This window comes from Silene latifolia, chromosome Y, assembly GCF_048544455.1.
Source record: "Silene latifolia isolate original U9 population chromosome Y, ASM4854445v1, whole genome shotgun sequence".
NCBI classification, from domain to species: Eukaryota; Viridiplantae; Streptophyta; class Magnoliopsida; order Caryophyllales; family Caryophyllaceae; genus Silene; species Silene latifolia.
Genome location: NC_133538.1, coordinates 56267659 through 56339747, shown reverse-complemented (window position 1 = coordinate 56339747; position 72089 = coordinate 56267659). Strand labels below are relative to the sequence as shown.

Here is a 72089-nt window from a genome sequence, read left to right as displayed (position 1 = left end):
CGACCTACCGTTTTGGACAAGAGTCCTTTGCGGATGTCATCTTCAATTCGTGTCCCTAATACGGTTAAGTCCTTGAAAGTCTTTATGTTTTGATATCTCAAATGGTTGGCATATATGGGCTTGAGATTGTCCACGAACTTCTCTACAAGAGTAGCCTCATCCGGGCGTTCAACTAATTGAGTACTAGTCTTCCTCCACCTACTTAGGAAGTCGGTGAATCCTTCCTTGTCATTCTGGGTAAGAACCTCTAGAGTGCGCATATTGACTTGGATCTCGGCATTATTCGCGTATTGCTTTGAGAATTCGATCGCGGCATCCTCCCAAGTAGCGACCTTTTTGTGGTCTAAAGTGTAGAACCATTGCTTTGGGATGGTGTCAAGAGATGAAGGAAAGATCCTTAAGAACATCTCGGGTTTGATGCCTTTGATAGACATGTAGTCCTTGAAAGCTCGGATGTGGTTCAAAGGGTTCTCATGTCCTTTAAACTTAGGGATATCCGTCATGCTGAAGTTAGTGGGCAATTTGGAATTGACGGCTTCATACTTACGATTATTCTCCCTGTAAATGTCATCCCCCTTAAGGTACATCAATTGCTCCTCTAGGTATTGGAGTCTTTTCTCAGCTGCGGTTGTCCCTATGATTGGATTCTCATCTTTAGACTCGTCGTCGGAAAATTGTAGTACTTCACCTTTAATGGGAGGCAACCTTCCCTCTACGTCAAAGATACGGCCTTCGATGAGCTCGAGGCGGTCATAGGTTTGGTTTTGGGTAACTTGCATTTGGGCTAGCGCGGCTAGGATTCGATCATTACTTTCTTGAATTTGCTGGAGGTTCGTATCATCACTTGATCCGGGCATCTTGGAAACTGGATAAGAGATCGGCGACGAATCAAAACACGATCGACCTTTCTATCACACTTGCTAAAAGAGGAAAGATTTTGACTCGTGAAGTGGGTGTGTGCCACTTGTGTTGAGTGAGTTTTGAAGAAAGACAAGGTCTTTGAAAATGTGCGTCCTAGTCAACTATAGTGTAGTTGTAGGAGTGGACTCGAAGTGAGGTTTGAAATGGGCTTGTGGCCCGAATTTTGACACGACAAACGGACAGAGTTTTGACCGGATTTTGTACTAATTAAAGGCCCTATTTCGAAATTCTTGATTGAAATTTGGGTTTTGATTTTTTGAAAATTCGTCATGATTTTGTTTTGAAATGGTGATCACGTAAGGTTTACATATTTATACAAGCATTATAACGGGATGCTGAGTGCATTTAGAAGGGTTTTGGTTTAAAGGGTAGGTTGCCATACCGAACCATCAAACCCGAAGTCTGTGGAGAGGCTCGTGCCAAACAAGAGTAAGGCCGATTCCTAGTCCATTTCCTCAAGTAGTGAAGGCCCTTGATACAAACAAGAGTAAGCATCATGGTATGGATGACGTCAATCGCTATCCATCCTTAGGCCCAAATAAGAATTAGGACCTTTTAGACGGGACGATTGGTCGAATGGGTTGGGTTGGGCCTAGGAAGGCCGAATTAAACGGTCTAGGAAGACCAAGTTATGAAAACCGACAATTGTCTTGTACAAACTTATTCCCTAACCTTGTTCAAGTTTCACCCTTGGCTACACGTAAGTGTATTTATCCCCAGCGGAGTCGCCAAACAAAGGATGGACGACGGGCCGCCCACGGGGGCGCTTGGTGAAGGGGCTCGAAAACAAGCGTTTGCATTTTGTATGGAGTCGCCACCAATTTTTATGGGAAATTGGAACCGTTCGAATACCTCATGTCATGTCAAGACACAAAGTAGTGACATGAACACTAAGCAATCGTTACCCTTAGCATTCTATGTCTAGAATGACTCTCGTGGATGCCAATGAACACGGGTGCTCACGGAGATCTGGAGTAAGGGGTGAGGGTACGTATTAGGAAGCTCTTTTGATCGAACACCTAATCCCGCCCGCCTCGATAGCGGCCTCTACTAATGATTAGGGAGTTTATTCGTACTCGATATATCGTCGGTTATATGCATGCAATGCAACATCCAAGTTTTAATCCTAACATGTGAGAATTAATACTAAGTCGGTTGACAAATAATTAGCATACAATTAATGTCGAAGTAGGATTTAATGTTCAATTACATATGAAAACATACAAGAAATAGGATAAATACAATAACGATAAATTACAATAATGAAAATTACAATAATTACATTGGAGACAGGTGATTTATGTCGAAAATACCGCTAAAACGGATAATTTGATAAAAAAGAATAAAAGAATAAAAGGATAAAACACGACAGATCAGAAGGTGATAATACGAATAATAGTTAGTTTATACATAATCTGAACAAACTACGTCAAGGCAGAAACGGAATTCGGGGACGTAAATCACCTGGAACAAAGCGAAGAGACATCGCCCTTTGGAAGAGCGCGGCGATTCTTTGCGTCTCTCTGTTTCAAGGGTGTGAGTTCGTCGTGAAGCGAATCGCAAATCGTTAATATTAATTGGTAAATTAATGGACTGATTATGATTTTTGATTCGGGTGAAAGTGATTAATGGATTATTTACATATGAATTAGGTCATAAAACAGTAAAACATGGTTAAGACAGAAATAAGACGGATTAATTATGTGAAGGGTCGATGTTAATGAATGATTAATTAAACTAACGATTAACTGAACGAATTAGACTAAACATGATGAATGACGACGGATTAATGAACAAACAGGTGAAAATATATCAACAACGAATCCCAGAAACTCAATATGAACGAATTGAACCTCTAAAACTCGAATTGAATTTAATGATGAAAACCCGCAAATATGAATTATAAGGGATTTAAGTCGGACTTGATGACTAATTAAGCATGAATGATGAATGAATAATATACATATGATTTATAAATTACCGTGATGAAGAAATAAAGAACAAAACAAAAGGAACAATCTTGATACGAATTGCAGAGGACGGAGGAAGAAGAAAAGAAGCAGAATGCGGCGGCCCTCACATTTAAGAGGCGCAAAGAGGTGCTGCGCTTCTTTGAAGAGGCGCAGCGTTTTGCGTCTTTTCTCGACGTCATCTCTTCATCGGAAATCCGCAAAAAAAAGGTTTTAAAGACGGTTTTAGAAATCGGTTTTAATGAGGTACTTTCGACATAAATCTTACAATTGTTATACAATAATTAAAATACAATAAATAAAGGGAATATACACCCTCAGACTTACATGTTGACGGAACGAGAAGAACTAAGAAGATCGATTAGTGATGCTCGACGCGAATGCAAGGAAAGAGTGCCCTCGAAAGAGGAAAACGATTTAACAAGTTGATTAATTAGATTGATTGAGTGTAGTGGTCAAATTGGTCGGTCATGCAACGGAGAGGCTGGTACCCGGAAAGATCCGAGCTTACGTGGTCGGAAGTCCAAGCACGTAGGCGCCAATTAGTAAGAACGAAGTCTAGAATGCAAAGGGAGAAGAGAAGGGCGGACACTCGCGTGAGAAATATGAGGAACGAATGCTCCTATTTATACTAATCACGTGAAGGAATAGGGTTTCGGAGACTCTTTGGAAGTGAATCTCGGAAAGATATAAAAAAGATACGTAAATCATGCAAAGAAGGGCCTGGGAAGAGGCGCAGCAGCCACTGCGTCTCTTGGAAGAGGCGCAGCACCTGCTGCGTCTGTTCCCAGGAGGTTTCCTCCTGTTTAAGAAAGATTTCCGTGTTTAAGTTATGGTAGGACGGATTTAATTCGATTATCTTTTGAATATTACGGGATATTGTTTGCCAAAAGATAAAATTTGATAAATATGGAATAGAAATATCCGGAACATTCCAGAACATTCTGACTCGGGATTTAACAGCTATCAGAAAATGGAGACGGTTTTTGACCCGGACTCCGAATGTACTCTAATTACTGCCAAAACGACCGTATCGGCACGTAGATGACAACTAAGAGGTTGACATTTAATATTTGAGCAATCACTTGACGATAATCTTACGAACTGTCACAAATCGTTCCGCGAATCAAACATGCGGCCCAATCATCACCGGGTGGTTTGCGAGGGGTGCAGAAACGAGGTGTCTACAAATATGCCCCATTAATTTGCCCCCAGCGTAGTCTATGCCGTGGTATGGGCTCCGATGTATGTTTGAGCGTATATTCTGCGCAAGTAATTTGTAAAAAATTTCCTGCATCGGCTTCTTCTGCGGCGGCTTCTTTTGCCTCGGCCTGGTCTTTCTTAGGCCGTACAATATCCCCCCTCCACATGGATGCGTAAAGGGCATCCGATGTGGAAAAGAAAGTGACGGCGGCCGAGACCAGGGTTGAGAGTGCCGGTTGTTTTTGATTGCCCCCTGCCGGCGCTTTTTAGCTTGGTTGATCATGTGGCCGGCGGAGAGCAGATGCTTGGGAATTTGTTGAGGAAGGTGAATAGGCAAGGAGATATAAATAGGCGTGTTGAAGACGCTTGGTCACTGTTGCATTGATTGACGTCTAACTGTTGCAACGATTGACATCCCGTGGTTGCATGTCCGACACGTGTCTGCACGCTGATTGGTTGACGCTTCATGGGTCATTCTCGATTGGTCCTTCTTCATGGGCTTTTCCCTATAAATAGGGCAGTTATCCCGTGAAATTGGCCACCAATTTCATTCTCTAAAATTTTCCTCTGAACTTTCAAGGGTTTTCTTCGTCTTCGATTTTTCAGAATTGTTATTCCGGCGAGTGTTTTCTTTAAGGTAAACAAACAAACTTCCTTCTTATTTTGTTAAGTAACTATTGCTATCATGTCTTCTGTCGACGCCGGGGCTAGTACTTCTGCACCGGGGGGTGCTAGGTCTCCTTCTCCTGAAGTTGATCCTCGAGTTTTGGAGGAATGGGATGACTCCGATGAGGTTGATGACGATTTTGTTGATGATGCTGAAAAGGCTCGCCCTAATGAGGAGAGGCAGCGCGTTATGGATCACGGCGACGCTTGTAAGGTCAGCCTTGACTGTGCTTGGACCCATAAGCTTGCCCGTTGTTCCGGCGAGAGACTTTTCGAGGACCATTTCTTCTTTGGCGAGGGGTACGAGATCGTTATTCCTAGGGAGGGTCGGGTGTCCGTTGTCCTCCCCGGTCATATTGGTGTATACATGCGGCATTTGGAGTACGGGCTCCGGTTTCCGCTAAATGAGTACGTTATGGCTATCATTAGGGCCATGAACGTTGCCGTTGCCCAACTACACCCGTTGGCCATGAGGACCATAGTCGGTTTTGTTTGTTGTGTCTCTTCAAGGGAGAGGCCCCGACGGTGAATTTATTCCGCCGGCTTCATTATCTCCGGCCATCGCACCTAACCGTGTCGATGGTACGGTGTGCAAACGGAGCATGGTTATGCTTCGTTGACAAACTTACCTCCCGCAAGGATTTGGAGGGATCGGTGGGTGTACGTTAAGGTCCGGATGACTATCCACGCCTCGCTCCTTCCAAAGACCCGGTTAATTTGCGGTGCGAGACTAAGTCGGAGCGTGACAAGTGGGTTTCATACAAGAAGCTCAAGATGGATGCCAGCTGTGTCTACCTTAACGTGGATGAGAAGCTGGCGATGAGGCTCTTTGAGACGGATGAGAGTGGGGTGCCGAGAAGATGGATTCCCGACGCGAGATCATTCTTGAGGATGAGCCGCTTTGCTATGTCGGTCTCATACCCGCCCTAGCGCGGGGTGAGTGGGGTCGGTGCAAGGCCCATCATCGCTCTCAATGTTCTTGTTCTTCGAACTTTGATTTATTTCTTCCACCTAACTCCTGCTTTGTTTCCTTTGCACCGCTTTGGGCGGACTGTTCGAGAATATCCTCCGGAGAATGGGGCCGCACAAAGATAAGACCGTTGCTAAATTGCATCCCAAGGCTCTTACCCATGACCGCAGGACGTCGCCGAATGAGCTTATGGACCAAAGAACGAGACGCTTGAATGCGGTGGAAGCCGTGCGAGGGTCGTTAGTCAAGTGTCGCGCCGCACGCGAAGAACAAAGTCTTCGGCGGTGGTGGTGCCGACATCGTTCCACCCCCATCCCCCCGTTCGAAGGAGACGGTGGAGATCGTTTACATCTCTAATGAAGATGATTCTGACGAGGAGGAGGGGTCTCCCCTTGTCCGTAAGAGAAAGCGGACGCCCTTACCGCCGCCGTTGTTTCCTCTGGCCGACGAGGAGATGTGCCCTTCGGCCAAGAAGGCCAAGCACGGTGATCGATCTATCCAGTGGCTTAGATTTAGCCGGTTCATCAGCGCTGCCGATGATGAGCTCTTCGGCATGTCGAAGTATGTTGATACGATGCTTTCTTTAAATTTTGTAGATCGGCCCATTGTCGATCGCCGCTCTGTTGAGCAAAGAAGTGGAGGAGAAACCGCGCAGCCGATGATTATGACGTCGCCATTGGGTCTTCATCCCAGAAGGTTTCCCTTTCCCGACCGCAGACTAGTGATCGAAATGTCACTGTTGACCCTTCATCCCAGAAGGTTTCCCCCTCCCGGCTCGTGGCGCGCGGTGCGAGGTTGGTCGAGGAGCTGGCGAGGTGGAACGAGCTGGCCGGTGCTCGCATTATAGAGCAAGAGAAGGTCGTGGCTCAGTCCGCTCTTGAGCTTGATGTCACTAAGAAGGTGGCCGCGAAGGCGAGGCTGGATCTCCTCAATGAGCGAAGGCTTAGGGGAGGCCGAGAAGGCGCTCTTGGCCGAGAGAAAGCTCAGGGAGGACGCTGAAAAGGAGGTCCTTCTTTGAGAGAGCCAAGGCCGAGGCTGCTGCGGCCGAAAGCCGCAAAGTTCTTTGCCGGAGAAGTGTGACCTTGTTCGGCAGGCATGCCGACCTTTATCTCCAAGCAGAGGAATGAATTTAGGAGCAAATTTCAGATCCGGGGAAGGTGATCCGGAGCAAGGAGGCCATCATCGAGGCAAAAGGAGGACGATATTGAGATGCTCCAAACCAAAATGCTCCCGACCCGTGTTCCGAATTAGGGATCGGCCGAAGCAGTACCCGGGGAAGTAATTGAGGAGCTTTTTCCTCTTGAAGGTTCCTTTCCGTGGGACAAATACGACAAGGTGTTTGACGATAAGCTCGAAGCTAAGGAGAAAGCCGTGGAGGAGAGGGTCAAGGAGGCGGCGAGAGTGAAGATAGAGCAAAAAGCGGCCGAGGAGGCGGCAGCTATCGCTGAGAAAGCTAAGGCGGCCAAGGCGGAAGCCGATTGGGCAAGGGCAGTTGAGGCTGCCGAGGCTAAGGCTGCTGAGGGAGCTACTGGGTTGCCCCTTGAAGAAGGTGCTGCTACCTCTGCTGATGGCGAGCAACGGCAGACATAGGGAGATGATATCCGTAGCATTTTGTCTTTTGGTTTGTCCTTGTAATTTCTTGTAATTCGTTGAACATTTTTTTTTAATAAGAGCTCGTTTCTTCTGCCTCCGGCCTGGCCGAGGTTTTTACCTTACCTCTTTTTCTTGCGCGAGTGTTTGAGCCTCAATCGTACTTTTAGCGCCTCTGTCTTCGTCCCGGGTTGTCTCCTTACGTTATTAATTGAGTGTCTCTTTTGTTTCCGCCTCGGCTTGGCCGAGGCAGTCTAGAGCGCGTATCTCAATCGTGTTAACGCTTCTAAGGCATTTTGATTGCTTTGCGAGTATCAACTGCGATGGTCGTGATTGCCGCTCTTGTCGGTGTGTGTGTGTGTGAGCCAAGCATCTCGCTTCTTCATGAATCTGCGTGGCGTCTACCACTTGGGAGGATGCGACGGCGTCCAACCTCTTGGGGTGATCGCCGTGGCGTCTACTACTTGGGGTGACTGCGACGGCGCCCATTTCTTCATGAGACTGCCGTGGCGTCTACCACTTGGAGTGACTGCGACGGCGTCCAACCTCTTGGGGTGACTGCCGTGGCGTCTACTACTTGGGGTGACTGCGACGGCGCCTATTTCTTCATGAGACTGCCGTGGCGTCTACCACTTGGAGTGACTGCGACGGCGTCCAACCTCTTGGGGTGGCTAGTGGCGTCTACTACTTGGGGTTGTTGTGACGGCGCCTATTTCTTCGTGAGCTGCCGGGCGTCTACCACTTGAGTGATGCGACGGCGTCCAACCTCTTGGGGTGCTCGCCGTGGCGTCTACTACTTGGGGTGACTGCGACGGCGCCCATTTCTTCATGAGAGGCTAGTGGCGTCTACCACTGGGTGACTGCGACGGCGTCCAACCTCTTGGGGTGGATCGTGGCGTCTACTACTTGGGGTGACTGCGACGGCGCCTATTTCTTCATGAGGCTGCCGTGGCGTCTACCACTTGGAGTGACTGCGACGGCGTCCAACCTCTTGGGGTGATTGCCGTGGCGTCTACTACTTGGGGTGATCGTGACGGCGCTTATTTCTTCATGAGGCCGTGGCGTCTACCACTTGGAGTGCTGCGACGGCGTCAACCACTTGGGGTGATCGCCGTGGCGTCTACTACTGGGGTGACTGCGACGGCGCTGCTTCTTCATGGAGCTCGCCGTGGCGTCTACCACTTGGAGTGGCTGCGACGGCGTCAAACCTCTTGGGGTGACCGCCGTGGCGTCTACTACTTGGGGTGACTGCGACGGCGCTGTTTCTTCATGGAGGCGCCGCTCTTGTCGGTATGACAGTGTGAGCCGATATTCGCTATCGATAAAGACTGCCGCTCTTTTCGGTATGACGGTGTGAGTCGGCGTCTGCACGCTTCCTAGTGACTATGGGAAGAGTGAACATTTTGATGGAAGACTTGGATGATTTTTCATTTAGGTAAAAACATGCGCCGGGGTGCCCACAACTGTTTTGGACACCTCCGCCGCTACATAGGTTATTCCCGAGATTACCAGCGTCCTAATGGCCTGTCGAAGGCACAACGTCCTAGTCAGCCGCTAGTTACATCCATGAGGTCGCCCTCATGTTGTAAGGATAGACCTTTCCCTTTCTCTGATTTCTTGGCCACTTTGAGGGATTGCATGTTGCATCCTCTGGCGGCTATCTGGACGTTGACCACCTCGTCATTCTCGTCTTTGGAGACGAGCTTATGCGCTTCCCCCCGGTCCGAGACATACATCAGTGTTAGGGCCCGGATGGACATCACTGCGTCAGCCTCGCTCAGGGTGACTCGGCCTATGAGAACGTTGTAGGCGGACGAGCCGTCGATGACCACGAACTCAGCTAGGACATTTTTAGCCGCATTCTTTTCGCCGAACGTCACCGGGAGTCCGATTGATCCCAGTGGTACCAAGCCGGCCCAGAGAAGTCTGTATAGTGGGTTGGTGCGGGGCTCAAGTCCTTGACTTTCGGGCCGAGGCCGAGGAAGCACTCCCGAACATGATGTTTGTACGCGCGCTGTGTCAATCGGGCACCTCTTGACCAGGTGGTTGGATATGTCCAAATTGACTACAAGTGGGTCATTTGTGAGGAGCGATGACTCCTTCGTAGTCCTTCCTTCCGATGGTTATATCGGGGATGTTGGAAGCGGGGATCGTTGTGTTGGGCACAAAGTTGATGGCCTGATATAGCTCGTTCAGGTGCCGTTTGTGCCCATGAGCGGACCCTCCGTTCTCGTTGCCCCAGATGACAACATGGATCACTCCTATCCGTTCGAAGACAGATTTCTTACCCGAGTCGCGTGGCGTCGTCTTTTGGCCTTTGGCAACGACTTGCCGAGGCTCCCCTTCCGGATCGCTCTTCAATGGCATTCTTTAGATGCGCGATCGTTGGTTAAATGGCGGTGTGGCCGTGGTACTCACAATGATTGGCTCGTGTCACCGTCACTTTTTGGCTTGGGGGTCTTTCCCACTTCGGCCCTCGCTTTTGCTCGGGCAAAGACCTCGGCGGCGATACGACGAGAGGGGTCTTATCACTATACCGCCTCGGTGGTACGTTCCCGAACTCCACCGCGCCCGTCGAGTCCTGTCTCTGGCGGGTTTGTCCGACCGTGACCTATTATTCTCACGGCGTCTTTCATCGGACCGTGACCCGTTGTTGTCACGGCGTCTCTCATCCGGGTTGTCCTCCTGGTGACTCTTCTTTTCTGAGTGCTCGGCCTCGGCGGGGCCTACCAGTCTTGTGATAGTCCTCTACCTTGATGGCCTGGTCGGCCATTTTTCTAGCGGCGTCCAAGTTCGACCCTCCGCACTTGATGAGCTCATTTTTCAAGTCTCCCCTTGGGAGGCCCTTCATCGCCCAAGGCCGCCAATTCGGGATTAATTTCTCGAATCTGCTGGACCTTTCCGTCGAACCTCTTCACATAGCTTCATAGAGACTCGCCCCCCTCCTGTTTGATAGTTAGGAGGTCCGATGTCTCCACGGCCCTTCTCTTGTTGCAAGAGTACTGGGCTAGAAAGGCGTCTCTTAGGTCGGCGTAATAGTATACCGAGCCGTCGGGGAGCCCCTTGTACCAACTTTGAGCCATCCCATGCAAAGTTGTTGGGAAGACTCGGCACCAGACCTCATCGGGCTGTTCCCATACCGACATGTAAGACTCGAAAGCCTCGGCGTGGTCGGCCGGATCTTTGTCTCCCTTGTATGATAGAGGTGGCAACTTGAGCTTAGTTGGCACCGGACGTCTAGGGACGTAGGCGTTGAGGGGCCGTCGACCGCGTATCGAACGACGCGCGGCGATCGGCTCCTCGCATTCCTAATCCGGCTCCTCTCCTCGTAGCGGGAAGGACTTCTTCCCCGACTCGGACTTCTTCTCCAACTCTGCTGAGTCGGACTCCTCAGTTCCTCAGGGGTAAGCCTCGTTCGTGTTGCGGGGACGTTGTCCTCCCATGAGTGCGGGAAGGACTTAGGTCTACCACGCCCACTTTGGGCTCCCCCGGCGACTTGGCTGGGTCGGCTTCTCCCAGTGCTCCGTTCAAATTTCTCGGAGTCACGTTTGGCCCCTGGTCTCTGGCGTTTTCCGCCGCTCTTGTCGGCGTGACGGTGTGAGCGGGCGTATTACTAATTAGGTCCAGGACCATCTTTAGTTTTGCTATGTCAACCACGTGTCCCATGATGGTGACCTGGTTGGCTGGTAGCGACGTGTCCGGCATTATCGGCATCCCGAACTCCGGTTGGATTACTCCGCCGGTGGAGGGCCGCACGACTCTGCATTGTTGAAAGTGTCATCGTGGTAGAATGCGGTTTCGTCGGTCACGACCGCGTCTTGTTGTTTTGACATCTTCTTAGCTTTTTGGGTGGGTTTTTTGTTTTTTTTTTTTTTTGGTTTGGGAATGAATGTGACTAGCTTCTAGTGTCTATCCCCACAGACGGCGCCAATTGTTCCGGGTGTAATTCCAGATCAAGTATAGTTACCACCCTTGGCTTGTTGAATGATGTCTTGAGTTGGATTCTCTTTCGGTCTCAATCGTTCCTCACGGCCTCTCCTGCAACAATGAACGAAGGCGAGGGCTTGGCTTTGTGCCAAGCGTACTCACTCCACTCCGACGCTCAAGTCGTAAACTTAAGAGATAAGTTGTTACTTGGTGAATGTGTATTGTAGAGAGATAAGGAAGATATTACCAGGACGAATAGTGTATTTAGGTTTAGTTGTGGACCGGTTGGGATCTTTCCTCAATGAAGGTTGAGGAGTATTTATAGGCTTTCACCTTTTGTCACGTAGTGGCCAAGTGGCCAAGTGGCTAGCGGTGGGAAAGCGATCTACCCCTCGGCCGAGGGACCAATGTCGGCCGGCGGGCCTGTTGACTCGCCGCCGAGGGGTCTTGGATATGAGTACGCGGATATGTGTCCCATTTGGCGAGTTACCATGCCGAGACCAGTGACGGGCCGATGGGTCAGACGGCTAGATTGTCCAAGTCGTTGACTTGCTGTGGATATCTTTGACCTTGCTCAATCATGTTGACTTGGTCAGCGGTGCAGAATATGCCCCATCAAAAGGAGAAGCAAATTTGAAACCCGTGCAATGCACGGGCACAAAATCTAGTTAGATAGATTTTAGGGTAAAACGTTGATATGAGTTAACTTGGTTAGGTTTAGGTAAAAAGGTATTATATGGAAGATGAAAAAGTGTATGTGAAAAAGTAATTACGTTAATCAAATATCTTCAATTATGGATGATAATATGAATTTAAGGCAAACATCTAATTCGTTAATTGTATTAACATAAGTTAGTTTTTTAGGATTTTTTTTTTAGGATTTTTGATTTATTTAGGGTTTGTGGTTAATTGCAAATTATTAATCAATTATGGAAATTGGTTGTTAGATGGCGGTGTGGGAGGCGGTTGTGGTGGTGCTGAGTTGGCGGGGTTTGCCGGCGGCCTAGCAAGAAATTATTCGCTGCTAGTTGGTGGGAGAGAGGGAGGGGGTTTGCATAACGCCTTTTTTGTTGGCTAAATCACCTTGGACAATCAATAGAAAATGACGTGGTGATCCATAGAGAAGAGCAATGAGGCGATGCACGAAATATTCAAAACATTCCATTAAAAGTTACATATCAATTTCTAAGAGGCTTCTAATCATCAAACAGATAACTTCAAGCATCAGAGACTCATATGCCTTCAGGATAAAATATCGTAGGACTATTACATTAAGTTTATATCATGAAATGATGAAATACCATACAATTTTATAAAGTTAATAAAGGAAACTAACCTTGGTGATCTTTTGCAGGTCGTCTTTTCCTCCATCAGTAACATCGTCGCCAAAAACAATATGTTCTGCACAATGACCCCCGTGCGCTACAACCATTTGCATCATCAAATAACCAAAAGTTGTATACCCTTGGTCAACCATGTCTTCCCTTGGGTAGAATACAGAAATAGCTGTTTCCTGTCAGAAAACATCAATTAAATTTCAGAAAGGAAGCTACGCAGTCATAAATAGATAGTACCAATTTCACGACTACAACTCCCACCTTGCCTCCAGGCAGAAGTTGAGAAAATGCATGCCAATCAATTTTGGAAACAAATGAGCTAACACAATATGACCAGCTTCATGAACAGCTAGAAATCTCTTCTTTTCAAGTGAGACCTACACAATTATCAGTCTAAGAATCAGCCAAAATCATAGAAATTTTTGTGGACTAATCAACATGGGTAGAAGTGAAAAACATACACTTTGTTCACATTTTTGTTGCTCCTCCTCCGTTAGCAGTACACCCATACCCTCGAGCAATTGCTTGTCTAAGACGTCAATAATGTCTTGATGAGAAATTTTAGGATGCCCTTTCCTTACCTGGTTGCCATTTTATCAGTAAGAAGGCTAACCATCAGAGGGAGACGGAGAGGGAGACGGAGAGGGAGATGAGTAGGGAGAGAGCTGAGGTGAGGGGTTGGGATACATCCACATCAAACGTCCACATGCGAAAGACAAGAAAAGATTAATTTAAAACCAAACAAAAATATATTGAAACAACAGATAATGCAGGCAGATATTCTTGCAGCTTTTGATTTCATTACTTCTACTAGTAAATGAACCATATTATCTCTTTGTTATTTCACCCTTATGCTTGGATGGATGTCCCAACATAGTCACTGTATTTGTGTGGAAATATTATGTGAAGGTTATCATGTTCACTAATGCATGGTTCAGGGTTTGGTTGGCCAATCCTCAAACCACATCCCCCAACTGTTCATTCTGGAATGGAGCTCTGTTAGTCACCAACTTTCATTCTATTGAATAAAACATTGATCTGTTACCTCAAGCTCCTTCCCGATCCAATTTTGACACCTAGCAATGCAACACTAGTCATGTTATCATAAAACTTAATACTTGTGAGGTTATATAATGCTAGAATTGGGAAGCAGAGTGGGGATCGAATGGGCTTAAGGACCACTTAACTAATGTTGTCTTCTTCATTTCTCCCTTTTTTTCATGTGTCAGAACTATTGCTTACATAAGTCTGACTTTACTTTAATAATAAGTCGTTTATTTCGATGGAACTAAAAATATGCAATCCTTTTGGATTTGAGATATAATAGACTTAAGTGTGGCTCTTAAAACACTTTGACCTTTTCTTAAGGAAGTATTAGACGCCTCCCCCACACCCCACCCCAATTTGTCTGTTTATTGCATGGGAAGGTTACGTTACGTACCTTCAACCCTCTTAACCCGCAGTGGCAGCCTCTCTAAAGCACTAAGGCAATGGAAAAATGATAATGACGATATGTGTGCGTTTATTTCCCAATTTATGTAAGGTTGTAGTAGTTGGGGACGTGGACTAGCAAGTGGCAAACTAGGTTGCACGGATACTCCTCATAATCGGTGTTCCCGTGTCGGACATCCGTGTCGGACACGACACTCGTCGGACACACGTCAAAACGTGTCGGACACCTGTAAGGCCGTGTCTAACTTTCATCTTTTATTTGGGCACGTGTCCGACGCGTGTCCATGGTATTTGGACACACCTTCAAACGGAAAGTTGAATTTAAGGTAAATGGCGTGAATTGTTATATGGTTGAATTTGGTGGGCATATGATGTTCTTTAGACAAGTAACGAGATGTCGAAATAGATTGATTATAAGTTAGTTTTTGGTTTTAGAAATGAGATTAAGTTATATTTAACGTCAAATTTTACCTTCATTTATTTAAATTTAATATCAAGTACTTTTTAAAAAATAAAATCACACATATATAACTACAAAATATATATTTTATTAAATTTAAATAACGTGTCCCGTGTCCTAAATTTCATGGGATGCCGTGTCACGTGTCCGTGTCGTGTCCGTATCCGTGTCCGTGTCCGTTTTGGTGCAACCTAGGTGGCAAACACCATGTACATAAGTTGATAAGAACAGTCCATGCACAAAATAAGCAGATGATCATTAACTTACAGACATGATTCCTGCTTCATTAACAAGATTGCGGATATCTGCCCCAGAATAACCAACAGTGCGGAAGACAAGCTGTAACGAAATGCAATTAGAGATCTAGCAATATGAGAAGCAATGCCAAATTTCGAGAATCAATTGGTTATCCTGTGCCATCAAATATTTACGGCTATATTTTCATCACGGAGGAATTGGGAAATCATGGGATTTCTAAATTCCTCCATTTTTCAAAAATGGTGTCAACCAAACAATCTTCAATTTTGTAATTTATGGGCTTTTCTAATTCCTACATTTTGCAAGGGTTAACCAAATGACACCTAAGACTAGCCTCTCGTATGTTTTTTATCAAATGTGGTCTAGATCAGGACACAGTTATAGGATTCTACTAGGGTGTGAATATTCCACGTCCCTTTTGTAAATCCTAAGACCTAGTATCCTTTGTAAATCATTAATATGAAGGAGTCCTAATGATTTTTACCAAAACAACAACCACCAAAAAAAAAAAAAAAAAAAAAAAATCTGCTGCAGCGCCGCAGGGGGTATATATTTATATTTTTTAAATGATGAAGGTTAAGAAAATGGTCACAAATTATATCCTACTCCCATGAGTAGGGAGTAGGATACTCTCATCATTTAGTTATTGGAAAACTATAAAATTTAAATTTAAAACCTTTAAAATTTAAATTTGATACATTTGAAAAATATAAAAATTAGTACTACAATTTATAATTTTCGTTCCTCTATAAATAGAAATCACTTTTGATATATTTTGGTGTTTATTTTGATTTTACTCACATATTCACATCACATAATTGACATATTCATAACAATGAGATATTCACATCACGTAATTAACATACTCATCAGATATTCATATTACATAATTAGCATATTCACATAGATTAAAAATTATATTCACAAAGTAAAACTCACATACTCACACAACTAATATAGATATTCAAACAATATAATAGACATGTTCACAAATTACTTGTTCATAAGAACAACAAACATTTTATCGAGTTATTCACAGATATTCATTTAACAAAATATACATATTCACACAATTTAACATGTGAATATGTCACTTAAATTTTGTGAATATATATTTAAATATTATAAACGAGTTTTAAAATATAGCAAATATGATCTTTTTTTTATTAAGTAAACAATATTATGAACATTAGTGATTTTTTGTTTTTTTAAAATTGGTAGTTAGAATAAAAATAAAGTCATTTTAAATATATATGCACCTTTTAATAACTACCCACTAATCCACTATACATTACGATAAAAAAAACTGATGGGAGTACCATGCACCATACTCTTGGGTGCATGGTATAAGAATTGACCTAACACCATAAGATTTGTTCTTTATTTGATTATTTTTGGAATAAAAACCAGGACGTCAATCTATACAATATAATAAAACAAGAACCAGTGACGTCATCTTGAGACACGTGTCTGCCTATTATTCTTCCACTTCCCGGCCAATGCATTTCCTTTACTACTCCGTACTAAATATTTTCCCTGCCAATCGAAAGGGCGACTCCTCACTCTACTTGGATGCTTCTTAATTCTCCGCCTGCCGTATCAAGCAAAAATTATTCTTCAATTTGTTCTTCATTTGTATGTCCCATGTTAGGTAATTCTGTGTGTTTTTTCTTAATTTCGTTTACAAGTATTTATAGTTTATAATTTGATTTGGATTTTGAATTGCACGTATTTGGTCGATAAACCTCTTCTTGGTGTTTGGTTCACGCGTGGGTATGGGATTGGAATCGGGAATCATACCTGGGTGGTATCGGGTTGGAACTTGATACTTCATACCTTGTGTTTGGTTCAATTTTGAAGGTATAGGGTTAGAAATCAATTAAAGCTAAAAAAATCTTCAAAATTTTTTTTTTTAATAATAATTTTTATACTATTAAATCATGTAGATAAAATTTAATTAAATATAAATATAAATTTTTTTTTTTTACAATTTTTTTTAGCACTTTTTAATATCTCTAATTTGATACCATAGGTATCAATCTCATACCCACCCTCCTCCATGGGTATGAGAAACCCATACCTCATGGGTTTGAGGTATGGGTATGAAACCTTCATTTCCGTCAAACAAACACATGGTATGGGTTTGGTTCATTCCAAACCCATACCTCATACCTATATTGGGTGAACCAAACACCAATTATTTACCTCTCTGTGATATTCTATTTGGAACTGTCAATATTATTGATTTGTGAAATTATTTACATAATATTCTCTGTGAAATTATTTACATAATATTGCCTCACTGCTGAAGTTCTATTTTCTGTTTTCACCATCAAATAAATGTATCCAATTAAGGTCGTCGTCCTTTATGCTTGGTTTTTTCGGCATTGATATAGTTAGAAATCAAATGTATTTAAGGAATCACGTAAAAGACATTTGGTTATTATATTTGATATTTTAGGTGTGATAGTTTTTGATTGATTGCATACTGCATTTAAAATGTTCGATGAAATGCCTGAATGAGAATTGATTATCTTGGCCTTCTAGGATCCATTTTTTCAAAATGGTTGCATCATCAAACATTTTAGTATCTTTTAGAAAATTTGTCGAGGACATGTACATATTATCTTGCTCAAATTTTTTTCTCTTCTACTAATTAATCTTTTAGACGTATATCTTTGGACAATGTTTTTATTCTATGAAAAATTAACTTTCTAATTCGAAGACCTCGCCTTCATAATGAAGGAAGACAATGTTCATGAGGTTCGACTTTGAGCCTCCTAGGCCTCGAGTAAAACATTCCATACAACTTTCAAAGTTTTTTATGAAGTGTTCTTTAAACTCTTTCAGATTTTAAGTACACAAAATAAAATTTGTGTGTTTTTGTATTTAGATTTCAGTTACACTAAACTACAATTACAAGTTATATGTTCTGAAGTTTCTTCTATTCCACAATCCACATCATATAAAGGTCCAAGTAATTAATGTATTTGTTAGAATATTTGCACATCTTTTACGTTCTAATGTCTGGATTAGGCTCTGCTTTATTAGAAAGATGTTTGCAGGCATTACAATTAGTGGTCCTTTTTTCTACTTCGTATAATTTTGCCATTAGTTTACTAGACTATCGAAACTTGGAAAGGAAACTAACGGGGGTATGATAAGCACACTAAACACTATGTTTAAGCTTTGTATTGTAGTTGGCTAACAAATTAAAGTATTAAACAGTTGGTGAGTTGTATTTCCTGTGTTTGAACTTAATTTCATTTGAAGCATTGTACATCACTTTCTATCAATTTCATTTAGGCCTTGTTTGGATAGGAAAAAAGGAGGGAAAGGGAGGGGAGGGGGAAGGAGGGAAAAGAAAGGAAGGGGAGGGGAGGGGAGGGAGAATGGAGGAAGTGATTTTCCCTCCAAATCTTGCCTATGTTGGTGGGAAAATAATTTGCCTTGTAGGAGGGAAATGGAGGGATCTATTTTCCCTCCCCTCCAAATCCCTCTACTTTCATTTTGCTAACCAAACAATGGATTTCTCATCCTTCCAATTCCCTCCCCTCCCTTTCCCTCCAAATCCCTCAATCCAAACACAACCTTAGTGGATCACCGTCTAATGCCTATATTTCGAATAAGGACCAAATTCATTACTGGCTCTTTCTCTCAAATTATTCTTAGCCTCTCTGATCTACTCATGAATTGACCACAATTTCTTTCTTTTTGATTGACTCAAGTTCTTTGCCCTGTTCTTCATAGTTTTATTTAGTATACAATTGTTGATTCTTGATGATTAATTGCTGACTTTTTGAGAGATGAACATAACGAGGCTCAAATTTCAATTTTTATACTCCGAAATTATTTTCTTAGAACTTAGGATGAAATTCGATATTAAGTCAATGATATCTTCACATTTAATTGTCTGATCAGGTGATTAATTATACGAAGTATTATACTCCCTTCTATTCTAAATAACTCTCCCCCTTCCCTTATTTTATCTATTCACAATACTCTCCCTCTTTACTTTTTTAGTAAAGTTTTATACTTATTTTAATCATATCACCCCCACAATACCATACTTTATCTTATTTTAATCACTTTACCCTACAACAATACTTATTTTAATCACCTTACCCCCACAATAATACCCCCACAATACCATCCCTCTCTCCAACTACCGCACCCTACCACAATACTTTCGCTTATTTAATTCAAACACCCTTAATTCCCGTGACACCCTCCAATGGGGGAGAGTTATTCAGAATAGAAGGGAGTATTAGTTTACCTCAAAAGATACACAAATGAAAAATTAACTTTAAACTTTCATGTGTACCATCTGACCTTTTCATTGCAATATCCAGCAATATAAATGAATAACATAGCAACTTCAATTCCTACTCACTAGGAGAATCACATTGTTATAGTTTTGGATGTCATATCTTGCTGTTAAGTTTCCTTTGTGTGTTATGTATGATGGGGTGTTTCGCTCATGTTGTGTTCTACACTTTTGTGTCTTACCCAGGTATAACAACAGATATAACAACAGACACTGGTTGATAAAGACAGACAATCGAGATCGATTAAAAATTAAATTAGCCAAAATTCAAAGCAATATCAAGTTAAACCAACTTCAGAGGAAGTAAACCCTAAAGTAGAATTGATAGAGTTATAAGGCAATTTTAGGGTCAAATTAGAAGGGAACATCCTAGGTCTGATATGAGTTCAGTATCATTTTTTTTCTCAGAGTTTTTAAGAGAATCAGCGTAATAATTCATTAGTTGTAGTGTCACACTATGTTTAAGAACTTTAACCAAAATTAATTAGTTCATGTTGTTATCATGATTTTTAACGATCAAAATTATCAAATTAATTTTGGTGTCCTTTGAATGCAATTATTTTCACAATAAGTTGTACATCAACATTAACATAAAATTAGACATTAATTGGTGTAATGTTATGTATATAAACAACTCTTCCTTACTATTACGATAAGTTGTCGAAGTACATAAACAACTCATCTCAGTTATTTTTACGATGGAAGAAGTACTAGAGGTGTAGGAGTAATGCCATTGTTTTTTTAAATGTTATAGGAGTAAGTTGGTATTATGTATAAAATTCATTAAAGTACTTTGATATTATAAGCAATAAAATGAAGTTATTTATGCCCGTGCATTTTGCACGGTATTAAGCTAGTCTATCATAAACCATGACAGTGCACACTGTCCAGTATCAAGTGCTACATGGCCTACATCTCCGTTAGTGCAATTTGAAACTTAAAATGGGAAGCTGAGAATGCTAGTCACCTTCCCAAAGTCAACATCCTCAGCAAGCTGCTTCCCTGCGCCGTGCACCCCAAATATCTGCACCCGCTGCTTTGCATCAGGCAATCCGATGTGCAAACGACGATCTATACGTCCAGCTTGAACAAACTCTACATCTAATTCATCTGGTCTATTAGTTGCACAGATAAAAATCACTGCTTGTCTAAGTGAGAATCGATCAACACCAGTCTTTACTTTCCTACATAAAAAAAAAGGAAAAAAAAACTGAAATTCATAGATAATGAAGACACATCCTTTCAAGGTGCAGGACAGTAATAAGTTCACTTGTGAAAGGCTGTGCAACAAAATTACAATAAATGGAGAATGACACAACCATCTCAAAAATGTTGACTACATGCCATAACAACAATCCAACCGCTAAAATTTAGTTGACTACTTAGGCACTGATGACCCACTCCCGAGAATATGAGACCATGGTAATAATTAAGGGCCACAACACAACAATGCCATGAGACCAAGGTATTAAATCTAGGCCGCAAGGCCCGCAAGTCCGCAACTATGCATCGCCACCAAGTTATGAAGGTTACTGCAACCATATTTAGCATTCGTGGCACAAAGACTGAGATCAGACGGTGACAACAAACGAGATTTAATACCATGCATGAAACGCTGAAAAGAAATTGGACAAATAAATTGAAAGAGTGACTTTACAAAACAAAAAACAAAAAAGCATCAGCCGCTAAGTGTCCTCAATTAATAAAGGGTTTTTCCCATCTGTACCCCGTGGTTTTCACTTTTCCCAACTGTACCCTCGCGTATCAGAGATTACTAATTGTGCCCTTAAACTTAATTAATGACTCCTATCCGTGACTAAACTTGGCTACTCCGTTTGTTTTGGCCGTTAAGTGCTACCATGGCACGCCTTATGCCAACATGGCTGCTTACATGGCATTATATCGACGGTTTTTCTAATTTATCGTCTCACTTACGTTTTATCGACTTTTAATTATTTGCAATGACCAAACTACCCTTATTATTTTTAGATTCCGAATCAAAATCGATCTAATTAAATCCAAAAAATTTCGCCCAAATCCTCTTCAAACCACCCTCTAACTCAGTCTTATTCAAACTCAGAAACCCGACTTCACATCGTTATTGAGCCCAAATCCTTAATCGCAGCATCCAGTGTAACACCCCCTCATACCAAGGTGCCTTACCAGGACCACCCTACCATGAAAGTGCGTTACCATCTCGGTTTCCCGAGGTTAGTATATACCAAAGCGTCTGAATTGAGCATCATTATTAAAGTAATGTAAAATGCAAAGTTTACAATATCCAAAACCGAATACTGTCTAATGAAATACAACCTCAAAGTCTTAACAATAAAAGAAAACTCGCTAAGACTCAGACGGTGATGCTATGACTCGTGGTGGCAAATCTCCCAAGATAATCCCCAAGCTCTCACTAGCAAAACCTGTCAAGCCTGCTCACCATCCCCGAATGGATCACCGCAGATTCCACAAACAACAACGGGTCAGATTATGCAACAAACAAGACAAACAAATGCAATACTCGTCCGATCATCATCAACTCCCAATCACCCAAGCTCACATAGTAACCGACTACACACTAAAGTGTGTAGCCCTGCAGATTACCCATCGCAACAGGTAATCCTCGCCGATGGGTGACCGCACCGATCCCACCTAGTCCGGCTCCTCAACGAGCGACAACGATCCTCGTCCCTTAATGTGCACATCCCCTCCCGTGGCGGGTTCCACGGAGGGCGAACAAGGGTGTGAAGCCACTCCCGCAAGTGACTCCACCACAATCACAATCACATGACATTACGGTCATCTCAATCCCCTCACACCAACACTGTCACAACAATCTCCATACTACGATGATCAACAGACAACGATAATTACAACAACATGTCATGTAAAGCACAAGAACCGAGTAGGGAAACCCTACCATAGCAATCACAAAGAAGATGCAACACGGACAATCAAAAGGCTCCTCTACGAAGTCTTCTCCTATACAATGATCATACAACACAATTACACTTTGTACAATTCCCAACATCCCCTTCCCATATAAATGTACAAAGAACCCAAACAGATGCAATAATTACAAAGATAGAACTTACCAACGGTCTGCAACAAGAACTTATACGCAAGAATCACCGCAATTATCCACACAAAGATGCTACGAAATGCTCAATGGAAGGATTAGGGAATGATTTGGGTATGATTAGGGTAACGTAGAAATGATAATCTTTGTGAAAAATGATATTAGAAACCGACGCGGAAATATAAAATACCCTAATCACTCCTTAATCAAACCGTCGAAATATAACTTCGCCAAACCGGGCACTCGGTCGAGTAAGTGCATACTGCCGAGTGTCCAATACTCGATCGAGTATTCACTATACTCGGCCGAGTATTCCAAGCAGAACAAAATAACACGCACTCGCAGCACTACTCGGCCGAGTAGGCTCTACTCTCGAGTAGGCTCCAAAGAAAATCCGAAGTGTTACAATCTTTCCCCCTAAAAAGAACTTCGTCTTCTAAGGTCTTGATGGTCCGTTCTGTCGACCATCGGTCACGGATGAAAAGTCGTACTCATCTTGCCGTTGTACCCATCAACTCTTCAGCTTCTTGCCAAAACTTTGATATGAACCTCGCATCACGATCGGAAACAATATCTTTTAATACCATGTAACCGAACCACATGCTTTCAGAACCCAATGCCACCGCATCTTAGACCAAGTATCCTTCATGGGGACGAAATGGGTTGATTTGGTTAACCGATCCACAATCACCCAAATCATGTTGTTACCTTGTTGTGACCTAGGTAACCCCACAATAAAGTCCATGGAGATCGACTCCCACTTCCACTCAGACGTGCCGTGAGACCGAATCTTACCTTGAGGTCTCCTTTGTTCACCTTTGACCCTTTGGCGGTGTCAAACGCTCGCCTACATCTCTCTTTATGTTCGGCCACCAAAAAGTCTTCTTAAGGTCTCGGTAAAGCTTGTCACCACCCGGGTGAACTGAATAAGGAGTGCAATGAGCCTCGGACAAGATCATTCTCCTTAACTCGCATCGTCAGAACACACCATCTCCCATCAAAACGAACACTCCCATCCGGATGTATAGAGAACCCGGAAGTCGCTCCACTCTCTACCTTTAACTTCCACTCCCGGATCTTAGGATCAAGCTCTTGCTTACTTTTGATGTTTTCATACAACTCTAGCTCGATCGTCAAATCCCCGATGGTATTCCCCTCTCGAATCATAAAGATCCCCAATCCAGACATCTCATCTCTCAACTTCAAAGAAGGACATAGATGTACATAGCGAATGAACGCTCTTCCTACTCAAAGCATCTGCGACAACATTAGCTTTACCCTCGTGATAGATGATCTCCATATCATAATCTCCAATCAACTCCATCCACCGCCTCTGTCGCATGTTAAGCTCCTTCTGAGTGTAGATATACTTTAAACTCTTATGATCAGAGAACACCTTAAAAGTTGCGCCATAAAGGTAGTGCCTCCAAATCTTAAGAGCGAACACAATCGCACCTGACTCCAAATCATGAGTAGGGTAGTTCTCCTCATATTGCTTCAATCGCCTCGAAGCATAAGCTATCACTTTCCTCTCTCGCATCAAAACACAACCTAGACCGTTCTTTGAAGCGTCGGTATAGACCTCAAAGTTCTCACAACCCTCTGGCAAGGCTAGGATAGGAGCCGTGGTCAAGCGTTCTTTTAAGGTCCAAACGCCGTTTCACAACTCTCATCCCAAACAAATCGACTTCCTTCCTCATCAAGGATGTCATAGGCCGTGCTATGGTAGAGAAATCTTTCACAAACCTCCGTGTAGTAGCCGTGCAAGGCCTAAGAAACTCCGAATCTCAAGAACATTCTTTGGCGATTCCCACTTGGTAACGGCCTCAATCTTACTAGGATCCACAGATACCCCCTTCTTGGATATTACATGGCCTAGAAAAGCCACTTCCTCTAACGTAACTCACACTTGGATAACTTGGCATAGAGCTGATTTTCTCTCAAAGTCTGCAAAACTATCCTCAAGTGCTCTTCGTGCTCTTCCTTAGTCTTGGAATAAACTAGGATATCGTCGATGAAAACAACCACAAACCTATCCAAAAACGGTGTGAAGATCCGATTCATCAAATCCATAAAAAGCCGCCGGCGCATTGGTCAACCCAAAAGGCATCACTACATACTCGTAGTGACCATAACGAGATCGGAGCATTTGTTTTAGGAATGTCCTCATCCGCTATCCTCGATTGATGATACCCGACCTCGGATCAATCTTAGAGAACACACCAGCTCCACTTAGCCGATCGAATAAATCGTCAATCCTTGGCAACGGATACTTATTCTTCATCAGAACCCGATTGAGCTCTCGTAATCAATGCACAATCTCATACTCCCATCTTTCTTCTTTACAAAAAGAACTGGAGCTCCCCACGGTGACACGCTAGGCCTGATATAACCCTTGTCTAACAACTCATGTATCTGCTTCTTCAACACAGCCAACTCTTTAGGTGCCATACGATAAGGTGCTTTAGATATAGGACCCGTTCCCGGCTTAAGCTCCACGTTGAAATCGACATCCCTCTTAGGAGGGAAACTCGGTATTTCCTCAGGAAAGACATCTTCAAATTCTTTCACCACGGAAATCTCAGAAGTTGTCGGCGGCTCTACTCGGTGATCTCTCACATGACAAAGAATTAAGGGACACTTCTTCCTTAAACATGACTTTAAAGTCATAACCGCTATAAACCTACACTTAGGCTTTACCACAAACCCTCTATAGGACACCTTAACACCCTTGGGACCCTTTAAAGACACTCTCTTTTGTCTACAATCTATCCTAGCGTCATACCTACCTAGCCAATCCATCCCGACAATCACCTCAAACCCATCCTTAGGAAACTCTAACAAAGGTTCTTGGTAAATCTACCCCTCCAATCACCATAGATATACCCTTATATAACTTGAGACACGACACGACTCCCCAGAAGGTATGAACACATCATCTTTTACAACCTCAAACTGTCCCAAACCCATAGACACAACATGACTTTTAGACACAAAAGAATGTGTAGCCCCAATCAAACAAAACAAAGGACGGTACATTATTAACAAGAAAGGTACCCAGAACTACATGAGCATCATCTTGTGCTTCCCGCTTATCCATCATGAAGAGCTTTCCACTATTCATCTGTCCTCCGTCCTCCACCCCGAATCAAGCATTGGAGGTACTAGGCTTAGCCGCCGAATCTCGGGTGACACCGTTATTCTCGCGCCGGTAAGATCCACCACCACCGCGGTTGTAACCGCCCGGTTACCCCGTCCACCTCTGTTGCCCCATGAACCTCTTGGTCGGTTACTAGCAAAACTCGAGTCGGCCCCGAGAGAAATTTCCCGATCTAGCTCCCGAACCATTGCGGGCTTGAGCTCGTGCGTCTCGCCTTTTGTGACCTATCCCACCACGGTTGAAGCACGTAAGGTTGGTGTTGTCACTTACAACCCGACCTCCATTCTTTCCCCAGCCACGAGAACCTCCAGAGAAACCAACTCCACTAGAGAAAGCCTTGGCATGATTGAAATTCCCTTTCTTGTTGGGGTCGATTGTTGTTCCCGCATTATCACCCTTCCTCTTTCTCGTAGCAATCCTCTCCTCGATCTCCCGAGAGATCCACCATTCTCTCACTTGACCCGCTCTCGATACACTTCCTTCGAGGTCGCAGCAACCCCAAAGGCATACGACTCACGATCTTAGCAGACAAACCCCTCTCAAATCGGAGAGCCAAACCTCTTTGTCCGAGCTGCAAATCTTCCACATAACGAGATAGCTCCATAAACCGATGATAGTAATCAGTGACTGTCATCTCCTCGGACATAGTGAAAGATTCAAAGTCGGATCTCATCTTGTGTCGGATATGCTCCGGCACAAATCGCTCTCTCATAGCATTCTTCAACCTGCACCACGGAATAGCCCTTCCGCCCGGTAGTAAGCTCTAGCATCATCCTTGACGTTCGCCACCAAATGCAGCCTTCTCCTCTTAGGTAGTACACTACCCGCTCAACAATCATGTCCTCGTGGCACTTAACCATTTCCATGAGAGCTTCAATCTCACGGTGCCACTTCTCGAGCAACTTTGGTTCACCTACCCCGTCATATGTGGGAGGGTGGAAACGAGCAATGTTGATGCTAAGTTGGGTTGCATCCATCGTCTTCTCATTTCCTTTTCCCACATTTTTGAGAGCTTCAAAGAGAGCCTTTTGTTGCTCAATCATGCGAGCAACCTCATCAAGAGACATCTCTGAAGCTTGGATCTGCGCGGGGTTCTTTTGGGCGGCATTTTGAGCTGATAAGAAAGAAAGAAACGTAAACACATGCTCAAAATTTAACACCCTTCCGCCATAAGAACACTCGGCCGAGTATACATCATACTCGGTCGAGTAAAGATAACTCGGTCGAGTACCTTCCCGGATACTCGGCCGAGTATCGACTCCAGAGACAAACGCCAAAACACCAAAAGAACACTGGCCGAGTGCAACAACACTCGGCCGAGTGGACGCTACTCGGTCGAGTATACACTCATACTTGGCCGAGTTATCACAAACAAGAGCAATTGCTACTTCTTATCAAACAACACTCGGTCGAGTTTTGGCTACTCGGCCGAGTACTCCATACTCTGGCCGAGTGCCTACCCCGCTTCGGCCGAGTTACGCTATAAAAAGATTTCTGATTACGATTCCCCTATCATGCTCACTATTCCCGCAAAGAAATACTTAAGGATTTAAAACCATGTTATAATCACGTCGCATGTAATGCATATATTAAAACTTTAACACCATATTGTAACCATATCAACATCCAATTTGCACATATGCTAAATCCAACGTTGAAATCACAACCCGTTTCATCTATTACTTTTCCCATCACAACAGTTAAGAACTTCATCACACATATATGCAACTATCGACTTTTACCAACATGTATCTTCACATACGTGCACATACAAAGCCTAGTCCTCATCACACTTTCCCCATGTTACCGGCTCGAGTTAGTAAGGGCCAATGTGCGACCGGACGTCTCCCGAGTCTTTGCGGTAGCTCCAAACAACTCTCCCGGGTTCATTTTATTTAGACTCCCTAGGTTCATTAAATTCATTTGTTTAGGTGCCGGAATCTTCGGCTCTGATACCACTTTGTAACACCCCCTCATACCAAGGTGCCTTACCAGGACCACCCTACCATGAAAGTGCGTTACCATCTCGGTTTCCCGAGGTTAGTATATACCAAAGCGTCTGAATTGAGCATCATTATTAAAGTAATGTAAAATGCAAAGTTTACAATATCCAAAACCGAATACTGTCTAATGAAATACAACCTCAAAGTCTTAACAATAAAAGAAAACTCGCTAAGACTCAGACGGTGATGCTATGACTCGTGGTGGCAAATCTCCCAAGATAATCCCCAAGCTCTCACTAGCAAAACTCGTCAAGCCCGCTCACCATCCCCGAATGGATCACCGCAGATTCCACAAACAACAACGAGGTCGATTATGCAACAAACAAGACAAACAAATGCAATACTCGTCCGATCATCATCAACTCCCAATCACCCAAGCTCACATAGTAACCGACTACACACTAAAGTGTGTAGCCCCGCGCCATTACCCATCGCAACGGGTAATCCTCGCGCCGATGGGTGACCGCAGCCGATCCCACCTAGTCCGGCTCTCTCCTCAACGAGCGACAACGATCCCTCGTCCCTTAATGTGCACATCCCCTCCCGTGGCGGGTTCCACGGAGGGCGAACCAGGGTGTGAAGCCACTCCCGCAAGTGACTCCACCACAATCACAATCACATGACATTACCGTCATCTCAATCCCCTCACACCAACACTGTCACAACAATCTCCATACTACGATGATCAACAGACAACGATAATTACAACAACATGTCATGTAAAGCACGAAGAACCGAGTAGGAAACCCTACCATAGCAATCACAAAGAAGATGCAACACTGACAATCAAAAAGGCTCCTCTACGAAGTCTTCTCCTATACAATGATCATACAACACAATTACACTTTGTACAATTCCCAACATCCCCTTCCCATATAAATGTACAAAGAACCAAACAGATGCAATAATTACAAAGATAGAACTTACCAACAAAGGCAACAAGAACTTATACGCAAGAATCACCGCAATTATCCACACAAAGATGCTACGAAATGCTCAATGGAAGGATTAGGGAATGATTTGGGTATGATTAGGTAACGAGAAATGATAATTGTGAAAAATGATATTAGAAACTGACGCGGAAATATAAAATACCCTAATCACTCCTTAATCAAACCGTCGAAATATAACTTCGCCAAACCGGACACTCGGTCGAGTAAGTGCATACTCGGCCGAGTGTCCAATACTCGGTCGAGTATTCACTATACTCGGCCGAGTATTCCTCGGCAGAACCAAAATAACACGCACTCAGAGCACTACTCGGCCGAGTAGGCTCTACTCGGTCGAGTAGGCTCCAAAGAAAATCCGTAGTGTTACATCCAGCACCCCAATTGCTTCACACAATATATAACATGGATTTGGGGGTTAGGGTTTCAAGGGTACCTGAGAAAGACGCCGCAACAGTGAGCGAATGATATCGTCCTAATTTAGGACGGTTTAACCCCGTCCTATTACCTTATTCCGACTCATTTTGTGTGCTTAATTGTCTAATAAGCTCTTTTAATTACTAATTTATAATAATTAGTCCTATTATTTCATAACTAATAATTAATTGTATTTATGTATAATATTAGTATTATTATTATTATTATATTAATTTAATGTACAGGTAAAACGGGAAAGTGAGGCGGAAGAGCAAGACGGGATTATGAGAAGAAATGGCGGAGGTGAAAATAGGCCAAATCATGGAAAAATAAACTAAGTAAAGGAACAACTGCTAATTTCAGACGGTCTTTGCTGAGCTTTTACTACCACCTCCGGCCACCATGGCAGCCACCACTCACCACCACTCACCACCCTCCACTTCCAACATCACATCCCAACCATCCACGACCACCATGGACCACCGCAACAGCCACCACGAACCCTTCTTCCACCCCCGTCCGTAAACAATACAAACAACAACCATCTCATGCACCCATCTTTCAACCACCCACAACAGCCAACTCCAGCCACCGTGGACCTCACCTACGACCACCTACTGACCCACGGAGGCTGACAGAGGTGGGGGCAGCAGAGCAAGGTAGGAGGCGGTTTGGGTTGAGGAATAGGATAGAGTGAAGAGGTTGGTGAGTGTGAATAAGGCGGAACATTACAAATAATTAAAAGTCGATAAAGCGTGAGTGAGACGATAAATAAGAAAAACCGTCAATATAATAAAATTAAGGGTATGACTAGTGAATGGTAGAAGGGGTTTTAGTAATGCCATGTTGGCAGCCAAGTCATGCCTTGTTGGCGCATTAAGCGTGCCATGTTGGCAATTAACGACAACATTTGACGGAAAATTGGAGATTAGCCACGGTTGGGAACCATTAGATAAGCTTAGGGGTACAATTAGTAATCTCTGATACGCGAGGGTACAGTTGGGAAAAGTGAAAACCACGGGGGTATAGATGGGAAAATCCCATTAATAAATTTAACATTACAAAGGCATGTAATAACCTAAGCACAAGCAAGACACGCAACATCAGCCTCATAGAGCAACAATGCTAAACAGAGTTTATGGAAGTGGTTTTTTTTGTACTACGTCCTTTTCTGTTTAGGAGGGGGTGCCAGGATGTTGTAGGTGAACCATGATGAGAAGTGTAAGGAGCGTGTTCTGTTTGGTTATACACTCATCCACTTCACGTCATGGTGTGAAAATTCTCGCTACGTAACGGAAATCCACCCCGCCAGTACGCTGTCCTGTTATAGAGCGCCCTATAAAAAATCGCCGCAATAACCAATAATTCAAAGTATTGCCATCACTATACGGATTCTCCGCCACTTCAAATATATTACCATTATTTTTAGGAAACATGTTTTATTGTAAATGATATACGTATCTGTGAAAGAAACAAGCCTACAAATGGAAAATCAACACAAATTTTAAAATCTTAAGGAGTGAAATTTAGGGCATTTGAGAATAGGTTGTTGAAATTACAGCCACAATATACAAGTGACATCCCAATACCAATATTTCACAACCTTGACGGATACGGCATTTTGTACCATGTTTACGCAATGATGTTGACTTGATGCATGCATAATTACGGCCTGTTAGAATTCCGATGCATGCATTATTACTGACATCACTGTACATATGAACGAATAATATGGAATGAGAAGGGTTAGTAATAGGATTTGAAGCAGCATTATTGAGAGATATGATGATGATTATTATGGCACAACTTCCTAACATTATATATTAATTAAAAAGCAATTAACTCAACCCACACATTGCTTAGTATAAATACATTGCATATCTCAACTAACATTTCCATTATCTCATATATTCATCTTCAAACTCTAACTGTTAAAACAAACTCTACTTAATCTTTCAAATCAAACTCAAAAAACTCTAACAAAATGAATGATTTATTGTAGTTACCAAGTGTTTGTTTGGCAAAAATAGGGGTTTCATACCCATACCTCAAACCCATGAGGTATGGGTTTGTTTGGTTCAACTCATAAAGGTATGAGGTATGGGTTTGGAATGAGCCAAACCCATACCAAGTGTTTGTTTGGCAAAAATAGGGGTTTCATACCCATACCTCAAACCCATGAGGTATGAGTTTCTCATACCCGGGGTGTTTGGTTCAACTCATAAAGGTATGAGGTATGGGTTTGGAATGAGCCAAACCCATACCAAGTGTTTGTTTGGCAAAAATAGGGGTTTCATACCCATACCTCAAACCCATGAGGTATGGGTTTCTCATACCCAAGGGGGGAGGTGGGTATGAGATTGATACCCATGGGTACAAGTAATAAAACCAAAAAACATGAAAAAAATTTAAATGCAACATTTTAAATGAATTTTTTTTACATTTATTTGATTAACTCTTTATTTTCGTGATTTTTTGGTATCAAAAATAATTATTTTCAATGTTGTATTTTAGATTTTTTTAACTTTGGTGAAGTTCGATCTCATTCCACCCGAAATTGAAACAAACACATGGTATGAGGAATCAAGTTCCAAACCCATACCACCCGGGTATGATTCCTGATTCCAAACCCATACCCACGCGTGAACTGTTACAGAATGTAACTAAATAACTGATTTTGGAAGTTGGCGCCAAAATCTGTTAGAAAGTTGTTGGAAAGTTGTTATGGTCTAGCTGTCAATTAGTTGGCATTTTTGATGTATATAAACCAATTTCCATACATTTTGTAATTCATTCATCACTTTGTGTAAATTCTAATAATAATCTTCAATCTTTCCCCAATTCTCTCTCTTCTAATTCTTCATCCAATTTGGTAATCTCGTACAGAAAACTCGGAATTCTCTTTCTCCATTATCCAGAGATATTCCCTGCATTCTGTATCACTGGTATCAGCTTGTCGATCCTTTGATATTGCTTCCGCCATTTTTTTACAGTAACAAAAAGCTTGGATACTCTTTACACTGGCACCGCATACTCGCAAATTAACAGTTCAACAGCTGCAAGAAGCCATGGAAGGTCGCGTCAATAATTTGGAGCAGCAATTGGCACAACAATCAACGGTTTTGGAGCAGATTATGGCATTATTGAAGGCGAATGAGCAGGGGAAGGGGGATTCAAACAGGGAGGTTGGCGACAATTCTGGTAATCGATCAAACCTTAAATTTACCCCTAAATTGGAATTTCCCTCTTTTGATGGCACAAACCCTAGAATCTGGATGAAAAAATGCCTTAAATATTTTAATTTGTGCAAAATACCTGATGCTCAAAGAGTGGATTTAGCAAGTATGTATATGATTGGTAGGGCTGAATCTTGGTTTAATAGCTATGTGGTTGTTAGACCTAATGTTGATTGGAATGATTTCATTGTTGATTTGTGTGCACGATTTAAAGAGGAAATAGCTGGTAATGTTGTTGAGGAGTTTAATAAATTGCATCAAACTGGTTCAATTGATGATTATCTGGATGCATTTGAAAATTTGAAGGGATTAATGATGCAAAGAAATCCTTTATTACCGGAGCAATACTTTCTTGACAGTTTTATTGGAGGTCTTAAACCTTCATTGAAACCCTTTGTAAGAGCTTTTAAACCTACAACATTGGCTTCTGTAATAGAATATGCCAGATTACAAGAAGAAGTCTTAAGTGCCACAAAACCTTCTGTCAGATCTAATCCTCAATTCACACATAATATTCCCAAAACTTTTCCACTCAATAACAGTTTTACCCCTAAAACATTTCCTGGTAAAGGTATTTTACCTACACCTGGATCCAATACAATCAAACCTCAGCCTCAAATGACACCAAATACACAAAAACCCACCGATTTATTAGTGTGCGGTGAGAGGCGAGAAACATAAAAAAGGTGAATGTTATTTTTGCAATGAACCTTATTCTAGAGAGCATGTCTGCAAATTTAAGGGGACTCAGTTGTTTGCTATAGAAATTGTGGGAGATGAAGAGGAGGAAGCAGTGGAAATGCATGAGAATGAGGATACGTAATAGGCTATGACATGACGAATTCGAACCTTGCATTTCTGTGAATGCCCTATCCTGGATGCAAAGTTTGGACCATGAGAGTAATCGGTTATGTGGGAAAGACAATTTGTACACATTTTAATAGACTCGGGGAGTACTCATAACTTCTTGGATCAAAACATGGCAATGAAGTGGGTCAGTAAATTGGATAAAATAGTACCTCAAAGAATGAGGATGGCGTCGGTTCCCTTGTCAATTGATAAGTAGGAAGTTCGGTTGGCAATTGTTGAATACTCACTTTGAGACCGATGTTTTGATTATTCCCCCGGGGAGGATGTGACATGGTGTTAGGGATTGGTGGCTCAAGACATTGGGGACGGTTTGGGATTTTAAACAATTAAAGATGGAGTTCATGTTTAATAAAAGAAAACATGTGTTGAGAGGATTGGCACCTCAGAAAATCAAGACAATGACAGGAGGGCCGTCTTGTAAAATGCTTGATCAAAGTTGACCCATTTGTGTTTCTTACGGTTGAGCACCACCGAGCATTAGGGTAACAACATTCCGTGTTGTTCCAATGAAACAAACAAAATGAGTGAGTATCTAGAATTGAGAGAATTATTGGAGAAATACAAAGACATTTTTGAGGAACCATCAACTTTACCACCAAAAAGAGGGGTGTATGACCATAGGGTACCCTTGCTACATGATGCTCAACCAGTTAATATTAGACCATACAGATATCCTCTAAAACAAAGGGATATAATTGAGAAGTGGTACAGAAATGTTGGACCAGGGAATTATTCAGCCGATTCCATCCATTTGCGTCTCCCGTGGTTTTAGTAGGGAAGAAGGATGGTTCTTGGCGGTTGTGTGTGGATTATAGAGAATTGAACAAGAGGACTGTCAAAGACAAATTTCCTATTCCTGTGGTTGATGAGTTGATTGATGAGTTGGCGGTGGTCCAATATATTTACTAAATTGGATCTAAGGGCGGGTTATCATCAATTGAGAGTTTATGAAGGGGATGTTTTCAAAACAAAGATTTAAAACTCATGTCCATTATGAATTCCTTGTAATGCCATTTGGCCTTACAAACGCACCTGCATCATTTCAAAATTGGATGAATAATGTGTTTAAACCTTTGTTGAGGAAATGTGTGTTGGTTTTTTTTGATGATATCCTCATCTATAGTTCCTCTTTGGAAGACCATTGGAAACATTTACATGCGTTTTGAGTTAATGAGACAGAACAAGTCGTATGCAAAAAAAGATAAGTGTGCTTTTGCCATTGACAAAGTGGAGTACCGGGTCATTTCATAAGTGGAGTGGGGTAGAAACAGATCAAGCTAAAGTAGTAGTTTGTGTCCAGGTGGCCGTGAGCCTAAGAATGTCAAAGAGTTGAGAAGTTTTCGGGTTTAGCAGTTATTACAGAAAGTTTGTGAAGGGATATGCCGTGATTAGCCAACCATTAACACGATTATTAAGGAAGGGTGAATTTAAATGGGATAGTTCGGACTTTAAGGGCCTTTCAAGCACTTAAAACAAAGATTAACAAGTGCACTGTGTTAGCATTACCCGATTTCAACAAACCTTTTATTGGAAGCGATGCTTCTAACAATGGGATTGGAGCAGTTCTTATGCGGGAAGGACACCCCTTGGCTTTTATAAGCAAGACTCTAAGCCCTAAGTGGCGTAAATTATCCGTGTATGAGAAGGAGCCGTTAGCCATTGTATTTGCGGTTGAAATGGGAACAATACCGACAGGACAAAAATTTTTGATTAAAACTGATCAAAAAAGTTTAAAGTGGCTTCTTCAACAAAAGATATCAACTCCCTTCCAACAGTTTTGGTTGTCAAAACTAATGGGCTTTGACTATGAAATACAATACAGAGCTGGCAAGGAAAACTTAGTCGCCGATGCTCTATCTCGAGTAACAGGGAGTGATTTGTTGAGCTTAACTTTGTCTCGATGCTCGATGCATTTATCCGAATTGATTCAGAGAAGAAGTTATGACTTGGATGTATTTTTGCATATGGTTAAAGAACAACCCGCATGCATCCTAATGTCGCACCGCATATCGATTTACATGGGACCGATTATGAAGAAAAGGAAGATTGTAGTAGGGCCTCGATGAGGGTCTAAGAGAAAAGATTTTACGGTGGCTCCACAAAGTGCCCCTCGGAGTGGACATTGGGCGAGATGCCACTACAAGGAGAGTAAAGTCTCTATTTGTTTGGAAAGGGATGACTAGAGATATCGGCTATTATGTCGAAATTGTATCGTTTGTCAAGCCAACAAGTATGACAACCCGCATATCCAGGGTTACTCCAACCCTTACCAATTCCTCGCCGAAATATGGATGGATATATCCATGGATTTTATCATGTGGTCGCCTAAATCTCGGGGAAGGGAAGTGATATTTGTGGTGGTAGACAGAATGAGTAAATATGCCCATTTCATGGCATTGTCTCACCCATTTTCAGCAATAGAAGTAGCACAAGCTTACTTAGACAATGTGTTCAAGCTTCATGGGTGGCCTCGAAGTATAGTAAGTGACAGGATGTTGTCTTTACTAGCCGATTTGGCAGCTCTCTTTGAGATTCGGGGTTCGAATTATTGCTATCATCCGCTTATCACCCTCGGATGATGGGCAAACGAAGTGGTTAATCGATGTATTGAGTCTTACCCGAGATGTATGTGTGGTGAGAAGCCTCAGGGATTGGCTCATGTGGCTACCATTGGCGAGTGGTGGTACAACACCACATTCCATTCTCGCAACTCGATGACTCCTTATGAAGTCAGGTACAATCAACCTCCACCTATTCATCTTCCTTATTTGCCGGAGAATCATCCGTTGAGGCCGTGGATAGGACAATGCAGAGGAGAGAACACATGTTAGCGAACTTAAATTTCAACTAACAAAAGCACAAAGAAAGAATGAAGACACAAGCAGACAAAGGCAGTCGAAAGGGTGTTTTGATTGGGGAGTGGGTGTGGTTGAAATTACACCATATAGACAAAGTTCAAAGACCCAAGAATAAATCGTAAATTGTCTTCAAAATACTTTGGCCCATTTCAAGTTGAAGACACTGTAGGAAAAGTAGCCTACAAATGGCTTTACCAACCGGCTAATGCTAAGATTCATAAGGTGTTTCATGTGTCACAGTTAAAGAAGTTTAGAGGTGTTCTGCCTACTGCTACTCACATACCCGAATGGATGCAAGGGTTGTCCTCTGAAGAAAGGGTTCGACCTGCTGCTATATTGGAGAGAAGGGTGGTGAAAAGACAAAATCAAGCTGCTGTACAGTATTTGGTTCATTGGGAAGGGTTTCCATCACATGATGCTACATGGGAATTTGCTGAAACTATTGAACAACAATTTCCTGAGTTTGTCCAGAATTTGACTCAAACCTAAAACTTGAGGTCAAGTTTCTTTTTAAGGAGGGAGATATGTTACAGAATGTAACTAAATAACTGATTTTGGAAGTTGGCGCCAAAATCTGTTAGAAAGTTGTTGGAAAGTTGTTATGGTCTAGCTGTCAATTAGTTGGCATTTTTGATGTATATAAACCAATTTCCATACATTTTGTAATTCATTCATCACTTTGACAGAAATTCTAATAATAATCTTCAATCTTTCCCCAATTCTCTCTCTTCTAATTCTTCATCCAATTTGGTAATCTCGTACAGAAAACTCGGAATTCTCTTTCTCCATTATCCAGAGATATTCCCTGCATTCTGTATCATGAACCAAACACCCCCGAATGTTGATTCTTATTGGATGTTTACATGCATGATTTGAATATGCTCTAAATCAAAGGATTTTACAGCTTAAATAAGTCCTTATTAGTTGCTTAGTTTTGAACTTGCATAAAAATCTTGTGGAGGTGATCAAATTTTTTTGAGTTCATAACTGGCTATAGATGTGAAAGAACCTTAATTTTTCAGTAACAACTGTACAGTCTCATATCTACAGACTGGTACGTTTTCTCAGAGCTTCCTTAACGGGACCATGGCATACACACATATAAGTAAAGCCCTCTGCATCTGACAAACTGCGGCACACAAATACATATTCCTAGAAAATATTCAGACTGCTCATGAAATAAGCAAAACCAAGAGACTTACTCCCCATCCAACTGAGAAATTAATGCCTCATATGTTGCTCTTCTTTGTGGATCATTTTTAGCATGCCTTCCTGCAATCGCGTCGATTTCGTCTATAAAAACAAAGGACGGAGCCTGCACCATTATAAAGAACAAATATTATACCGTTATTGCAAGTATCTTTACATTGTGAGAACAAATGAGGACATTTGGATTTCCAAATAGAGAAGATCTATCTAACATCCACAAAAAAAAAAAAAAAAAAAAAAAAAAAAAAAAAACTGAGACAGAAGTTTAAATAATTTTATGCAAGCTCTCATATTTCTCTTATTTTAGCGTCAGCAACTTAAATTACACATAAGATTAAAAGAAAATGGAGGAGAAATCAAAGGATTTAAGAGATGACAAGGTCTCGTAAATATCAGTTACCTTATGCCGTAGTATGGTTTCAATTGCATAACAGTCTATGAAAGGAACATAAAGCATGGGCTGCCATCAAGGTAACTACAATAAATCACATTTGAGTGTTATCATGCCATACACCTAGTTGAAATTTCAACCAAAAAAAGAGACAAAACCTCCCCCGTCCTGGTCATTTGTTTATCTTTGTTACCACATTTCCCCTTGCCAAAAAATAATAAAATAAACAATTGACTTTTTGCAAGCTCTTTCCAATCAGCTTGCTTGTATTTCTCTTATTTTAGTGTTAGCAACTTAAATTACACATAAGATTACTAAAATGAAGGATAATTCAAAGGATTTAAGAGACCACAAGGTCTCTTATGTCATAGCATACTTTCAATTGCTAAGCAGTCTATGAAAGGAAACATAAAGCATGGGCTGCAATCATGGTAACTTCAATAAATCACATTCCATGTTATCATGCCATACACCTAGTTGAAATCCTTTCGGCGCAAAAGAAAAAAAAAAGAAAAAACAAGAGAGAAAAGAGAAAAATTCCCTCCGTCCTAGTCATTTGTTTACCTTTGTTAAAAAATTTCCCCTCGCCAAAAAAAAATTAAAATAAACAATTGACTGGGACAGAAAGAGTATTAACCTCCTCAACATATCACCTGCTGACCATGGTTTCATTTGAGAAATTAAACGGATGATGAATTCTAGTTCTTTCAAAAGGATAACCACCAACAAAATTAACTGATTTGATAAACTAGCAAAAGTAGCAGAAAATTCAGCCTATCATCCATTACTCGTAAGAGCAGAGTCAATGTCAGTATTTTCTATAGTGTTTTCCTCCCCTTTTTTTTGCTTTTCATAACTATACTTCCCATTGATGGTTTAAGATGACGATTCATGTTCGTCAACCCCAAATCCTTTTGGGATTAAGGCTCTTTCGTTGTTGTTGTTGTTCTAGTATAAGAGCAGATTACAATTAGAAATCCAGCATTAAGGGAAACTGAAAATTAATATTCTTAAATTTACACAAATGAAAAATAAATATAGCAATATAGATTACATTTCTTCGCGCAGCCGAGAACAATCCATTGATCTTTGCAGCGCCACTTCTCTCACTATCAGTAAACTCAGCACCAGACGCAAACACAAATGGCAAACCACTTTCCTTTGCTAGTGTTCTGGCAAACAGTGTTTTACCAGTGCCTGGGGTCCTGATAGAAGAACACCCTGCCACAGACACAAGAGGAAACCTCGACAAGATCATTCCGAAGCATAAAAGATACTTAATACATACATAGAGCTTTTATTTTGATAGATAAGCGAGACAAGGTTAAAGTTAAGAAGTGCTCCTAGCCTGAGAAAATAGATACGACCATACAAGTACATATTCTCTACATATATTCTCTATGGAGTTAAAAAATAAGAACTTTTAAGCAACCGGAAGACTTCTTGCCATATCCCTTGCTAATTACTATAGTACTATGCATAGTATAAATTCGGTTTGAGACTTGATCTCAGAATCAACCTCTGCAGCCTAATCTCCGCCAATTGACTCTGAATATTTGCTCAGTATGCGGTCGCAGTAAGCTTAAAGACCATGATAAGTTGTTCGCATTTTAGTGCCGCAATCAATATTCAAAACCATGCAAGTGTGTGCTCTGCTATAATGCTACAGAAACGCATAGCCAGTTGTTTTTGGCTTAATGGAGAGTGAGTAAGGCATAGAGAACCGGCTAGATTAAGTAGCAATTGCAAAGAGCTGGTTTAATTATTCTAAGGAATTGAGGTGGCTCCTGAGGACTAAAAGTCCATTCAAGTGCGCATTCTTTGGGCTGGAATACTGGTTCTTGTCTATTTTCTTACTCCGAAGTCCGAACTCCTCATATTACCTTGACACTGTGTTTGACACTGGACACTCGAGCATGGTTTTACACTAGGGAAACTTCATTTAAGCCAAGAGCATGTGAATTTTCATAAACACAGCTGAGTCCGACACTTGGACATGCACCCACGTCAAATTCTCTAAATAGTCTATGTAACCTAGCATGTATATGAAGTTGGAGAGAACTTGATTTGAAAATTTTAAAATGTCAAAAACATCCTTCTGACATTCACAGTTGTATGTAATAGTTTGTAAAATGTATAATTTGTCTTTCTTGGCTCAGTTTCAGCTACGGTCTTCCTCAACTTGTACTAGTCCTTTTCTTGCCCATCCTCAGAGAGAATAAAATCTCCACTTTTTCCAAACGAAAAAAAACAAAAACAAAAAGGGAAAGTATGCTGAACAGCAACATCAATAAAATGATAAAAGTTTCATGCAAGTAAAGAATATTACCCTCACAAATTGCACCTTTTTTTTCAAAAAACTGCATGGGGTTACTCAGGTAAATCATTATTTCATCCAGAAGATCCCAAACATCGCCTCCTAGTATTACTTCTTTGTACATCGACTTTGTTTCAACGTCTTCCCCGACAGGCTGGAAAGGAAGAGATGGAATCAGAAAGAAACTGTTGAGCTACAAAGAGAAAATGTACACTTTTTACAAGGATCTAAGAGAAATACCAAAATGAAGTTCTCTGAATATGCCACGTCAAAGAGTTGGTTATACTTCTTATACAGAAAACGGCTGGACGTAATATGCAGAAGCATCAAGGACTCCCTCATAAACCACAGAATAAGAATTCCCGGTAGTAAGGCAATCAAAACTTTCATAAAATAATGGATTTGTCGTTTTTGAAGAAGATCCACTTCAACGCCAGAATTAGAAATTGTCTCAGACAAGTATGGATCAAGCGGAATATCAACCTACAACAATCATTTGATCGTAGTAATAAAAGATAGATAGATGCAGAAGAACTTCGAGGGGACCAGAAAAGATAAGCCATGAAACACATGGTACTTACAACATATTCCAGAGGAAAACCTTCCTTCATAGTCACATACAACCGCTTCAGATCTTCAGTAAAGACAATAGCTGCAACCTGTCAGCAAAACAAGCACAAAGCAGATAATTAGCACTACAAATTTTTTTGCTAAAATAAACGTAATTTATTTTCGCAGTGCGCTGAACTCTCAACGCAGTACATTTTTCCCAAAAAATTGCATTTGCATACCTTTGGCTTACAAAAATAAGTAATCACTCTCAAATCCTAACCAATACACCTCAAAATACATCATCATTGTTCAATAATGGATCATAATTCGATTGTAAAACAAGTTTTCGATTCATTATTACTTTTTTTTGTTTGTTAATTTTTGAAGGTTTGGGGTTTTCTGGAGTTTGCGGTGGAGGGTTGGTCGGGTACGGTGGCCGGTCAGCGTGGGGGGGCCGCGGTCAGCAGGTTGTGGTGGTCGGCAGACATTGGAGGGCCACGGATTAAATGTCCTGAATTCGATTATGGAATTGAAGAGCCATCGAATCGGAAATCTCAATTTTAATACTCCTAACATGGGGCGTTAACATAGAGAAGTGCAGGTCTGAACACATTTGAGATATGCGACTTGTTAATATAGAGAAAATGATAAATTAATGCTAATATAGGGAACTACAAGCTTAATAAAATAACCTACGCAGAGCTTGTTAATACAAAGAAATAACCTAAGTGATCAATCTACGAGCTTGTGTCTCCAGTTTGACCCTACCTTTGATGAAACATTCTTTTTTGGGTTTTTGTGATGGGTTTCAGGTGGTATAAATGGCGTCTCCTCAATATAAGTCACTCTCATGAGATTGTCTTGTAAAAGAATTTGTTAATCTGAAAAGCTTCATGCTCTTGGTCTTACACAAAGTGTCTACAAGTGTATCGGAATGTCTACAGGCAGTAAAGTGAAGTGTTGAAGTAACAACAACAACAACAACATCAGAGCCTTAATCCCAAAATGATTTGGGGTCGGCTGACATGAAACATCCTTTCGAACCGTCCATGGGTGAACGCACGCCTCAAAATGCGAATAAAAAAGGGAAGATAAAAAACAAAAGGGAGAACGAAAATGTAATGGAAAGTCAAGGTGAACTTAGGGGTTTTAAAATCGAATTCCGTCTTTCTTTTATAAAAACTTAAAATTTAAATCGAGAGAAAAGATTAAAACGATTTTTAAAAACCGAAATAGAGTTAAAGATCCGGAATGAACCAGGTAAAATCTATAAGAAAGTGGTAGTTGAGAAAGTGTGTAATAAAGGAGAGAGAAATAAATTAATTAATTTCTTTAAATTAAATAAATAAATAAAAACACTAAAACTGTCAAAAAACATCAAATACTAAAAATCCACATGTATCCTTTCCCTCCATTGTGCCCTCTCCGTCACCATACTCTCCTCAAGCCCCAGAATTCTCATATCGTGTTCTATCACTCTCAACCATGTCTGTCTCGGTCTTCCTCTGCCTCTAGGGACCTTTTCTGTTCTCCAAGTCTCCAGCCTCCTAACTGGAGCGTCCATAGGTCTCCTTCTCACATGGCCAAACCATCTTAGTCGGTTTTCCGTCATCTTGTCCTCTATTGGCGCCACTTTAACCTTTTCCCTAATCACCTCATTCCTTAACCGATCTTTCCTTGTATGTCCGCACATCCACCTCAACATGCGCATCTCCGCCACACTCATCTTTTGAATGTGACAATGTTTCACGGCCCAACACTCGGAGCCGTAAAGTAGGGCAGGCCTAATTGCCGTGCGATAAAATTTTCCCTTTAATCTGAAGTGTTGAAGTAACATAGGAAATAATTACTCTTATGAAAAAAAATTAATACAGTAGTTATTACCAAATAACTTCCTCACTTCAAATCCTAATATTACAAATTACCGCACGAAATGCATATCAACTAACAGCCTGATCAGACTTTGGGCTGTTTACTTCATGTTGCATACATCTTGACATCCCAATAAAACCAATGAGAGTAGGACATGTGCTGGATAGTGGATGCTGGCAAATAGTTCAACACTTCAACTACTAGAACTCTAGAAGCACAAATCAAAATTTCTAATGATGTCCATATTCTGTAACAGGAAAATGAGGAAATCTATCTTATTTCTTATTCAATTATTCTTGCACAATTCCATCAACGAATTTGTACAACCCAACTAACTTATAAGTGCTCCAAAAGCAGTTGACCGTTTTCAGTACAAAGCCTCTTAAAGACAAATGGCCCCAAAAAGGGTTTGACCTTCTTTTGAACCTTCGCTTTCCAAAGATAACTCTGAGTTGGAAAGGAGAACGGAACTAGTGTTTCATATAGAAGCTTAAATAGAAACAGCATGAGACGACTACAAGAATCTATCAGACAAACTCTCGGATCTAGATAACTTATAAAGTCTCCAATCCTCTATCCCCAACAAAACTGGTACCCACTTACGAAGTTATGAACGGGGTAGCAAGCTTAGCAACATTTCACCACATATATAGTTATTTACTCTCAGATTCCTGCTAAGAGACTAATCCAAACTCAAATCTGATTTCTCATTCAATAGTTACTATGTCACAAGGTCAATTGATCCTCTCAAACATTATATCTATTCTTTTGTTAATTGTATTTGCCACAATGTTAATAAGAACTTCGGAATCATCTCCTAGAGCTCCAAGCCTCCCCTCAATCGCTCTATGATGACCAAATTGCACCACTTATATAATTGGAAAGTGATGTTATCAGAGGCCATCAATGGTGGCGCAAGTAGGTAGGCACAAAAGCAACGTAAAATGTTTAACCACGTTTTATGCGACACTAAGATATTTTCAATTTTAGCATTGTTGCCATGGTATTGAATCTAGGTGTGAGCCTTGATCTCAGGATTGGTTGGCGGCTTGGCGCAGACTGGTCTCGGTTGTTGTGTCATGATGCGGCTGATACCGCCTCAAAATACGATCACTCTAACCTTCAAAGCATTGATAACTCGGTTATTGCATAACAAGACAAGAGATTGCTAGTTCATTTTTACCTCTGAGGTATCAAGTTTTTGGACAAAGTAGGTGTATGGCAGTTTAGGCCTGTAGCGCCACCAACGTTTCGAGATCCACAAAGCCCTTGCTCCTTGTGCATCTCTTGCCTTTTCCTCCACATCTTTCCGGAGACTGTTCTCAACTTCTTTCATGTCAAATTCGACCGCATATTTAGCGTTCAAGGAGCTCATCTGCTCACGCAACTTCTCCTTTTCCAGAATTTGTGCCCATGCATGGAGCCTTTCACGCATGATACTTGAAGCTCATGCTCTTGAGCTGTCAACCATGAAAGATGTAAAAGTCAAAAGATCTAGCTATGAAGATATTTTTTTCTCAAAGCAAATGTTAAGTATTGAAACTTTTCTCTTTTTTGAGAGGTTGTAGACCAAAAGCTCTGATCTATAAAGCGAGAGCTTCACACACTATGACATATTGAGACAAAATAAAAATGTTCATTGCACATACTACTATACCTGACTTCTGTATTTTGCACAAGAGTATGTGACTCATAGTGACAGAGGTGAAATAAACAAGCACATGGTTAACATATAAGTTAGAGCTAATCAAATGGCCCAAGCCCATTGGCCCTACCCGACCTGACCCGCTTTTTTGAAGGGCTTGGGCCTTTAGTTTTGGCCCAAAACGCCCATGGCCTGGCCTAAAAAGGCCCAAAATATTTTGGGGCCGGGTTTGGGCCAAGCGTTTGGCCCAAATTTTGGCCCGACCCGGCCCATATTTATTAATAATGAATATTTTTTCTAAAAAACCTAAAGTAGCCTTAAATTTATACCCAACTCTTTACAAACTCAAGTATATTTTTTTAGATTTATAAAACAAAATATACATAACATAAATCATATTTATGAATGCATGATTAAGCTTTCTAAAATGGCGATGTTTGTCTTTATTTTATTTTAGAGAGCATTTCATATGCATTTCATCATATTTTGTACAATTTTATATACTATGTATGTTTTAAAAGTTGTAACCGAAGGTATTAGCTAATTATTTCCTAGGGTAAGTCGTAAATTTTAGGGCCCGAAAAAGCCCATTTAGGCCCAAAAGCCCGCATTAGCCCATAAGGGCCGGGTTTGGGCTTGCTAAATAAGCCCATGCATTTGACCCGACCGGCCCGGCCCACACAAATGGGTCGCTTTTGTTAGAAAGGCCCGGGCCAAGCCCGCATTGGCCCGGCCCATGATCACCTCTAATATAAGTCCACCTCAAGCAACAAAATATAGCAACGTATCTAGCATTAGTACTGCGATGACATTGTCCACAATCTGATTTCAATTGGCCGTGATGGCAGAATGATACGGTATTCAGTTAGAGAAGTTAACCCAAGATATACAAGTCTCATGCATAATCACAATCATAATAACACCATAGCCTACGGCTTTCCAACTAAATATAAAAGTGATGAAACCCTGAAGGCCAGAGCATAAAGGAGATCCTACACTTCCTAACCATATGTCAAGAAGAAGCAAGAGTTTGTGTTTTGAATATTGAAACCTCTTGTTAACAATTTAATTTAATTTGACTAACCTGAAACCCCAATCTCCCTTTCCACAGCCTTCTTGTCTTGTTCACTCAAACTTGCATTGCCACTGATAATTCCTTTCACGTTTTCCAGTGGGCGTTCCGTGTCATCATTCCATGCATCTTCACCAACGTAAGAAGTGTCATGAATCATAGTGCCATTTGGTCCTTGGATAAATTTCTTCATTTTCAGTCCTTTAGGCATGGTCTTTCTCCACATGCCCTTCTTTACCCTGCAGTTATAAGGACACAATTTAAATTTGATACACAGTAAGGAAGGAGTAAGGACTAATAGCTACCAAACACTGGATCCGTGTTGATTAGAAAATACACCAGGAAGTCCCATTTAACTTACTTGGTCAGATTGTCTGGTGTGGGAAGAGGAATCAGGGCCTCCATATACGCATCGGTTAGCTGTTTTCGGTCTTGGGCAACTCTGGGAGCTTGAAATGCGGCATAAAGTTTTTGAAAAGAAAGTAAAATAGCAAATATATAGAGGAGCAAGGCGGCAAGTCGTTTAGGTCCCAGGTATTTATGTCCTGGAGAGTTAATCACATGAATAATTTAGGGTTTATTGTATCATAGGGTAATTGAAAAGCAAGCAAAAGAAGAAGAATAAATGATGATGATGAATACCTTCCAGTTATCCCATTTATTCCAATTGAGAAACTCAAAGCTAAGGCGATTAAACTCGGAACGAAATTGTTGAAAGGAGGTGGGAAGTTTGTCCCAGGAGAAGGCATTGGAATTGGAATTGGAATTGGAATTGGGATTGGAATTGGAAGCATGAGGTAAGAACAAGGGCTTGTTGTTGCGGTTGCGGTGGCGGTGGGTAATCCTGGAGGATTTGTTGTAATGCCGGCTAGGTGGTAGTAGTAATGGTGAAGAGAAAGAGGGACATTGCAGTAACATTAATATTGAAGAGGACATCTGACATATATTTGTGTATGTGAAAATGGACTTATGGAGTGAGTTTAGCTACTTCGCCTCAGAGACGGAGAGGGATGCTGTCTTACTCAACTTCTTCGGATAATCTTTTGCTCCTCTTTCCACTTTCCAAATTTCCACTCAGCTTTTTAGCTGCCCACTAATTTCGACTACTCTCTCTTCCAGTCTTCCTCTCGCAAGTCGCAACGCTCCGGAATCGGCCTGGAACCAGATTGGAAAATTTTTTAGATTGTCCTAGACCGAAACCGGACCGGTTGAACAAGAATTTTTCCATACTCGCCTCGCCTACTTAAATTAACTTCATGTAAGACTTATTAATTTATACTTATAAAAATGAATACATATTTATCATTATCGTATAATAATAACAATAAATTAAACATGTTTGAATAACATTTATAAAAAAAATATGTAAACTAACCTAAGAAAAAAATTTATAACATAAATTCGATCTTTGCAGTCTAATTTGGTCCAGACCTGAAAAACCGGGTCTGAACCGAAAACTGGAATCCTTAAAAAGCTTGGACCGAAGACTGGACCGAAATTTTATATTCCAGTCCGATCTGGTCCAATTTTCCGATCCATACCGAATTAAGCACACACTACTCACAGATACTCCGTAAACCAAAAGGACTTCCATTTATCAAGGAATTACATTAATTTTGTGGTGGATTAAATTGATGGAAAATGCTAAATTCAACACATAATTTACTATATCCACCATATTTTTCGCCTTATTCCGACTCTATCCCTCTCACTTTTTGCACATATAGAGAACGCAATTGATATGGCTGTCGCAACCTATCAAAAATAAACCAACTGGTCTCTAACTAATATAATAATGGAAGTTGGGATCGTATCCACAGGGAGGCTATTTGCGGTCTACTTGTCAATTTAAGTCTGTCTAAGTCACAATTGGGGTTGTTTGATTTATTAACTAAACTAGAGCAATTAAATGAAAGGATCAAAGAGAGGAATAAAGTCGAGTAAAAATAGAGGGAAATGAGCTAGGATCGTCGGTTCACCATGGATCATCACGGGTCATAGGTAGAGTTAAAGGTCAGTCTCAATTATCGGTCTATAGGGCAGTGAAAAGGTCCTCTCGGTCCGCTATTCGCCCTAGAATGCTTCTAACGGGCTCTCGCAACTAAGGCACTGTAATGTGTGTGACGGGTCTAACCCTTACCAGGCTTTTGATCTTAGGTCGGGGTTTACCAATTCAATTAATCAATTACGTCGACTTAACCAATTAATCACAATTTAATGTCACAATTAACAACATAGACCAATTATATCTACTAATCTAATCACCTAATTAATACCGTCTTAATCCATGGCTCCCCTAAATCCTAGCAAAAGGAGTTTAGCTATTCATAATGAATGTTGCAATAATAATTGAATTAAAGGAGAAAGGGTAAGAATTCATAATTAAAACAATTGAGAAATTAATAAGTATAAACTAAAACGAATAGGTAAAAGGGAGCGAGATAAATGAAATTAAATAAAGATGAACAAAGAGAGAATAAAGAACTAAAATTACCAATTGAATCCGAATATGAGCAATAGAGAAAGAGGAATTAATTCTAGATCTAAAAGTTTTAGGAGAAAAGTTTCTACTAGTAAGAGTTCTCAGAGAGAATGAAAGATAACCTAAAAATAAGTTTACAAGAGGCTTTTATACTAAAGCCCAAAAGGAGGAAATTAAACAAGCGAATAAATGTCAAAACAGTGTAGTTGGTCGATCGATATAGTGTAGGATTCTATAGACAGCATGTAGGTTGTCAATACAAATAGGAAGAAAACTCTTCAAATTGCATTCACTATGTCGATTAAATGTGTCAAGGTCTATCGACATCATGTAGTAAGTCTATAGACATCATGTAGCAAGTCTATAGACAATGAGGACTTTGTCAATAGACAAAGAGCGAAAATCTCCCAAAACTCAAGTACTGTGTCGTTAAAAACATGCCAAGTCTATAGACGAACAACTGGAGGTCAATAGACAATGCAAAGCGGTCAATAGACAAGGTGTACTTGTCATTAGACAACATGATAAAACTCCATTTCTCACTCTCAAAGCTCGTCTAAATTCCTCTAGTTTCCTGCTTGTTCCATTACTGAACGAATTTGGCTCTAAATGCATAAATGCGTCTCAACCTGCAAGGGACATGAAACACACCCAATGTAGCAAATACGGGAGAAAAGTAAACCGAAATAATCAAATAAGCTCATAGAAATGTGTGTCAAACATGTAAATAAATGAATCTAAAAGGCACGCATCAAACCTCCCCAAACGAAACATTTGCTTGTCCCCAAGCAAGCAACAAATAAGACAAGAAGGAAGACTAAAGGAGCGGCATATAACTCAGAGCTAGCTATACAAAAGACTCATTAAATCAATTTAATGCAAGAGTAACACCCATGCTAAGGAATGAATTCCAAAGCTATAAAGCACAAAAATTTAAGTGCAAACGAGTTAAACTAATGACCAAGGACTACCAAACCGTTGACCTTGCAAGACCATTTATGTCGGACTCTCACGGGTCACTCATCTCCTATCAAAGCACAAGGTGAGTACAAATTTTGTAAGAGAGAAGGAAAATAGTCACTCACCTAACTACGACCTACAAAAGCATGCATGCAATCTAACATGACAGATATCTCTAGCTACCGTACACATATACTCCAACCAAACAATGTCCATAACACATGCCGAGGAATTACATATGAATGTGAGGTGAGGTAAATGGATAAGAAGGGGCAAAATAGTTTGGATATGTGGAGGTAAAAGCAAAGCTAGCACCGAACACAACCAAAAGTAGCTATATTGTGCTTATAAACACAACTTGAAGAACCAAGCACAATGCCAAGTATGGCATAAACTCACTCACAACAACAGTAAAACTCCTCAAATAATATGGAATAACAACATAGGAGTAATATGAATCTCCATCTTTTTCAACTTCATTTTTCTCATTTTTTTCTTTTTCTCTTTCTTTTTCATATTTTTTTCACAACTTTTTTTTTCAGGTTCTCTTTCTTCACCTTCCTTCCAACACAAAAGCATTCTTCATAAAATGACCACAATAAGGCTTCCAAAACTTACCAACAAGACTAGCTTGACAAGGGTAGGCCATATAGGAATGTAGTTGAATAAATGGGTCAAAACCAGGCAAATTTGGCTAATGTGAGGCTAATAAGGCTAAAACATAAAGGAAGGGTCTCCTCTCCACATGTGTCACCTCCACAAACCCGAGTGTATGTAGGCAATAGGAGACAAATTTCATGCTTATGCAATTTGATGTTACATGTCATGTAAAGAGTACTACTCACATCCTAAATGAAACCGGTCATGAATGTCACCGGTTTATGAAAGTTCTAAACCTTAGAATATATAAGTAGTTTGCCAACATATAGGTCAAGTCTATTCGTTTGGTATAATTTATCAAAAACTCGTAGACTATGCAAATGAATTTCTCAAAGTAGGGTGTTAAACAATCCAAGGCTTGAACGAGTTAGCAAGAGTATAAAGCAATGTCATCATCGTTATATAACCACTCTGACTCAACCTAGGACTCTACCTAAATGCAACCTAAGTGCAAACATGTTTTTTGTATTTTTTTGTATTTTTTCAATTTTTTTTGGTTTTTGAAATAAATGCATGCAGAAATATGCATATGGATGCAACACAAACATATGTATACCCTCCCTAAACCAAATCATACAATGCCTTCTTTGTATTCATCAAACAACAGCAGCATCAAAATATAGGGGAAAGGGATATACGAACAAGATGAATGCAAATGAATAAAAATTAGGAAAAGACTCTCACAATAAGCACATAACGGACCTCCCCAAACCACCAATAAACAAGGGGAGGTCATAGCAAGCTGCCATTGATCAGCACGCCTCATCCAAGTCTAGCTAAGAGTAGACGCCCAAAGCCCTTAAAATTTTATCATAAATCTGCGCATGTGCTACACAAAAGCATAAGTAGCACCAATATACAATGTGAGCATATAAAAGTAATGTGAAATACCGTCTCAGCTTCATGAACTTTCTTTGACAGCTCCCGTAAGAATCCACCAAATTATTCCACCCTTCAGCCGAGGGTGGAACATCAAAGCACAAATCATAGGAAATCGGAAAATTAGGGAGCACAGAAGCATTTAACATTGAAAGCACGCAAGTAGAAAACAACCTGCTTAGACGGGTATTCTGTGTGAGGTGGAGGAGTCCAGTGTGCAATAGGAGAAGGTAGGTAGTCATCCCAAATGCAAAAGAGGGGGGGGGGGGGGGTAAAGTCAAATGTGTTAATGGGTCGCCCATAACATGCTCATCTACCATATCGTCATATGAGTCCCATTTGACCTCAATACCTTCCAATTGCCCATCATCACTCTCCTTATCGCAAGACTCGTCACAAAAAGGGTTCTCTAGGAGGCCCATCAAGTCTTCCTCACTTGGCTCACTGTCTGTAAAATTATCATAGAGGGGTTCTAGATTATCCTCAAATAAAGGGTTATCAACTGAGCATATGGTCTCCTCCTCTATGTTTCCGTCAATTTCTTTTTCATTCTTTAGAACGGTTTCTATGGTCTTACCCACGCCCTCATCCATGTCTGACTGATATGAGAAAGTGGGTTTAATGCATTCAAGAGAAAGTCATTCAAAAAAACTAAGGACATCCTCAATATTCTTACCACCATAACCTCCCTTACCTATGGAGTCAATATAGGCTTGGGTTTGTCTGTTCATACCTCTTATGATGGTATGGCACACAATAAGCTGTGAGAGTTTGCCTTCGTAGTTATGAGAACGAATCCAATCATTCCATCTATGCATGTAATCGTGGAAGTTCTCATCTTTACCTTGTAGAAACAGGATGAAAATCATACATTAGAACGGGCTTAAGGAACTGAAATTCCCAGAGACATAAGACAAACTAAATTAAAAGCAAATAGAAATGCGTCGCCTCCCCAACAACGACGCCAAAATTTGATACGGTTGTCGCAACCTATCAAAAATAAATCAATCGGACTCTAACTAATATAGTTAGGGAGGTTGGGATCGTATCCACAGGAAGGCTATTTGCGGTCTACTTGTCAATTTAAGTCTGTCTAAGTCACAATTGGGGTTGTTTGATTTATTAACTAAACTAGAGCAATTAAATGAAAGGATCAAAGAGAGGAATAAAGTCGAGTAAAATTGAGAGAAAGGAGCTAGAATCATCGGTTCACCATGGGTCATCACAGGTCATAGGTAGAGTCAAAGGTCAGTCTCAATTACCGGTCTATATGGCAGTGAAAAGGTCATCTCGGTCCGTTATTCGCCCTAAAATGCTTCTAATGGGCTCTCGCAACTTACTAAAGAACTCTAATGTGTGTGACAGGTCTAACCCTTACCAGGCTTCCGAATTTCGGTCGGAGTTTACCAGTTCAATTAATCAATTACGTCGACTTAACCAATTAATCACAATTTGATGTCACAATTAATAACATAGACCAATTATATCTACTAATCTAATCACCTAATTAATATTGTCTCAATCCATGGCCCCCCTAAATCCTAGCAAAAGGAGTTTAGCTACTCATAATGAATGTTGCAATAATAATTGAATTAAAGGAGAAAGGGTAAGAATTCATAATTAAAACAATTGAGAAATTAATAAGCATAAACTAAAACGAATAGGTAAAAGGGAGCGAGATAAATGAAATTAAATAAAGATGAACAAAGGGAGAATAAAGAATTAAAATTACCAATTGAATCCGAGTATGAGCAATAGAGAAAGATGAATTAATTCTAGATCTAAAAGTTTTAGGAGAAAAGTTTCTACGTAGTAAGAGTTCTCAGAGAGAATAAAAGATAACCTAAAAATAATTTTTCAAGAGACTTTTATTTTATAGCCCAAAAGGAGGAAATTAAACAAGCGAAGAAACGTCAAAACGATGTAGTTGATCGATCGACATAGTTTAAGAGTCTATAGACAGCCTGTAGGTTGTCAATAGACATAGGAAGGAAACTCTTCAAATTGCATTCACTGTGTCGATTAAATGTGTCAAGGTCTATCAACATCATGTAGCACGTCTATAGACATCATGTAGCAAGTTTATAGACAATGAGGACTTGTCAACAGACAAAGAGCACAAATCTCCCAAAACTCAAGTACTGTGTCGTTAAAAATATGCCAAGTTTATAGACAAACAGCTGGAGGTCAATAGACAATGCAAAGCGGTCAATAGACAAGGTGTACCTGTCATTAGACAACATGTATTAAACTCCATTTCTCGCTCCCAAAGCTCGTCTAAATTCCTCTAGCTTCCCTCTTGTTCCATTACTGAACGAATTTGGCTCTAAATGCATAAATGCATCTCAAACCTGCAAGGGACATGAACATACCCAAAGTAGCAAATACGGGAGAAAAGTAAAGAGAAATAATCAAATAAGCTCATAGAAATGTGTGCCAAACATGTAAATAAGTGCATCTAAAAGGCACACATCAGCAATAATTAAAAAGCAAAGAAATCCAAAAAAAAACTCGGATATGCTCCCATCTTTCCCACCACATGCGATAAACCGACCGACGGCAAAGGGAGGGGAAGAGGATGGTCTCGTCGACCGACGGAGGGTCACGCTGGGATGGTCAGGCTGTGAGGAGGGTCGTCGGGGATGCCGATGGAGGGTCGACGCGGGGCAATGGTGGGTCGGTTGGCCTAGTTTTTGGCGGTCCTTTGAGCAGACGCATGGTGATCGTTGATGATGGGGGGGGGTAGACAATTTCTGAAAACGTCAACCATCTCACAACTCACACTTTACAAAAAAACACCATAGTTATTTCTAGTCCATTTACCGTAATGACTTAGGCCCGATTCTTTTGGTCTTAATTTCAGTTCTTATAAGTTCAGTTTAGCCCTATTAAATTCAGTTCAGTTCGGTTCAGATCTGTTCAATTTAGTTCAGTTAAGTTCAGATTGGTTTACTGAAACATTACTATTCTTATTCTTATTCTTATTCTTATTCTTATTATTATTATTATTATTATTATTATTATTATTATTATTATTATTATTATTATTATTATTATTATTATTATTATTATTATTATTATTATTATTATTATTATTATTATTATTATTATTATTATTATTATTATTATTATTATTATTATTATTATTATTATTATTATTATTATTATTATTATTATTATATTAATTAATTTAATATTATTATTATATTAACATTTTTTTATATTAATATTATATTTATTATTATTTTATATTATTATATTTATATTCAATATATTTTTTTATTATTTTTTTATTAAGATTAATGGAAATATTAGTATTATTAATATTTATTATTATTATTATTATTATTATATTATATTATATTTACTATTTTATTAATATATTGATTATTAATAATATTATTAATAACATATTTATTATTATTATTATCATTATTCTTATTATTATAATTAATATTATTATATTCATATATTATTATTAGACCTATTATTATTATTATTATTAATTATATTTATTATTATTATTATTATTATTATTGTTATTATTATTATATTGTTATTATATTTTACTTATCATATTTATTTTTTAGTTATTATTATTAATATATTATGATTTTGGATCACATGAGAACAGTCCAAGTGTGAGAACGGTGAGAACAAATCTCAACCCTTTAATAATCATAACGAAGGGTTCAGATTAAATCTCACTCAACCTCTGATTTAGCCCCTGATCTCACAATCTCACGTTTTGCATTTGTCGCACGTCTCTCTCTCTCTCTCTCTCTCTCTCTCTCTCTCTCTCTCTCTCTCTCTCTCTCTCTCGCCACCACCGCCACAAATGCCCGACATCACACCTTGAAACGTCAACAAATTCACTGGACGGCTGATAAGACCACATTTTAACTCATTTTTCTAGTAATTTGAGGCCCCTCTTACCCCTTAATTCATGCAACAACTAGCTATTTAATGTGCTTTCTAGTATAAATAACTCCCTTATTCCCAACTCGTCTTTTGAGTATAGTTCATGGTTTTTCTACCTTTTACTTTACATTTAGCTAGGAGGATATTTTGCGGGCACGAAGTAGAGCATAGGAGTCGAAGTCTTCAAGCAGCACAAAGTGGAAAAGAAGTCAAACAAGGAAGAAAAAGGCCAAGAAGCATTTTGGAGCGTAAATGGAGCGATTATGTCATTTGATAAAATTTCACCCGCCGGGTGAAATTTTCACTAGCCGAGCGAAAATTCACCCTTCGTCAGATTTTGCATTTTTGACTTATTTTCCCACCGGGTGAAAATTTCACCCGCCCAATTTCGTTCGCTTTGTGGGTTTTGGGCTTTGTATTAACCTCCCTATAAATAACTAACACCTAGATTAAAAACCTAAGTTTCATTTTGGGAGAAAACCTATGGTTATATTTAGAGAGAAAAACTGGTTTACATTTGTAATCTTTCTTTAATCAAAGTGTTAATCTTTCCTTAATTATAGCTTAATTACTCTTTAATTTATGTTAGATCTACTATTTCCAACAGTTTACTTTTAGTAATTGGGTTGTAATTTAAAGACTTGAAGAGATTCATCTTCTATATATCAATCTAAGTTGCCCCCTTTCATTTGTTTACATGATTATTCTTGCTTAGTTAACTTGGTTTCATATCATGTCTCTTATTGCTAGTTTTGTGGTATTTCTTCATTTGTTAATTATTGTTGTAACCCTTAGTATGTGTGAGTAATCTCCTTACTAGGGTGGAGATGGACCTATTGTATAGACTCCTTGGGTCAATTGTTGGCTTGAATTAGTGGACACCATTGAGTAGTTGGTTTAGAATAGTTGTGCACACTAAGTGTTTGTGGAATTGCTAGAATGAGGATTCTAGCCTTTCTCTATTTGTTGATTAGTTAAGGTTAGAACCTTAACTTGTAGTAGTGAGCACAGTTACTCGGTTTTGGCTAGTTTAAGCAAGGGCTTGACTATCCTTTACCTAGGGACCGACTCACACCGAGAGGTGGAGCCTTCCCCGACCCTACCCTTCGATGACCTTTTTATTTAGGCTTACTAGTTGACCCTTGTCTACACTAGAAAACCCAACACCCTAGTCCCCTTTATTATTATCTTCAATATCGTTCTTAGAAATCTTCTAGTCTTTACTCATCTTATCTTTAGTTTGCTATTAGTCTATTAATCAATCAATCGCTTTTCTAGAACTAAACTAGAGGCTAGCAAACAATCTAAGAGCCATAATTCCGTCCCTAGGGTTCGACTCTTGCATCTACAATGATCACCCGTTACTATTAGGCATATAATATCGGTTTCGATATTATCCGATATTATTCGCATATCTTGATATTTGGCATATTGTTTGTTATAGCAAATTCCTTGATTCTTGGCATTTGTTACCTTATTTCAAGGATTTGTTATTGACTTGTATCCTATATAAACATTGATTATTGAATGGAAATACAACAACAATTCACACAAACATATCTCTCTACGTTTATTAACATGGTATCAGGTTCTTTGGTTCGATCCTTCATCTCTTCTTAGCCCCTCTCTTCCGCCTTTCTTCTCTGCTCCTCCCGTCATTTTTTTCATTTTCATAATGACGAATGGAGACGGAACCATAATTACTTCTTCTTTTCTAAAAACGATCGACGTCTTGTCTCCTTACTATCTTGGCAGCCATGACGTCTCTAGTCTATCTATCACTCATGTTCTCCTCCGCTCTGACAATTATGAGGAGTGGAGTAGATCGGTAAAACAGTCTCTTAAAATCGAGACGCAAATATGGCTTCGTCGATGGCTTTATCAAACAGCCTACCGACGAGTTCTTACTCGATCAATGGGTTGTTGTTAATTGTACACTGGTTCAATGGCTTATGCGTTCCATCGATCCCTCAATTAAGCACAGTATTTCCTACTTTGAAGAGGCTCATCTACTGTGGGATGATTTGGCCGAGCGTTTCTCGTCCGTGGATGGTTCTAAAATACACGGTTTTAAGGCTTACCTTCATGATTTCATACAAACCAAAGGTATGTCCGTAACTGACTATTTCAATCAATTAAAAACTCTTTGGGACGATATTGCTGCTCATGAACCTGTTTTTGCTTACACATGTGGTAAGTGCACATGTGGAATTACTAAGGACGCTCTTGCTCGTCAGGATTCGGAACGATTACACAAATTTTTAATGGGTTTAGATTTATCGATATATGCTAATATACGTTCTCATATTTTAGCACTAGACCCCTTGCCTTCTTTAAATCGTGCTTCACAGATGGTTCTTCTAGAAGAACGCCTCCGAACTGGTGCAACCGTGGCTCCTGCTGCTCCCACGGAAGTAATGGCTTATGCCTTACGTCCACCACCAGTCCCTGCCACTGCTATTGTCTCCGACTGGCGCGCTCTCCGTAATGCCGAGCGTCAGAAAAGACGTAAACTTATTTGTTCTCATTGTAACGGAACGGGTCACGAGATTGGCTCATGTTTTATCAAATCAGGAAAGTTTCCTGACTGGTGGGGTGATCGTCCACGCACGATTGAGGAGGTGCGTGCTCGACAGCGGACTCGCATAGGCTCAGCTGCTTCTATTACGTCTTCTGTTCCTGCCCGCGCAAATGTTCTGCTGACTGCTTCTGATTCGTCGCTCACTGACCGTCTTTCCGGTATGTATTCTGACTGGATAATAGATACAGGTGCTTCTCGACATGTCACATGCGATGTTACATGGTTCAGCGATATTCATTCTATTGCGCCATGCCCCGTCACTCTGCCTAATGGACAATGTATAGTAGCCATGAAGGCTGGTACTGTTAAAGTCAGTGATCAATTAACCTTATTTCACGTTTTATTAGTTCCGGGTCTCACGTGCAACTTAATCTCGGTCTCTCAATTAATTTCCAATGCTAATTATGAGTTGCGGTTTACTAATGATTCTTGCTCCATTCAGGACCCTTTATTGAGGACGAGGATTAGAGCCGGTAAGCTGCGAGACGGACTATATTATTTCAGTGTGGTGGGACGGCCAGCCGGTGTTCATAGGGTGAGCGTTGCCGACTCTTTTGATTTATGGCACAAGCGACTTGGTCATCCGTCGCATAAGATTGTTAATTTACTTCCTACTATTAGCAAGCCTATTAATAATTCTTTTTTGGATTCTACGTGTGATGTTTGTCATCATGCCAAACAAGTCAGACACTCGTTTACTTTGAGTGATAATAAGGCGTCAGATATTTTTGAACTCGTTCATTGTGATTTATGGGGTGCTTATCGCACACCCTCATCTTGTGGTGCCAAGTATTTTTTGACTATTGTGGACGATTTTTCTCGTGCCGTATGGGTTTATCTCCTTCTTGATAAAACCGAAGTTACCACTATGTTTTTGAATTTTATTGCCATGGTCCACACTCAATTCAATAAACAGCTTAAAACGGTTCGTTCCGATAATGGTACCGAATTCAATTTAATAGCCGAATTTTTCGTCCAAAATGGCATAAATTTTCAAACCTCGTGTGTGGGTACTCCACAACAAAACGGTCGTGTAGAAAGGAAACACCGTCACATATTAAATGTGGCACGAGCCTTATTTTTTCAAGCCAATTTACCGACTACTTTTTGGGGTGAATGTGTTCTAACAGCTGCTCATTTAATTAATCGTACTCCTTCACTGGTTCTTGATAAAAAGACCCCCTTAGAGCTCTTATTCGGGGTTGCTCCATCTTATGCTAATATCAAAGTTTTCGGTTGTCTTTGTTTCGCTCACAATCAATATATTAAGGGTGATAAATTTGCTAGTCGGTCTCGCAAGTGTATATTTGTGGGTTATCCTACTAATAAGAAAGGGTGGAAGGTATACGATCTTGACAAAGGTGAATTTTTTGTGTCTCGGGATGTCTGTTTTTATGAAAATACATTTCCATATGCTGCTACTTCGGACCCTGTTTCACGAGGTATTGATGATAGCAATGATCTTTCTTTATTTTATACGGCCCACGAGACTATTATTGAGCCTACTTCTTCCACCTCGGTCGAAACCATCACTGCTACTTCCGACACCGAAATTTCCCCTGAAACTTCATCTCAAAATTCCCCTGCAACACCATCTCGACATTCTCCTGAAACGGGTATTGTAACTGGTCCTGATGTCGCGCCTGATGGGCCTCTTGGACGAGAGCACCGTCTCAAAATCCCTTCTACTCGGTTACGTGATTTCATTGTTGATACTGCTCGGGATCCCACCACACCACCGTCCTCTCCCGACAGCTCCGCCTCCTCTCCATCCTCTTACTCAGGTACGCCCTATGCCATAGCTAATTACATTAATTGTAATAAATTTTCTACATCACACCGTTATTTTTTAGCAGCAATAACGGCTGGAATAGAGCCTCCCTCCTTCCGTGTTGCTATTACTAATCCGCGATGGTGTCAAGCTATGAAAGATGAAATTAATGCTCTTGAAAATAACGGGACATGGGAACTGACTACACTCCTACCTAACAAAAAAGCCCTCGGTTGCCGCTGGGTTTATAAAATCAAGTATAAGTCCGATGGTCAGCTTGAGCGTTACAAAGCTCGCCTTGTCATTTTTGGGAATCATCAGGTAGAAGGTATTGATTTTGGCGAAACCTTCGCTCCTGTTGTTAAGATGTCTACTATTCGTGCATTTCTCGCTGTTGCTGCAATTAAACGGTGGGAGCTTCATCAAATGGATGTCCATAATGCTTTCTTACATGTAGATCTTAATGAGGAAGTTTATATGCGTTTACCTCCGGGCTTCAGTCACGGCAAATAAGGGCAAGTTTGTCGTTTACGCAAGTCTCTTTATGGTCTTCGACAAGCACCACGTTGTTGGTTTGCTAAGCTTGGCACAGCCCTACGTGACTATGGGTTTACTCAATCTTATTCCGACTACTCCCTTTTCTCCTATTCCAGCAACGAGGTATGCCTTCATGTACTTGTCTACGTCGATGATCTTGTCATAGCTGGCAATACTGGTTCTGCCATTACTCAGTTTAAAACTTATCTTAGTAATTGCTTCCATATGAAAGATCTGAGTAACTTAAAGTATTTTTTGGGCATTGAAGTTGCGCGCAATTCTGAGGGCATATTTTTTAATCAACGAAAGTATGCCCTTGATATTATTTCCGAAGCAGGGCTCCTCGGTGCTAAACCGGTTACTACCCCAATCGAACAACATCACACTTTGGGCTTAGCTACCGGTGCTCCTGTTGCAGATGTGGAGTCTTATCGCCGTCTTGTTGGCCGTCTTGTTTATCTTGCCGTTACACGCCCTGACCTCACTTATGCCGTCTATATTTTATCTCAATTTCTTCATGAGCCGCGAAAAGAACATATGGACGCAGCTGTTCGAGTTGTCCTGTATTTAAAGGGAAATCCGGGACAAGGTGTGTTGTTAAAAGCCGACAGTGAGTTACATATTTCGGGTTGGTGTGACTCCGACTATGCGGGGTGTCCCCTAACTCGTCGGTCGGTCTCTGGTTGGGCAGTCTTTGTTAGGGACTCTCCCGTATCTTGGAAATCTAAAAAATAGCGTACGGTCTCCCTTTCCTCGACTGAAGCTGAGTACCGCTTTATGGCTGCTGTTTTGTGTGAGCTTAAATGGCTCAAGGGTCTTTTATTGAGTTTGGGAATTTCTCTCTTGCGTCCTATGCAATTGTTTTGTGATAACCAGTATGCTCTTCATATTGCTCAGAATCCCGTCTTCCACGAACGCACTAAGCACATCGAGGTTGACTGTCATTTTATTCGGGATGCGATTACCGAAGTGTTGATCACTACCTCTCATGTGGAGTCTCAAACACAAATTGCTGACATTTTTACTAAAGCCTTAGGGTCGGTTCAATTTCATCTCCTTCTCCGCAAACTGGGCGTTCTTGATTTACATGCTCCAGTTTGAGGGGGGTATTAGGCGTATAATATCGGTTTTGATATTATCCGATATTATTCGCATATCTTGATATTTGGCATATCGTTTGTTATAGAAAATTCCTTGATTCTTGGCATTTGTTACCTTATTTTAAGGATTTGTTATTGACTTGTATCCTATATAAACATTGATAATTGAATGGAAATACAACAACAATTCACACAAACATATCTCTCTACGTTTATTAACAGTTACACTTGCGAGGCTACAAATTTAAAGCATATCAAGGGCGCTGCTGAACGTTTCGATCACCCTTCAATGTTAGCGCATACTTCGAACATCCTTTAGCTCACCAATCATTTGTTACCCTAAAAGGCTAAAAACACTCTTGTTACCGCTAACGACGACAACGAATTCTTAGACCACATTCGTCGCTCCAATTTTCATTCTCATGTTCGACCGGTGTAGGAGGGGTGAATGAGCATGGACACCTCAGACAAAGTTTCCATGTAGAATGGCAGTGGAGGATCAAGATACACGAGAGATACGTGGTGAGAGAAAGTTGGTGTTTTGTGAATTGGATGGCATCGACAATATGTGATGTCATGGGATAATGATCGACACAGGCGGTGATCACTTCACTTGAACTGTGAATGCGTGATGGTTAAGCCATAAATGAATATGAAACATGAGCTGGACCACTATGTTAAATGTAACCAATTAATATTTGAACCTTATTCGTATATTTTAATTAATGTATATTTAAATGTACCATTTACATAATGAAAATGCACTATACACATATGTAAATGTACCTAGATTATTCTTATTCTTAGCCTCTTAGGTACATTTCAAACATGGCTTAAGTACATTATATATATAAGAGTTTATAAGAGAATGATAATTGTATATATTAAAATGTGAAGTTACAGCTTATCTTATATACTAAATACAATGAGAGAAATAAGGTGACAGAATTAACAAATCCCTTTGATAGTGGGATTGAATATTACAATTAGCATATGCACAATTATAGGAGCAATTAGTTGATTTGTTTTGTGACACCTTCATTCATAGCGGAAAAGTAAACACGTAATTCTAGAATAAAACTGCATGGATATGTTTGTAATAGGTTCATTTGGGGAAAAACCTGTAATTTTTAAAACCTGAACCTGTTATAAAGATATCCAAATTGAAGGGTGTCGAAACATACAAGGTCTAAATAGGAGTTTCATAACATAACCATCGCTAAAGTCGCGAATAGCAAAGTTATACAACCAAATGTAAAGAGGGAGACATATGTCCCTAAAATGTATGTGACATAAAAACTCGTATAAGAGTCTCTACAAATAAAACCAAATCTAAGTAAGTCCTAAGGTTACTTTGCTCGCTAGCTCGTCCATGAACCCTATATAAGCATCACCATACCTGTCGATCGCATTTTATACAAATACAAAAGCCACAATCAGTGGGGAGTAACTCCGAGTTCTCCCAGCCACGAAATGTCATAATTAATATAACATGTAAACATCAGAATATGAATATGAAAAACACATAGCCTTAGCATATAGAGGCTAGACAATCGTGCTTATCATGTGAACAACAATATAACAACACATAGTCCTAGCATGTGAATACTAGACCGACTCATACTACACTATCATGTGAATCACATAACATCCAGGAATCCAAACTCTATCAACCATAGCCGGCTTGCATCTCACCTTCTATGATTCATAGAATCATCAAACAAGAAAGGACAATATATCTAGAGACAGGAATAAGTTCCTAGTACCGTCAATAGTCACTCAGCGGAACTCGAGTCTATACCACGAGGTAAGGTAAACACCCTAGTCCTAAACCGCAGACCTAGCGACATGCGGAAAACAAGCGCATCCAAGACCCATTGATAACAACACATGAGTACCCCTAAGGAGTCCACCAAAGGGTTGGCTAGTACTTAAGCTGACTACATACTTCTAAGAGTACGTCAGGAAGTCATACCCTAACTTGGATATAAACCCACCAAGCTAAGACACAAAGGCTATTAAGCGGTGAACATACACTCGTCAAAGACTATAAGGGCCTATCTATGACGATGGTCTAAGATACCAACACCACACAAGACAAGTAGGACACCCACTTAACCATAAGAGGGGCAAAGAGTCCAAACTGGCAACATAAATACTTATACTCAAATCAAGGACTCTAGGATAACATCCTTCCTTGTGAAAGACTGCAAAAATGTAAATTCAGCTGACAATCCAACAATATCCACAATCTCATTAGTAATCCAAAACTCAGCGAACCGTTAATCTTATAATTCATGAGAACAAGCTAAAATGGCAACAAGGCAAGAAGACTCAAGTATAAGGCAACTAATTCATCCAACAGCCAACATATGAAAAGACAATCATACTCAAAGATAAATCCTCGACCCTAGTCCCGCGATGGGTCATCGGTCAAATCGAGGCTGACCGGTTTAAACCTAGCTTGACCAAACTCATTTGGTCAAATTGGCCTAGCTCAGAGTCTTGGCCTACTTTGGCCCAAATCACAAAATTCATCACAATATCATTCTCATGCCATTTCCAATCTATCATGTGAAAAACTATCAACATAAGGAAATATATTCCAACTTACAATATATCCAATTCAATTAGATTCTCGCATAATAATGATTACCCACATGCCAAAAATACCAAAATACATAAATACGCAAACAAAAGACCCAAAACATCAAACAATAGACCCAAGACCCGACCCACACAATGGGCCATGAACCGGGTCAGACCGGGCCTGGACCGAGCTGTTTTGGTTCGGTTCTCTCGGTCAACACAAGTCTCCATTTGCAATTTGTTCCAACATCAATACAACATCCCTTTCAAGCAACATTCAACAATATTCATTCTGTTTCAACACTTAAACATGTGAAAAACAACATATTTAACAAACTTTAACAACAACAATTCATGTGAAAATTAAAGTTAACATGTTATTAATCACATAAGCATCCAACACATCATAAACAACACTAATGTGACATTATTTCGTCGAGTAACTCGGAATAGTTACCTTAAGCTAGAAAGAGAGCAAAATAAACTTGAGAAAGATCCTATAGACCGAAATTATGCATCATCTTCCACAATATATGAGTCTCCTAACTCATCTTCATATTCTTCACCTATAAGAACAACAAAAACACATAAATTAGTCCTAAATTCGAAACCTTAAAAAGATAAGACCCGAAACAAAATTGGGGGAAATGAAAATAAAGCTTACTAGTATATGAGGATTGAAGAGAGGATTCCAAATATATAAGTTTTATGCAAATTGGTGGAGAAATGAAGGATTTATGGTGGTTTTAGGGATTGTAAGGAGGTTATTTTGAGAGGAATTTGGTTGTTTGATGAAAGAAAGAGAGAGAGTGAATTATGGAGGAAATGAAAATTGAAAGAGGAGACAAATGGAGGGAGGGGGCCGGTCCAAATAACATGGGGAGGGTGGTCAATTGTTTACGTTTTGGGTTTGCTTCGACGGTAATTAGAAATATTCGTCGAACGCGATTTCCGAGAATATTAAAGTTCTTAAACACGATTTTACTAAAAGATTAAGTACTTATATGCCCAATATCCAAACTCGTTTACCCAACGACCGTAAGAAATGGGAAAATCCCAATATTACGACTTTTATCAGAAATCTATTTTATCAAAGTAAAAGGTTTAAATATTTTTTAAATTACTTTTAAACATTTCTAAACTATCAAAAGTGATTACATTACTTCAAACTAAAATAAAATTATATTTTATCAAATTATTATTATTTCAAATAAATTAATATTAAATTAAAATGGATTAAAATATTACTTTTAAAATATAATAAAGGTCTTCAAATTTACGGGGTGTTACAATCATCCCTCCTTTTAAGAAGTTTCGTCCCCGAAACTTAGAAGAAGGAACATTGTATATATGTAGGTCTTTCTCTTTAAATCAATTAATCAACATCTTCAAAACATGAACTTACGAAAATATACGTGTCCTTTCAATGGAACGGAAATATCCTCGTCGGTCGCCCGAGAACACCAACATTCCAAATCAGAACAAAAATACATTTTTACGCCAACAACTGAGAAAACTAATTATCGGACGTCTCCAATAACGAGCCTGAACACTCATTGACGTTAAAACCAGTGGGAAAACATTAAAACATTTTCAAAAACCTTTAGTTCGAAACTCTTCAATAAGGATAATGACTCCACTAATCATGACTAAACTCTAACTACGGCTCTTATACAACTAAGCAATGACTACTAACGCGGAGAATATTCCAAGGAAGGAGAGGAACACTCGAAAGGATAGCTAAAACTCACAAGGATTAGATAAAGGAACGGAAAGTACCTCACGAGAAGAGTTCGGGATATTTAGCTAACATAGAAGATTCAGGCTCCCAAGTTTCTTCTTCGACATTTCCACAACGCCGAAGGATACGAACTAGGGGCACCACTTTGTTTCTAAGTTGCTTGTTTTCCCTTTCGAGGATTCGGATCGGCCTTTCTTCCAAAGCCAAGTTAGGTTCCAAATCTGGGATTTCTTCTTGAATAACATGGCTCGGATCACTAATGTACTTCCTCAACTGAGATACATGGAAGACATTATGAACCTAGCTCAAATTCGGGGGCAACTCTAAACGGTAAGCAATGGGACCAATCTTCTCAAGCACACGGAAAGGTCCAATGTATTTGGGACTCAGCTTTCCTTTCACACCAAAAGGTTTCACCCCTTTCATAGGTGACACCTTAAGGAATACTCGATCATCAACCTCAAAGACAAGTGGTCGACGACGGGCATCAGCATACGATTTCTGTCGGTCTTGAGCGGCTTTCATACGCTCTCGAATGATCTGAACCGATTGATGGTCTCAGTCACCAAATCGGGTCCCAACACATGAGCATCTTGGTCTTGATTCCAACAGACCGGACTACGGCACTTCCTACCATACAAAGCTTCATAAGGTGACATCTTGATAGAAGTATGATAGCTATTGTTGTAGGATAATTCAACAAGAGGTAAGCACTTCTTTCAAGAAGTGTGGAAGTCTAAAGCACAAGCACGGAGGAGGTCCTCTAAAGTCTGGATAGTCCTCTCAGTCTGTCCATCTGTAGCGGCATGAAAAGCGGTACTCATCAGTAGCTTACTACCCATGGCTTCTTGCAAAGCAGTCCAGAAACGGAAACAGAATCTCGGGTCACGATTTGAAACTATATCCTTAGGCACTCCATGGTAGCGTACTATCTCCTTCACGTAGGCACCAGCTAGGACATCTAATTTCCATGTCTCCTTGATAGGTATAAACCTAGCACATTTGGTCAATCGATCTACAACCACCCAAACCGCATCTTTTCCGCTAGCAGTCTTAGGTAAAGCCATCAGAAAGTCCATGGAGATGGACTCCCATTTCCAAAGGGGAACATCCAAAGGTTGTAGCAAACCCTCGGGTTTCTGATGCTCAATCTTCACTTTCCGACAGGTAAGACACTTGCTAACATACTCTAGGACATCAATCTTCATCCTAGGCCACCAAAACTGTAATCTCAATTCTTTATACATCTTGTCATCACCAGGATGAATAGAGTAAGGAGAAAGGTGAGCTTCATCAAGGATCTTCTTCCTCAACTCGGCTACTCTCGGAACATACATCCTACCTTGGTAACGAAGGTATCCATCACTATCCACCACACAATCCTTAGCTTGCCCAAGTTGGATTTTTGCTTGAATGGACTTGAAAGTAGGATCCTCAGGTAGGCAAGTACGGATCTCACGGTAAAAGTCGGGTTATGCACTCAAGGCACTAAGATAGTCAAAGCCCTTCCCAACAAGGCTTATCCCTAACTTTTGAAAATCCGTGGTAAGTTCATCAAGTAACACACGGATAGTGCTCACAGAGTGACTAGTCTTCCTACTCAAAGCATCGACCACCACATTTGCTTTCCCTTCATGATAAATCAACTCGGCATCATAATCATTCACCAACTATAGCCATCTTCTTTGCCTCATATTCAATTCTTTCTAGGTAAAGATACACCTTAAACTCTTATGATCGGTATAAATGCGGCAATGAACTCCAATAAGGTAGTGCCTCCATGTCTTCAAGGCATGTACCACGGCGGCTAATTCAAGATCATGAGTCGGATAGTTCACCTCGTGAACCCTCAGTTTTCGAGAAGCAAAAGCAATAACCCTTCGGTTTTGCATCAAGACACAACCTAGGCCATGCTTTGAAGCATCACAATAAACATCGTAGTCCACACCATCCTTAGGTAAGGTCAACACCGGAGCGGTAGTCAACCTAGTCTTCAACTCTAAGAAGGCATTCTCACACTCATCGGTCCACACATACTTAGACTCCTTTTCCAACAATTGAGTCATCGGTCTAGCTAACTTAGAGAAATCTTTCACGAATCGACGGTAATAACCCGCCAAACCGAGAAAGCTTCGAATCTCAGTCACATTTTTCGGAGTCTTCCAATCAACAACGGCCTCAATCTTAGAAGGATCTACCATAACACCATCTTTGGATATGACATGTCCAAGAAACGTTACTTGATGCAACCAAAATTCACATTTCGAGAACTTAGCATACCACTTTTGACGATGTAGAATGTCTAAGATGATATGGAGGTGTAGGGCATGTTCTTCATCATTCTTTGAGAAAATCAAGATATCATCAATGAAGACCACCACACACTTATCGAGGTACTCACTAAAGGTACGATTAATTTGATCCATGAAGATAGCCGGAGCATTAGTCAATCCGAAAGGCATCACTTTAAATTCGAAATGACCATATCTCGTCTTTGAAAGCGATCTTAGGAATATCAGACTCACGCACCGGAATTTGATGATAACCCGATCGGAGGTCAATCTTGGAAAAAGTAGAAGCACCACGTAATTGGTAAAAGAGATCATCAATTCGTGGAAGAGGATACTTGTTCTTGATTGTCACACGATTGAGTTCACGATAATCAATGCAAAGTCGCATAGATCCATCCTTTTTCTTCACAAAGAGGACGGGGGAACCCCAAGGAGAAGCACTAGGCCTAATAAAGCCTTTCTCAATCAAGTCATCAAGTTGAACTCTCAACTCCTTCAATTCAGAAGGTGCCATAAGATAAGGAGCTTTAGCAATAGGACCGGTTCCGGGAACTAGGTCAATAGAAAATTCAACATCTCTTTCAGGAGGAATCCCGGGTAATTCGTCGGGAAATACATCCGGAAATTCACAAACAATGGGAACATCCTTGAAGGGAGGAAGAGAAGGAGAATTAGAAGTAGTCACTATACATAGGAATGCTTGATGACCCTTCTTCAAAGTATTCACCATCTTCATAGCTGAGATCAACTTCACACCTGTTTGCTTTCTAACCCGTTGATAAGATACACGAGTACCCAAAGGGCTTTTAAGGACAATCTTTTGATCTTGACATTCAAATTGAGCATGATAAGTAGATAACCAATCCATGCCCAAAATAACATCAAACTCCTCAAGTGGAAATCGAAGGAGATTAGCCGGGAAAATAGATTCCGCTATCGATATAGGGACATCCGAATAAAAATAAAAACAAGAGAAGATGTCGCCGGAGGGTAAAGATATTGATGTACTATCTCCAAGTGAAGGTTCACGGGGTAACTTGTCGGAGAATTTCATCGATATAAATGACAAAGAAGCACCGGTATCAAATAAAACCAAACAAGGGACATCAAATATTAAGAACGTACCAGTGACTATGTCTGGGTGTGCCTCAGCCTCAGCATGGCTCATCACAAAGATGCGACCTCTCGGCCTCTCAGGAACAGCAGGAGTAGTAGTAATCTTCTTCTCAGGACACTCATTAGCCTTGTGTCCAGGCTTGTTGCAGGAGAAACACACAAATTGCTTATCAAAGCAACCAATTCCGAGATGCAAAGGCTTCTTACAATGATAGCACATACGACCCTTAAGATTTTTGTCGTTGCTAGGAGATAGAACACGAGCACCTTGATTTGCTTGTCCACTCGGAACAAACCTCTTCTTGTTAGGATAAGAGGGGGAAGAAGTAGGCACAAAGGGTCTAGAAGGAGCAACATAAGGCCTAGAAGTGGAGTAAAGTGGCCTCTTGCCAAGGGAAGTACGAGAAGCACGAGCCTCTTCATCAATAGCCCGAATAGAGCTCTCGGCCCATAATGCATCATCATAGATTGAGACAAAGTAAGTAGAATCCCTACGGATCAAGCTCTTAAGCTTTGGAGTAAGCTTGTCAAGGTAAAAGAAAGCCTTTTCTTCTTCATTTTTGACAAGTCTAGAAGCATAGTGAGCAAGTTCATTGAACTTGTCGGTAAAGGCTTGGACAGAAAGACTTCCTTGCTTCAAATTCATAAACTCTTTAAGCCTTTGTTGTTTCAGCTCTTTTGGATAGAACCTAGTCTCAACTAGATCCTTAAAGCGATCCCAATCAAAACCAGGCTCAAGAGTGGAAGTGTGACTAGTCATGGTCCACCATCTATCAGCTTCTTTCACAAGGAAGTGAGAAGCTAATTTCACCTTGTCCTCTTCACGAACATCATACAAGACAAAGCTCTTCTCCAATTCTTGAAACCATTCGGTGAGTGCCACCGGGTCTACTTCACCACCATAAGTTTGAGTCTTGTTTCGAGTCAATTGATTTGCCACCCAAGTGTAAAAACCGGGTCTATCACATTCTGGAAACTGAGGAGGGGGAGGAGGAGCTGGTTGGTTTTGCTGATTCTGAAAAATCTGAGTAAGAGCTTGCAAGATTGCATTATCTACGGATCTTGGAGGAGCCATCTTGCCAAAGAGAACATTGGTTAGCACCTAACAAATAGCAATCGCAAAGAGACTACAACATAAGGTCCTAAGTCTACCCATCATACCCATCTCTCAAGTTTATTATTTTAAGGTCAAGTTATTTATATTGGGGGATGCACAAACGTGCGTCGGGAGCAAATATGCTCTAATACCAACTGTGACACCCTCATTCATAGCGGAAAAGTAAACACGTAATTCTAGAATAAAACTGCATGGATATGTTTGTAATAGGTTCATTTGGGGAAAAACCTGTAATTTTTAAAACCTGAACCTGTTATAAAGATATCCAAATTGAAGGGTGTCGAAACATACAAGGTCTAAATATGAGTTTCATAACATAACCATCACTAAAGTCGCGAATAGCAAAGTTATACAACCAAATGTAAAGAGGGAGACATATGTCCCTAAAATGTATGTGACATAAAAACTCGTATAAGAGTCTCTACAAATAAAACCAAATCTAAGTAAGTCCCAAGGTTACTTTGCTCGCTATCTCGTCCATGAACCCCATATAAGCATCATCATACCTGTCGATCGCATTTTATACAAATACGAAAGCCACAGTCAGTGGGGAGTAACTCCCGAGTTCTGCCAGCCACGAAATGTCATAATTAATATAGCATGTAAACATAAGAATATGAATATGAATAACACATGGCCTTAGCATATAGAGGCTAGACAATCGTGCTTATCATGTGAACAACAATATAACAATACATAGTCCTAGCATGTGAATACTAGACCGACTCATACTACACTATCATGTGAATCACATAACATCCAGGAATCCAAAATCTATCAACCATAGCCAACTTGCATCTCACCTTCTATGATTCATAGAATCATCAAACAAGAAAGGACAATATATCTAGAGACAGACATAAGTTCCTAGTACAGTCAATAGTCACTCTGTAACTCGAGTCTATACCACGAGGTAAGGTAAACACCCTAGTCCTAAACCTGCGCAGGCCTAGCGACATGCGGAAAACAACTGCATCCAAGACCCATGATAACAACACATGAGTACCCCTAAGGAGTCCACCAAAGGGTTGGCTAGTACTTAAGTTGACTACATACTTCTAAGAGTACGTCAGGAAGTCATACCCTAACTTGGATATAAACCCACCAAGCTAAGACACAAAGGCTATTAAACGGTGAACATACACTCGTCAAAGACTATAAGGGCCTATCTATGACGATGGTCTAAGATACCAACACCACACAAGACAAGTAGGACACCCACTTAACCATAAGAGGGGCAAATAGTCCAAACTGGCAACATAAATACTTATACTCAAATCAAGGACTCTAGGATAACATCCTTCCTTGTGAAAGACTGCAAAAATGTAAATTCAGCTGACAATCCAACAATATCCACAATCTCATTTGTAATCCAAAACTCAGCGAACCGTTAATCTCATAATTCATGAGAACAAGCTAAAATGGCAACAAGGCAAGAAGACTCAAGTATAAGGCAACCAATTCATCCAACAACCAACATATGAAAAGACAATCATACTCAAAGATAAATCCTCGACCCTAGTCCCGCGATGGGTCATCGGTCAAATCGAGGCTGACCGGTTTAAACCTAGCTTGACCAAACTCATTTGGTCAAATTGGCTGACTCGAGTCTTGGCCTACTTTGGCCCAAATCACAAAATTCATCACAATATCATTCTCATGCCATTTCCAATTTCTATCATGTGAAAAACTGTCAACATAAGGAAATATATTCCAACTTACAAAATATCCAATTCAATTAGATTCTCGCATAATAATGATTACCCACATGCCAAAAATACCAAAATACATAAATACGCAAACAAAAGACCCAAAACATCAAACAATAGACCCAAGACCCGACCCACACAACGGGCCATGAACCGGGTCAGACCGGGCCTGGACCGGGCTGTTTTGGTTCGGTTCTCTCGGTCAACACAAGTCTCCATTTGCAATTTGTTCCAACATCAATACAACATCCCTTTTAAGCAACATTCAACAATATTCATTCTGTTTCAACACTTAAACATGTGAAAAACAACATATTTAACAAACTTTAACAACAACAATTCATGTGAAAATTAAAGTTAACATGTTATTAATCACATAAGCATCCAACATATCATAAACAACACTAATGTGACATTATTTCGTCGAGTAACTCGAAATAGTTACCTTAAGCTAGAAAGAGAGCAAAATAAACTTGAGAACGATCCTATAGACCAAAATTATGCATCATCTTCCACAATATATGAGACTCCTAACTCATCTTCATATTCTTCACCTATAAGAACAATAAAAACACATAAATTAGTCCTAAATTCGAAACCCTAAAAAGATAAGACCCGAAACAAAATTGGGGGAAATGAAAATAAAGCTTACTAGTAGATGAGGATTGAAGAGAGGATTCTAAATATATAAGTTTTATACAAATTGGTGGAGAAATGAAGGATTTATGGTGGTTTTAGGGATTGTAAGGAGGTTATTTTGAGAGGAATTTGGTTGTTTGATGAAAGGAAGAGAGAGAGTGAATTATGGAGGAAATGAAAATTGAAAGAGGAGACAAATGGAGGGAGGGGGGCCGGTCCAAATGGCATGGGGAAGGTGGTCAATTGTTTACGTTTTGGGTTTGCTTCGACGGTAATTAGAAATATTTATCGAACGCGATTTTCGAGAATATTAAAGTTCGTAAACATGATTTTACTAAAAGATTAAGTACTCATATGCCCAATATCCAAACTCGTTTACCCAACGACCGTAAGAAATGGGAAAATCCCAATATTACGACTTTTATCAGAAATCTATTTTTATCAAAGTAAAAGGTTTAAATATAGTTTAAATTACTTTTAAACATTTCTAAACTATCAAAAGTGATTACATTACTTCAAACTAAAATAAAATTATATTTTATCAAATTATTATTATTTCAAATAAATTAATATTAAATTAAAATGGATTAAAATATTACTTTTAAAATATAATAAAGGTCTTCAAATTTACGGGGTGTTACATGTTTCCTAAGTTAGTGGAGGGAAAATAAAAGATAATTATCCTTGGTTGACTTGTGTTGAATTAGTATCTTTGACATTCCCGCTCAAGATGGACAGTCTTTGACGAAGTCCGATCTTGGACGATAATTCAAGGAACCGAGGCTTATGGAGTGGCTTCGTAAAAGTATCCGCAAGTTGATCGTCACCATTAATGTGTTGTATGCGTATTTTACCAGCTCGAACTTGCTCTTTGACAAAATGAAAGGCCAATGCTATGTGTTTCATGCGAGAGTGGAAGACGGGATTGGCCGAGTAGTGTGTAGTGCTTAGGTTATCACAATAAATAGTAAGAGGTTTTCGTTCAGTGATTCCCAATTCAAGTAACAGTGATTGAAGCCATATAATTTCAGATGTAGTATCGGCTACACCTCGGAACTCGGCTTCAGTGGAGGATAAAGAGACAGCTCTCTGTTTACGTGAGGACCATGAGATAGGATTAGAGCCGAGGTACACAATAATACCAGTAGTGGACACACCATCATTGAGGTCACCTCCCCAATCCGCATCACAAAAACCATGTAAACATAAGGGGGAGTTCGTGGAAATCTGTATACCGAGATGGAGAGTACCAGCTAGGTAACGGAGCAGCCTTTTAAGGGCAGCCCAATG

General features: G+C 40.4%; 1 protein-coding gene across 1 annotated transcript; it reads right to left on the bottom strand.

Annotated features, from left to right (window-relative positions):
* Nucleotides 1-12665: 12665 nt before the first annotated feature.
* On the bottom strand, nucleotides 12666-45819 carry LOC141634333 (ATP-dependent zinc metalloprotease FTSH 12, chloroplastic-like). The gene is made up of 14 exons (XM_074446551.1): nucleotides 45349-45819; nucleotides 45068-45251; nucleotides 44719-44945; nucleotides 43173-43449; nucleotides 40147-40224; nucleotides 39806-40048; nucleotides 39578-39719; nucleotides 38303-38469; nucleotides 36851-36963; nucleotides 20049-20265; nucleotides 14764-14835; nucleotides 13046-13165; nucleotides 12846-12961; nucleotides 12666-12760 (listed from the first exon to the last, which is right to left on the bottom strand). The coding sequence occupies exons 4-14, from the start codon at nucleotides 43422-43424 to the stop codon at nucleotides 12688-12690; spliced, it is 1593 nt and encodes a 530-aa protein (XP_074302652.1). The 5' UTR covers nucleotides 43425-43449; nucleotides 44719-44945; nucleotides 45068-45251; nucleotides 45349-45819; the 3' UTR covers nucleotides 12666-12687.
* Between the last annotated feature and the right edge of the window lie 26270 nt (nucleotides 45820-72089).

Coding starts and splice junctions, on each gene's coding strand:
- LOC141634333 (XM_074446551.1), bottom strand. CDS start 43,424: ATGCGTGAAAGGCTCCATGCATGGGCACAAATTCTGGAAAAGGAGAAG. Junction 38,470..39,577: donor AAAAGGTGCAATTTGTGAGG/GTAATATTCTTT, acceptor TGTCTGTGGCAG/GGTGTTCTTCTATCAGGACC. Junction 20,266..36,850: donor ATTTCTCAGTTGGATGGGGA/GTAAGTCTCTTG, acceptor TTTTTTATGTAG/GAAAGTAAAGACTGGTGTTG.